Genomic DNA, 71637 nt, shown 5'->3' with positions numbered 1-71637 from the left:
CACAAGAGTCGCTCTGCCCAACGTGCGATCCTCATTACAACGCGATCTGTGCCTTTAGAGGAGAGGAGCACTGTCAAGGCCTGATGATCCGTATGTAGAAGAAATTTTCGACCCCAGAGGTAAGTTCTCCATTTTTCAACAGCCCAGACACATGCTAAAGCTTCCTTTTCAATCGTTGAATATTTGCGTTCCGCAGTAGACAATGTTCTTGAAGCAAATGCAACAATGTGTTCTGTGTTGTCTTCATGAATTTGAGAGAATACAGCACCTAGTCCATAATCCGACGCATCAGTTGAAACAACAGTAAGCAAGTGAGGGTCAAACAATGCTAAAGCAGGGCTTTGTAGTAACAACTCCTTTACAGTACTGAAACTCTTCTGAGCCTCATCTGACCAGCTGAACTCAGAACCTTGTCTGATGCAAGCACGCAAAGGTTCTACAACTGTAGCGAAATTTGGAATGAATTTATTGTACCATGACAACAATCCAAGAAGGAACGGAGCTGATGTGCATCTTTAGGAACAGGAGCATGAAGCATTGCACTAAGATGATCCTCATCTGGGTGAATACCCTGTGCAGATACAGTATGACCAAGGAAGCGCAAACTGCTTTTATTAAAGTGACATTTTGAATCATTCAACTGTAAGCCTGCATCATGTATGCGCTGAAGAACCACTTTGAGCATGTGGTCATGGTCACTTTTTGTGTGTCCCCATACAATGACATCATCCAAATAATTGGCTACGTTTGGCAATCCTTGAAGTACAGTTGCTAGCATTTTCTGAAATGCAGATGGAGCTGAAGCAAGGCCATAAGGTACACGACAGAATCGGAATAGTCCTTCATGGGTGATGAATGCAGTCAAATCACGACTTTCTTCATGTAACAAAAGCTGGAAATAAGCATTTTCTAAATCAATTGTAGAAAAGACAGTAGCTCCACGCAGCATAGACATCATCTCATCAATATGAGGCAAAGGATAACTGTCAGCAACAACAGCTTTATTTGGTTCTCGCAGGTCTACACACATGCGAATACCACCGGTCTTCTTCTGAACAACTACAATTGGAGAAATCCACGGTGCACATCCACTCGTTCAATAACACCCAAGTCAAGAAGGCGTTGAAGTTCATCACTGACAGCATTTCGAACAGATAATGGCAACCGTCTAAGTTTCTGACGAACAGGCTTCACCACTGAAGAAGTTTTTACCTTATGCACAAATCCTTTTGCACATCCCAGCTTAGTAACAGGCACAGAAGCAGAAAGTCGGACCTGGAAGTATGGAAGAACCTTCAAACTTGAGATGCAGTCCATTAATTAAATCCATTCCAAGAAGAGCAGTGCCACATTCAACTATAAAGATTGAAGTATTACAGGTCACATTATCTTTGGTAACAGTAACAGGTAGACAACCAAGCACTGGTATTGGATCTCGTGAATATGTCACCAATTTAACAGCAGGAGTCAGCAAAGAGTCTTGTTTAAAGTGTTTTTCATACACAGATTTAGGCAGAATGGAAACGGAAGATCCAGAATCTACAATCAACTCCACTGGTACAGAGGCTGATGCAGTCATGATAGTAGTAGTACACTTTATCTTATTAGATACTGAATCATGCATGTAAAGAATCTGAAGCTCAGGCAGTTCAATCTCATGTACAGAATGTGTTTGCTGTGAACGACACACTCTTGAAAAATGTCCCAACTTTTGGCAATTATGGCACTTTACAGAAACTGCAGGACATCTGGAATCATTTGCAAGATGTTTTGTAGATCCACATCGATAACATGCACGAGCCAAGGAAGTAGCAAAAGACTTTGAAGGCACAGGCAGAGGTTTCAAAGATGATTGTCTTTTATAACGATCAACAGCAGGCACACTTGTTGCTTGTATTGCTTGCACAGGTACTGAACTCTGATTTAAAAAAAGTTTAGCTTGTTCACCAGCAGCCTCCATCTGTGTAGCAATAGTAATAGCCTTGTTAAGAGTCAAATCAGTCTCTAATAACAGACGTTCTCTAATACGATGACTGTTTACATTCTCCACTAATTGATCTCGCAACATTTCATCATTATTAGATGCAAACTCACATGTGGTGGCTAAGTCCCGAAGAGAAGCAACATACTGCAGGATTGTTTCCCCTGGTGCTTGAATTCGTTTTCTAAAATGCATGACGCTCAGCCACAACATTACGTCGAGGAATAAAGTGTAGTTTCAAAGTCTCAATAGCATCCTCCATTGTTTCTCCTTGGTTTGGTAAAGTATAGAATAGTCTCTGCCCTTCTGTTCCCAGGCAATGAAGAAACAAAGATCGCTTTCTTGCAACTGGCCAGTCATCTCCTGATGCATTTATGACAAGTAAGTAATTCTCAAACATCTTTAACCAGACGTCAAAAGGAACAGACGGCTCACCCGGACATGGTAAGAATGGCGTAGGAAATGAAGCAACAGCAGACATCTTTCATGTAGAACAGCAAAATCCTCGTCGCCAATTTGTTATGTCTTAATCCAGGTAATCATGAAGACAAGAAAGTTTCTCACTTCTTCAAGGTTTATTCAAACCCACAAGAAATACAAAAGTGCCAGGCATTTACATGATTAGGCAGCAGGTGCAACAACTTCCATTCTTACTCTACACCTTTTATAGGTATCAACATGAGGACTACAGCGCCATCTCCTGACAAGTACATAAACACAACATAACGATCGGCAGCTGCGCTGATGAGCATGACGTACAACACAGTCACACACACACATCACGGGACCTGAGAACACAGCGGATGTGTGAACCGTGACAGGATTATTATAGTGGATTTTTTTAGGCTTCTTTGATGAACATTTGTAACATTATAAGTGTCTTTTCCATCACTTTTGATCAATTTAAAGCAACCTTGCTAAATAAAAGTATTAATTTCTATAAAAATATACTGACTCCATGCTTTTGAATAGTATAATGCATAATGTTACAAAAGCTTTTTATTTCAGATAAAAACTGATCTTTGTATTGATCAAATAATTCTAAAGAAAAAGTACTCAGCTGTCTAAAATATTGATAATAATAATAAAAAAATATGAACAGTAAATCAGCATATTAGAATGATTACTGAAGGATCATGTGACAATGAAGACTGAAGTAATGATGCTGAAAATTCACAGGAATAAATTACATTTAAAAAAATATTCAAATAGAAAGTAGTTACTTTATATCAGGGGTGCCCAACCCTATTCCTGGAGATCTACTATCCTACAAAGTTCAGCTCAAACCCTAATCAAACACACCTGAACCAGCTAATTAATCTTTTAGGTAGCCCTTGATAATTACAGACAGCTGTGTTGGAGCAGGGCTGGAACAAAAGTATGCAGGTAGGTAGATCTCCAGGAACAGGCTTGAGCACCCCTGCTTTATATAATAAAATATTTCACAATATTATTGCTTTTGCTGTATTTTATCAAATAAATGCAGGCTTGGTGAGCAGAAGTGATTTCTTTAAAAAAACATTCAAAATCTTGCTGTTCAAAAACTTTTGATTGGTAGTGTATTTTAACATAAATATGCCACAACCATATACATTTATAATGGGTTATTGATGGGTTGATTTTTTATATATATTTTTGAAAGTCAGATTCTCACCAAATCTGCATTTATTTGATAAAATACAATAAAACTACAGTAAAATGTATTTTATTTTATTTTTTAAAACTAATTTTTTAGCAGTCATTGCTCCAGTTGGAAATCATTGTGATCCTTTGGAAATCATGGTAATATAATGATTTGGTGCTCAAGAAATATTTCTTAATATTACCAATGTTTAAAACAGAAGGGCGGCTTGTGGAGATTAGCTTTCTCAGAATTCTTTGATGAATAGAAAGTTCAAACAAACTGTGTTTATTTAAAAAAAAGATCTTATTTAAAAAAAAAATCATTATAAATGTATTCACTACCACATTTGATCAATTTAATACATCCTTGCTGAATAAAAGTATTAATTACGTGTGGTAGTATGTTTCATTTAAAGGCATATATTGCTGTAAAAATATGATCTTTTCAACATTGCATAATGCATACTGCATATTTTAAGGTAAATATTTAGTGTGAAGATTGATTCAACAGCAATAGCGCCATATCAAGAATGAATTTGATGTCCAGAACCTCTGATTGCCACTGCTATTGTAATGCATCATACACTTGATTGTAATTGTAAACATTTAGATTTATCTGGCTTGAGGATCTTGGTGAGTGTGGTGCATTTTTCTTTTTTTTCTTCTGTTTTTTCTCAAAGATATTTCCCAGTGTCAGTGCCTCATTAAGATGACTCGCAATGTCTCACGTCAGCAAAACCAGTAATCACCTAAAAATCTATCGATAAAAAGAAAAGCATGTACCCGACTAACCTGCTTTGAGTCTGTGTAGGCATGGTGTGATACAAATCTTTTGTCTATACACGTGTGTACGTGTGTACGTGTGTTTGGCCACCGATGGTTCTATAAAGTCTCACGCAGATTGTCTGCGAACGCTCAGTGCTAATCTTCACCGCCACCCCTAACTGTCTCTCGTCTTGTAGGGTAAGAACTGCATAGTAACTAAACCTACAGAGTAACTATTACCTACAGAGTTGACCTTTTAAATGCGTTTCAGTTCTAACAATTTCTCCATTTGTGTTTCAGAGCACAAGTCATCATGGCAACCAAAATTATTATTCAGCAGCCTAAGCCACTTGTTTTGGCTCCTGGTTCTGACCAGTGGTCTACTGGCATCTGTGCATGTGACAACCTCAATGATTGTAAGTGTTGTTTATGTCTTCCTATAATATTAATACATCGGAATCTAGGAAGTTTCCTCTCTTTTCCAAGTTGTGACTGCTTTCCCCATCTTGTTCGGCAGGTTGCTTTGCGTTCTGGTGCTGCCCGTGTTTCGCCTGCATCACAGCCAGAGATCATGGAGAGTGTCTCTGCCTGCCTTTGCTGGACAGTTTTGGCCTCCTCCCACCCATCACTATGGCCATGAGAGTGTCTGTCCGACACACCTATGGGATTGAGGTAATGTTTTTTTCAGTAAAAATGTTTAGACATCCTTTAAACCGATAAATTCATCTACACATTTTAGCAGGAAGTGTTCTTTTTATATGTAACATATCTGAAATTAGTTTTATGTATTTACATTAAATTAGATAAATGAGTAATCTTTCAGTATTAGTTGCTTTAATGCTAGATGTATAGCTTATATCAGATGTCAGTTTTATGTACAGTGACTGACTGATTTCTTTCTTTGTCTAACAGGACTCTATCTGCAATGATTGTGTGTTATCCTTCTGCTGCGGACCGTGCTCCTACTGTCAGATAAGACGTGAGCTGATTGCTCGGAACCACCCGGTCACCCTCTTCCGCAACCGAGTGAAATAAAGAAGTTCATCATCAGTTACTAATGAAAAAATTCAGCTCTGAAAAGAAATAAGCCTGTTGGAGAGGTCTAATGCTCTCTGTTTGGAATTCAGTTCTGACCCCAGGAATGATGTGGATTTCAGTAGTAGTTTGCTGAGGAATGAAGACTCTTCTCTAAATCTCTTCTCTAGAAATACATCATTCTTTAGGAAAACAAACCATATTGATGTTTTTATGTATCGATGCTGATTTGGAGCACAATGACTATTTGTATCAACTGTGAGACTATCACTTTGAATCATGAGGTCCTTGTTAATTTAGTTTCAAAGCTGTTGCTTTTAGTTATGTTTTGTTTAATGTTGTGAATATTTGTTAATATATTATGCTGTGTTTAAATAAAAATTGTGAGAAAACTGCACTCTTTTTGCGGTTTCGTTGTTTTCTGTTAACGCTGTGTGTATTTCACCTTTCTAGAAATAGATTTTTATTAAAAAAAAAAAAAAAGAAAGAAAATTTTGGTTAACTGCCCAAAATAAAATGAATGAATATCACATCTAACAGTGTATATAATTAGCTATGAAAAAGTCAGTGTATGACTGAAAACCTGAAAACCATCTTCTCAAGGTTTCATCCCTTTAATTTTATGAGAGTTTTTCCATGCTACTGTCACAGTGATTACAGGTCGCTTAATTTCTTGTTTGCTTCATTTTTCTATTGTCTGTCATAAGAATAACAAAATGAATTGTTTTTGTGATTTCAAACTGTTGTCAAAGGCAGTAAAGAAAGTAAGAAAGAATTTGAACACAATCTGGTAATAAACAGGGAGATTCAAAGATTCAAGCTCAGGGATTCAAATACCTCTTGAATAATGTTTACATATTTGGTTCTCTATTTTCATTAGTTTAGTCTTTAATTTTAACACTTTACAATAAGCTCTAATTAGTTAATAAATTAACTAATATTAACTAATAAATAAGCAATTCATTTGTTGGAGTATTTATCCATCTTGTTAACATTAGTTAATAAAAATCCAGCTGTTCATGATAGCTCAGGTTCATCAAATCATAACAGTTTTAGTAATGTATTAGTAAATGTATAAATGGTCATAAACTAATTACTAATGCTTTAGAAGTATTTTTTCTTTGTTAGTTCATGTTAAGTAATGTCGTTAACTAATGGCAACAAATGGAATCGTTTTGTTAAGTGTTACCATGTTTTTTTTTTATAAAAAGCACTTAATTATTATATGATTTATTTTAGTTTTGAATGAGTTTATATTATTTATATTAATATATGTTCAAATGTCACGTCATGGCACAGGCTTAATAAACATATATGTATTTATATGTATATATAAAAGGTGTAAAAGTTGTTTTCTATGACAGATTTGTTTAGTCCAAAGTACAGTAGAATGGGGATTCAGTATTGTAACTTCAGTGAGTTTTAAATGTTATTTCATTTGAACACAAAACTGTACACCTGAATATTATTGCTATTAGTCATTTGCAGGTTAGCAGATGTTTGTTGTCTAAATGTTCAATAATATTTACTGTAATCTTGAAGTACATACCAGCAAACTAAAAAATTGTAAACACCAAGACTTGATGTACTGGCAGTTAATGATATCTCGTTAAATAATCAGTACTTCAAGAACAATCAAATGATTTCATAAAATGTTCAGCCTGATTATGTTATGTACTGTTTATTAAACAATAACAACTGTTGTTGTTACAAACATTTTTGGAGTACTCTTGTAGTGAGTTTAATACAACAAATAAAGCCCTGCATCTGTATAAGAACTGTGACATTAATTTGTACATCCTTACTTAATTCCAAAAAAACATATATACACTATAGAAATCCCAACACTTTAACAGTCACTTTACTTGCACCAACAAATCTGAACTAGGAACCTGAGGTCCTACATTTGATGTTTCTTGTCAATTTTTCAAAATCTATTGATCTGGCATATTTGACATTTTTCTCATTATTACCATGCTCACGTCTGACGAGAACACAACTAGAAAGCTGTTCCTTGATAAGCATCCTTTGCTCTTTGCGTACGTGTACACGTGTATGAATGTGAATCTACGTCTAGACATTCCCGACTTCCTCCCTCCCCCTCTAAATAAAAAGACAGCATCCTTCTCTCAAGGTGTCAGTCGCTTGCTAAACTTGCCTCTATCTCCCAGGTAAGAAAAAACCTGCTGCAAATTGTATTGTTTTATTTATTTATTTATTTTTTACATAGTGTCTGACTTTTAGAAGTTACCTGTTTATTAATTGTTAAAATTGTGAATTAGAATCTTAATTTTAGTTGTATTTTTGGATTTCAGAGCTCTTGAATCTGAAAAACATTCATCATGGCAAGCAAGATGGTGATTCAGCAGCCCAAGCCATTGGTAGTGTCTGCTGCATCGGACCAGTGGACCACCAGCATCTGCGAATGCGACAATGTCAATGAATGTGAGTTTTTGTGTATCTGTATATTTTTGCAAGGATGTTTACAAAAACGTAAAACTTAAGCACTACCTTCAGTCACATTTACATTTTTGTTTGTAACAGTTGCTTTCCAATCAATCTGATAGTCAATGCAAAGAATAATTAATCAGTGGTTCTTCTGTTACTTCTGCAGGTTGTTTCTCTGTGTGGTGTTTCCCTTGCTTTGCTTGCATTACAGCCAGAGACCACGGAGAATGTCTCTGTCTCCCTCTCCTGGACAGCTGCGGCTGTATTCCCCCAATCACTCTCTCCATGAGGGTTTCCACACGCCGACGTTACGGCATCACGGTAAGGACTAAAAAAAAAATGCTGGATATTTATTACAACAGCTGAATCTATCAAGCCTTATATAACTTATTATTGATACACAATTACAGCCTATACTAGTAGTAATACAACAGAAGAAAACTGAATACAGAATACAAGAGGTTATAAGAGTCATATTCCAGTTCATTATGTTTAACTTTTCCTCGTTTAGGACTCTATCTGCAATGACTGTGTGTACTCTTACTTCTGCGGACCGTGCTCGTGGTGCCAAATCAGACGGGAGATGAAGGCAAGGCTCCATCCTATCACTCTGTTCAACAACAGGCCCACCTAAAAAAATCACTGTCATCTTCATCCCCTTCATTATCATTTTCACAGTACATTCTCAAAAGCGCTCTTTATCCTTATCGGATCGCAGTCGGTCCAAAAACAAAGACTTGCTTGTTCTGCGGTTGTAATCACAGTTGTTAATCTTCCTCCCACACGCACTGACCTGAGATCGGCCCTTTGGCATGGCACAGTAGTGGAATGTTTTACATATTGTAAATGTACAGCTGGTGTACAGCTTTGGTCCAGGAAGTGAAGAAATATGAACAATGGATTCTCCTAAGAAATCATTTTATAGTCACTTTTAAATATTATTTGTAATTCATTTTATTTTAGATTGTTGTAATCTGATTTAGTTTTTAAAGACAGCAGATTTCCTCCAGTGTATCTCACACTCTGTATCTTTATAAAATATCTGCTTAGTATTATTTTCACTGTAGTTGTTATATTGAGCCATTGATATGTGGCACTGGAGGTTTACTAAAAGATGTTCTAGTGTGTATTTTTGCAGACCTGTAAATGATTGAATGTAGAAAATATAAAAACATGTTGGACTACTCAATAAAGCTGATCGAAAACATAAGCATCTGTATTTTTATGTTTTAATATTGTTACATGATTTTCACATGGAACACTCAGGGACACTCTTTTTTTGGAAATAGTCTCATTCTCCAACTCCCCCCAAGTTAATAAGTTGAGTTTTCCCATTTTGAAATCCATTCAGCCATTCTCCGGTTCTGAAGATATATCACTTTTAGCATAGATCATTGAATCCTATGAGACCAATATAGCATGGCGTTCAAAAATGACCAATGAGTTTCGATATTTGTACTACTTAAAACTTGACTCTTCTGTAGTTATATTGTGTACTAAGGCTGGCGGAAAATGAAAAGCTGCGATTTTCTAGGCCGATAAGATTAGGAACTACACATTCTGGCATAATAGTCAAGGAAGACTATTTGAATATTTGATTCCCTGCTGATTTTGTATGTTTTCCCACTAACAAAGAAATAACCAGTCTAGCAACTTGGTGACAATAGTTGGTGTGATTATTCACAAATGGAAGAAACACAAAATAACTGTCAATCTCCATCGGTCTTGGGCTCCATGCAATATCTCACCTTGTGGAGTTTCAGTGATCACGTGAATGGTGAGGAATCACAGGAGGATCTTGTCATTGATATCAAGGCAGCTGGGACCATAGTCACCAAGAAAAATTGGTAACACACTACGCCGTGGACTGAAATCCTGCAGTGCCCGCAAGATCCCCCTACTCAAGGAAGCACATGTACATGCCCGTCTGAAGTTTGCCAATGAACATCTGATTGATTCAGAGGAGAACTGAGTGAAAGTGATATGATCAGATGAAACCAAAATCAAGCTCTTTGGCATTAACTCAACTCGCCGTGTTTGGAGGAGGAGGAACGCTGCCTATGACCTCAAGAACACCATCCCCACCGTCAAACATGGAGGTGGAAAATTATGTTTTGAGTGTTTTTTTGCTAAGGGGCAGTACAACTGTACTGCATCAAAAGGACAATGGCCAGAGCCATGTACCTGTATTTCTTGGGTAAGAACCATTGAAAATGGTTTGTGGAAGGGTATTCCAACATGATAATGACCCAAAACACATGGCCAAGGCAACAAAGGAGTGGCTAAAGAAGAAGCACATTAAGGTCCTGGAGTGGCCTAGCCAGTCTTCAAACCTTAATCCCATAGAAAATTTGTGGAGGGAGCTAAAGGTTTGAGTTGCCAAATGTCAGCCTCAAAACCTTAATGACTTGGAGAGGATCTGCAAAGAGAAGTGGGACAAAATCCCTTCTGAGATGTGTGCAAACCTGGTGACCAACTACTAGAAACATCTGACCTCTGTGATTGTCAACAAGGGTTTTGCTAAGCCATGTTTTGCGAAGAGGTCAAATATTTATTTCGCTCATTAAAATGCAAATCAATTTATAACTTTTTGGGAATGCATTTGTCTGGATTGTTATCCTGTCTCTCACTGTTCAAAATCAGCAGGGGATCAAATATTTTTTTCCCTCACTGTATGTAGTAATTGACTGAGCAGTACTAACTAATTAGCTGATACTAGTCCGAAATGCAGGTTAATAATCAAGGGCAAGGACAAAAATTATTATAGGTTTTCCACTGTGGGCCTATGCGGTGGCAGTCATAACTTACACAGTTCGCTAAGCAAGATATGAGACTTCTGGAAACAAAACTGATATTTACTTTCAGTTGCAAGGGCAGAAAAAGGCGTGGACATTATTACAAAAAACTAAATCATGACTGTTTCTGTCTTATAAATATAGGAAAATAAAATATTATGTTTGCATATGTAAACATGGAATAAGCATTAATTCCCAGGCTTAAAGTCATCCAGAGTTATCTTTACATGTGAATTTCTTCAGTGAAAAGGGCCCTGTCACAGTTCTGTCTGTCTTGTCATTGGTTTTTCCCATTTGTCTTCCCCCCATTGATCTGTCATTTGGTTTAGCCCTTCGTCATTGTGATTCCCTGCACCTGTCCTTGTTTTTATTAGTCATCTGTGTCACCTGTGTTAGTTAATTAGTCTGTCTTTAAAAGTCTGTCTTTGATTTCAGTTCCCTGTCGGTCCTTCTGTGAAATAGATGTGTGTGAGTGTTCCTGCCTTGTTCCTGCCTTGTTCCACTTGGAGATTTATATTAAATATATTGTATTTTGTCTATATCGTCTATCGTCTCGTCTACTCCTGCACGCACCCCTGACATAAGGACCGACCAAGTACAGTTTACCCGGCACCTCTCCCTGCGTTTATTTTCCGTTTTTTTTGTATCAGTGTTATTTTTTTTTCCCTTATGGATGACCCTAATGTTTCCATCATTCTCCTGAAGCAGGGGAAACGCTCTCTCGAGGACCACATCAGAGACTTTCTGTTCCTCGTCCCATCTACTCATTACCCGGACAGCTGCTTGTGCACGTTCTTCCGCCATGGATTACATGAAAACATCAAGACGCAGCTGTCCGGGGAGGGTCCTCGAGAGAGCCTTGCCGGATACATCGAGTGGGTGCTGGCGTCCAGTGGATCTTCCTGGACTGTCGGCTTCGTCGAGGAGGACATCAGCCCCACTCACGACCCAGAGAGCAGCCAATCATCGCCCCGACAAGCAGAGCGGGAACCCGAGCGCACTGCGGATGAGGGACTAGAGCCGCGAGCGACAGAGCCAGAGCCCTCTCCGGCTGACCAGGTGCGTGAGCCGGATTCTACATCTGTGACGGTGGATTGCGACGTGGAGCAAGTGAGGGAAATGGAGAGCCCTGCCCACTGCAACTCCGCTGGGGGTGAGATGGAACACTCTGGGGATCTGATCGACTTCTTTTCCGAAGTCGAGGATACAATATCATATGACTTAATAGACTTTTTCTCTGAGCCACTGACCTGCATAGACTTCCCTCCCACCCGCCCTCGTCTGTCTGAATCTGCCTGGTCCCCGCTGGTTCCGCCCAGCCGTCCTGAGTTCCCGCTGGTTCCGCCCAGCCGTCCTGAGTTCCCGCTGGTTCCGCCCAGCCGTCCTGAGTTCCCGCTGGTTCCGCCCAGCCGTCCTGAGTTCCCGCTGGTTCCGCCCAGCCGTCCTGAGTTCCCGCTGGTTCCGCCCAGCCGTCCTGAGTCCCCGCTGGTTCCGCCCAGCCGCCCAAAGTCTCCCAGGTCATCAGTCAGTCCCCTTGCTCACCCTCAGCCCACCATCTCTGCAGTGGGCTCGCCGCAGGGATGCCAGCTTACATCGGTGGCATGGCTGGAGGATCCCTCAGCTCCGCCTCCAGCCTACGAGTCCAGATCTCCACCTCGGCCCTCCGACCCTGCGGCTCCACCACGGCTCTCGACGCCCTCCTCTCCACCGTCGCCCGTCGGCCCACCAGCTCCACCGGGCTCCATCGTCCCTCCGGCTCCGCCTTGGTCAGTCGTCGACCATCCGCCGCCTCGGGACTCCACTCCTCTGGCTTCGCCTCGTCCCTCTGTCCCTCCGGCTCTGTCAGGCTCCTCCTTCCCGTCAGCGTCGCCTTCGTCCTCTGTCGCTCCGGCTCCACCGCGGACCTTCGGATCTCCACCTCCGCCTCGGCCGCCAGAGCCTCCTGTTCCGCCTTGGCCCTCCGGATCCACGGTGTCGCCCTGGATCTTCGGCTCTCCATCTCCGCTTCGGGTTCCTCTGCCAGCTGCTCTGCCTCTGTCGGTCGGCCCCACGGAGTCGGCGGTCCTTCCTCCACCATGGCTCCTCCCTCCGTTGGCTCCTCCGTGGGCCGTCATCCTTGCTGCGATCTGGGTCCTGCTCTCCTGCTTCAGGTCCCTCCTGTTTCCTCTCTGGCTCCTCCCACCGTCGTCGCCCCCTTGGACTGTCTTTTGTGTCACCTGGACTTTTGTTCTGGTCCTCCTCCGGGGGTTGCGTCCTCCGCCGGAGCCCCCTCCCTCATTGACTCTGGTTTCCTGGTTTTCCGCCCCTCTCGTTTTTTCGTTTTTTTCCACGGCGCGAGGACGCGCCTTTCCGGAGGGGGGCGTAATGTCACAGTTCTGTCTGTCTTGTCATTGGTTTTTCCCATTTGTCTTCCCCCCTTTGATCTGTCATTTGGTTTAGCCCTTCGTCATTGTGATTCCCTGCACCTGTCCTTGTATTTATTAGTCATCTGTGTCACCTGTGTTAGTTAATTAGTCTGTCTTTAAAAGTCTGTCTTTGATTTCAGTTCCCTGTCGGTCCTTCTGTGAAATAGATGTGTGTGAGTGTTCCTGCCTTGTTCCTGCCTTGTTCCACTTGGAGATTTATATTAAATATATTGTATTTTGTCTATATCGTCTCGTCTACTCCTGCACGCACCCCTGACAGGCCCGAAGGCTGTCAAGCTCCAGCTACTTTAAAGTAACAATATGACCTTTTCATGTAGCATAATTATCTTTTAGATTCTGAGGGGATACTATATGCAAAATATATGTAATAAGAAAATTATGTTCCTTGTATTCAAATAAGGCTTGATTTCTTTCTTTTGAACTGTGAAGCCATAATACAGAGAGCACTTATCTGTGAGAGGAGCGAGGTGAGTTCATATTAATGCTGTATCAATAACGAATCGGTTCTTTTAACTAAGCTTGTTCTTTGTAGAAAGTCAAAATATCATTTGATCATTACTGAGGTAGCGTATAAAAATGTATTAAACTAGGCCTACCTATTTTGTCATTCACCCTGCAGTGACTACTGTATACAGCAACAAACATGATAATTCAGCAGCCTCAGTTCAGTCCTGTGATGGCAGTGAGCTCCAACCAGTGGAGCACTGGAATCTGTGGATGCTTCGATGACTGTGATGTCTGTGAGTTTAAAAGGACTGGTCTTGATTATCATGTTTTGGTTTGTCACAAGCAGTGATTTATTTGCATTTGTATTTGCTTCTCTCCAGGCTGCTTTGCCATATGGTGCCCCTGCTGCTTTATTTGTTCCACATCATCAGATTTTGGAGAGTGTTTCTGTCTGCCCCTGATTGACATTTGTTCCTTCACACCTCCGATATCTTTGGCACGACGGACTTCTGTGAGAAATCAATACGGCATACAGGTGTGTGTTAATTGTGACCAAAACTAATAAAAAATACAAAAAATGTTCCATGAGTCTGTCATGGCTTCCATTATATGTGACCCTGGACCACTCTTAAGTCTTAAGTAGCACGGGTATATTTGTAGCAATAGCCAAAAATACATTGTATGGCTCAAAATTCTAGATTTTTCTTTTATGCCAAAAAATCAAAAAGATCATGACCCATGAAGATATTTTGTAAATTTCCTACTGTTAATATATCAAAACTTAATTTTTGATTAGTAATATACATTGCTAAGAACTTCATTTGGTCAACTGTAAAGTTGATTTTCTCAGTATTTAGATTTTTTGCAACCTCAGATTCCAGATTTCTAAATAGTTGTATTTCAGCCAAATATCGTCATATCCTATTTCATATCCAAAAAATTGACACTTATGACTGGTTTTGTGGTCCAGGGTCACAAAGCTATTTTTTTTTTAAACTGCAATCTATGCTAAACTACCCTGCTAAAACAAACAATTATACCATCATAAGATGTGAAATGGTTTACCAGTTATAATGGGAATTGTGTTGGGTTTTTATAGAAACTGTAATGGACCTTGTGGGTTTTGCTGGTAATTGGTTGTCTTCTATTGGTGGCTTGTTAAAACCACTAAATGGAATATGTCCCAAAACCACTACAGAATACCATTTTTAATGGTTTTAATGGTTAAAAGTTGATAGTTTGTAATGTTTGTAAAGGTATTTGTGGAAACCATTAGAATTTCTGTGATGGTTTCTGTTGTTGTTTTGTTTTTTTAGTAGGGTACACACAGCAACCAGCCAGTTGCACAAATTAAAGTTACATACAGTACACACAAAACTTACTTCATTGCTAAAAATAATATCTGGCAATTCAGTCTGATTTTGATTCCGTTTAAATTCAGTGAAGGATTCAGACTGGTCAGGCACATTAAACTGATAACTCGTCAGTTTGTGAATCCTTGTGAATGAGTGAAAAGAATTCATAGAAATACACTGTTCATGTTGTTTTTGCACGCAGTTAGAGATGCAAAGTGTGTTCTCGTCTTTATTTTGCTACACACAGTGTTTTGATCCCACTATATTTCAGTTTAGATGTAAACTCACATTCGCAAATCGATTAAAATATGATTTCTTTAGTTGCTTTGCACTTGCTTAGTGTTCACTACATGCGATATATTCTGTCCCACACCACTACAGAACATCATTTCTAAAGGTAAGCTACAATTGCATAAATATGTAAGTACATTAGTGAAAGGGATAACATGAATATAAGTTTTCTGTAGTGGTTTTGCTGGCCAGCTAAAACGAGCCTGACCAGCCTGGGAGACCAGCTAAAACCACCTAATTCCAGCTAAGACCAGCCAACCAGCCTAGGCTGGTTTTAGCTATTTTTTTCAGCAGGGCATGTAGAAGTTTAAGTTTTTTTATTCTATCATTAAGTAAAATGTTAAATATATGTGTAAAAAATCAACTGTCCACATTTTATACATCTCTGAGTGTTATTTAGCTCTTTATTATGAAGTAAAAATGTGTCTGGGCTTTCCATTTCCTCAACCAATTACCTGAGCTGTTTTTTTCTCAGAACAACAAGAGTAAACATTTCAAAACAACTAATTAAGATTTGCTTTTTTACAGGGAGGGCTGGCATCTGACTGCATTTATGTGACCTTCTGCAACATTTGCTCCTGGTGCCAAATAGCAAGGGAATTAAAAAGACGACATACAAGTCACATGGTGGTTAATGCTCAGCCTGCGGTCTTAGCCATTCCCCCAGTGGTGGTTTCCGCCCCACGACCTGTTGTGACAACCCAGGTAACAACAGTGAGTTAACTGATGATCTCATCGGATTAATTCACTGTAGAAGTCTCTCCATTGGTGGGTGAAGTGATTTGGATTCACTATATTCATTTCATTTTTAAGTAAGTTTACTCTTTGGTCAGGACAAGGTGGCACCCTTAAAAGTATGCAAAATATGAGAAATCATTAAGGTGCAATTCTTAGTGAGCTCCAAATATCCAAGTATTCCCAGGGGCAGAATGTTTTTGTACCAGGTAATATGAACTATAGAAAGTAACAGAGGAAAGAGGAAGCTGTGGCTCTGTGATAAAGTGAGTCATAGCCTGGAGGCATAGTCACCAATTACACCTGCCTTTGTTGCATTTGGCAGCTTGCCTCCTTTTTTCAACTTCTCACCACAGCAAACAAACCTGAATGCTTGAGATCTTTCCAAGATAAGTCATCCAAGAGTTGTTTGCATTTTGTCTTTATTAGATGATTTTGTAGTTTGTTTGCTTGTTGGACTGTTTAAGATTTCTTCATTTGTCTAAGTTGAAGACATTTGTTTAGTTCTTCCTGCTCACTTGGTTTTGAAAATAAGTTTGAGGATAAACTGTTCAGGTTAACCATTATTGAAAGTTGTACCCAGTTGTTTTAAACATTAAATAAAATCCTAATTCCGTTCACCTCTTTGAGCATCAAAATAACACTGGCCATTTGAACTTTGAACAGTTTCAACAGTCTTAACTTTTGGCACAAAAGAGTAAGAGCTTTGCAAATCTTTTTTTCTTTTTTTTTTTTTAAATAGTTCATTATTTAAAAAAGCCTATTATAGCAATGCGCAGCACAAAATTCCATATAAAACACATTTTTAGATTTTTAGACTGGATGAATTATGTGGATGTTTGTTTTCTTTTAATGCCTTTTATAGTCAAATCACATAGATAAGAAAAATCTGTGTGAAAATTTGGCAAAATGTTTTTATTCTGGTTTTACGCATAAATCTGACTATGGTTTGTGGGTGCTGATGCTAAAAAAACTATTTTTTGTCCGTTTTAAGTCATTTGGTGTTTGCAGAAATCATGCTCACAATTCTGGTTGGCCTCATATAGTTCAGTCTACTTCCAGGGAGCTGCCAGAACTACAGCAGAACACTGGTGGCCTATAATAGTCTGGATGTGGTAACACATCTGTTGAATGTCTCAGCAAATTCTGTTTGAGTTGTAATTGTTTTTTCTTGTTTTTGGATCTTTGCAAAAAAAAAAAAAAGAGAGAAAGGAATTTTTGGTAGTAGTTGATCAAGATTTCCAAAGCAGTACTGCAGGATTGCATTGCTGCCAAATATTTAAGAAAAAATACTTTTTGCTATTCTGCATTACAAATTAATATTTTTAAAATGATTTGATAAAACTGATCTAAGTATTTATACATCACATGTATTATGATAATGCAATGCTGTAAATAGAACTGTGAATTTAATGTAACAAATGCATTAAATGAATCTAAAGTACAAACTCTGTGAACGGTACAGAACAGAATAGCAACCTTTAGAATGTCTAGAAATAAATTAATCAATGCATTTCAGTCCAAGCATAACCAATCCAAGCTGTTTTCTGGCAAACAAAACCTTGTGTGAGCTGAGTGTTGATAGCCCTCCCTGGACCCTTTCTTTTGCTGTGCCCCAGTTTTGCATGGTAGTTCAGTTCAGAACTTCACTTTGACTCAAATTAAAGAAAACAGAGAATCAATGAAAATCTTTCGTATTCTACTCTCCGATTGAAAGCTGATCCAAAACTGTGACCACAGGCCACTTTAGATCTCAGGTTACATAGTACGTGAAACGGGTTTGGCAAAGATAGCCTTTAGCCTGCTCTGCCGTGTCTTATACGGTGTAGCTGGATATGATCATATCTTTGTATGTATTTTGGAAATCCAAGGCTTGTTTTGGCAGCGTTTGCACCAGACAACCGGAGCATCGACAGAACTGCTTGAATCATATGAAAGGTAAAGTAAAACTTTCTGAATGTTTTAGTCTATCACATATACAAGATCAGTAGTGATGTGCCAAAAATCTGATCTTTTCATGATGTATTATTATAATAAAGTAAAATATTAATTCCTTAAAATAGGCACGTGGCACGATAAAGCTAGTTGAAAAGCCTACTGAAGGTGGCTGGAGTTTTTTGTTGATGATTAATAGGGTGTTTGAGGCCATCTGTTGTGCTGAACGCGGATGTTTGTGCTGCAAATCCACAGTGACAGGGCAGATAGATGAAGAGAGAAAGCCAATGGGAGGAGCTGGAGGGGATGTGGGATTTAGGAAAGAAAGAGAAAGGGAGAAGTTCCTTATAGTAAGGACTTGGCCAGGAGGATGAGATGGATAACTTGCACTGAACACTTCAGAACTCTAGAGCATTGTTTCTTGTTACCACAAGATCTGGAGATTATCACTCTGCACAGAGTCACCGCTATCATTTGTTCCTGCTCACAAATGGATTATTATCTAAAAACACAAACAGGTAATTCCAGTAGTGATGTAGATGCAGGACCGATCAATTATGTTCTCATTCCGATTTAAAATTTGTTCTCATAATGTGCTGATATAAAGGCTTATAGGTAAGCTTTCCATTGATTTATGTTTTGTTAGTATATGTGTGACCCTGGACCACAAAACCAGTCCTCTAAGTAACACAATATATTTGTAGCGATAGCCAACAATACATTGTATGGGTCAAAATTATTGATTTGTCTTTTATGCCAAAAATCATTCGGATATAAGGTAAAGATCATGTTCCATGAACTTTCTATGAAGCCCGTATTTATAATACATTATAAGCGTATTCTTAAGGCATTATAATACATTCATAATGCATTATAAAACATTATAATATGTTGTATCATCTCATGAGTATAAAAAGACAAACTGATTATAAGTAACTTTGCAAGTATGTAAACCTTCTACCTAGCCTAACCTTAACCTAAGTCTACTAATACTCTAAAGAGTGTTAGTTGACATGTAGTTAAAAAGTTGCTTATAGTCAATAGACTAAGGGGACCATCAAAATAAAACATAATGTAAAAAATAAATGTAATATGATATAGTCAATTTTAAATTAGCTAGATTAAATATGGTGTCCAAATACTCCAAATACAAGTATTATAATGTATTATAATTGTTGTTGTGAGTATTCATGAGATGATATAACATATTATAAGGTATATTATAATGCATTATGCATTCATTATAATGCCTTAGATATGCCCTCATAATGTATTATAAATAGGGGCTTCATAGAAAGTGTTACCAGATATTTTATAAATTTCCTACCATAAATATATTTAAACTTAGCACTGCTAAGAATTTCATATGGACAACTTTTCAAATAGTTGTATCTCGGCCATATATTGTCCATATAATGGACATAAATTGCCATATAATGGAAATCCTGTTTATTTCAGATGATGTATAAATCTCAGTTTAAAAAAATTGACCCTTATGACTTGTTTTGTGGTCCAGGGTCACATATTTGGCTGAGATGCAACATAGTATTTAGTAAAATTGCCTTTAGAGTTCAAATGAAGTTCTTAGCAATGCATATTACTAACATACCATGCTACTTATTATGACTGGTTTTGTGGTCCAGGGTCACATACTGTAGGGTTTTATTAAATGTACAACTGTTTCAGAAAGCTCTTAAACTCTGTCTTTTTTTATTTTTTCAGCTTTCTAAAAGATGAGGTCCAAACAGCTATCTTCACTGACTTGCCTACTCTTTGTCATCTGCTGCTGCCATGGTGGAAATATCCTGGTGTGGCCCGAGGACGGCAGCCACTGGGTGAACATGCAAGTCATTTTGAGTAAACTCCACAGCCGCAGTCATAGCCTTACCGTGGTGCGTTCGTCTAAAAGTTGGTATATCCAAGAGAATCCCTCACTCTACACAACCATCACGGTCAACCCAATGGGGACCGAAGATGTTGGGGCGGACTACTTTAAAATGTTAATAGACAGGTCTCTGGCACTACAAAGAATGTCGCCTTTCTTTCATTTCATGGAACAGCAGAAAGATATCATCAGTGTGCTAAAGGTATTTCACAATGGAGCGCTTCAAATGATTTCTACCATTTTGGACAATGCGGCGCTGGTTGAACGCTTGCGAGAAGCCAAGTTCGACCTGCTGCTAACAGATCCTGCGTTTCCAGCCGGTGTTCTGTTAGCCAATTTCCTCCACCTTCCCATGGTTTACAATGTTCGTTGGCTAAATGCGGGGGATGCTCACATGCAAATTGCACCCTCACCTCCATCCTACATCCCAATGTACAATTCACTGCTCCATGACCAAATGAGCTTCCTACAGCGAACGGAAAATGTCTTACTGTATCTGATAAGCCTTCTTCAGGAGCGATACATTATCGTGCCTATTTATAGTGAGCTGCTTAAGCATCACTTCCCGCCTGGCACTGATCTTCTGTCAATGCAGCAGTCTGCTGACATTTGGTTAATGAGAGTAGACTTTGTTTTCGAGTTTCCACGGCCCACCATGCCTAACGTGGTCTACATAGGTGGCTTTCAATGTCAGCCGGCTCAAGCGCTTCCTGCAGAACTGGAAGAGTTCATGCAAAGCTCTGGGGACCACGGAGTGGTCATCATGTCCTTGGGAGCAGCAGTCAGTGCTCTTCCAACAGCGATCACAGAGGCTGTTGCTAGAGCCTTTGCTGGGATCCCTCAGAAAGTTATATGGAGGTACCACGGGGAACGACCCTCAAGCCTGGGAAACAACACTTTACTTCTAGAGTGGTTTCCTCAGAATGATCTTCTGGGCCATCCAAAGACTCGTGCGTTTGTCTCTCACGGTGGCACCAATAGTGTCTATGAAGCTATTTACCATGGAGTCCCTGTCTTAGCTTTGCCGCTCCTCTTTGACCAGTTTGACAACGTTTTCCGTCTGCAGGTTCGAGGTGTGGCTCGAGTGCTTCAAGTCGCAACGCTCACCTCAGAAGAATTCCTCGAAGCCCTCAAAGACGTCCTCGAGAACCCGCTGTACAGAAACAGCGTCCGCAAACTCTCAGAGCTGCATCGCGATCAGCCCTTGTCTCCTCTTGATAGCGCCACTTTTTGGATTGAGTATGTTATTAGACAGAAAGGAGCAGCTCACCTTCGCTCAGAGGGGAATAACTTGCCTTGGTTCTCTTATCATAGCTTAGATGTGTTGGCATTTCTACTAACGCTTACTGTGATTGCTCTTTTGACCTCAGTATATGTCTGCAAGCTTTTGTGTTGCAGGAAGTCAATCAAAAAGAGGAAGGTGGAATGAGCCGAGCTTGAACATTTGATATTTGATTTTTGAAAAGCTGATGACACTGAATTAAATGCAGCAGCCAAATATCAGATTTGTTGACTGAGGTCCGAAACATGGGTTTGATTCCCAGGGAAAGCGTGCACTGAGCAAATGTATATATTTGAATGCAATGTGATTTGCTTTGTATAAAGTGTCTTCTAAATGCATACATGTAACATGTAAACGGAAAGTCTCGTGCATGGTGAACCTGAGTTTGTTTATTACTATGACAACTAGTTTTTACAAAAACAACTGTAGCCTGAACAAAAAAAAATGGCCACATGTGAGTTGTAAATGCAATGCCAGATTGTTGTTTAACAATACGTTAGTCTTTTACAGTTATGATTATGACGACTCTAACTCATATAAATATTTTGTACAAACTGTATGCTATTGTTTTTGGGGTGTATTCACCAAATCCTCAACACTTTATATGTTCTTTAATCAACATACTCTAGTGCCTGTAAGGAAGCCAACATAGTGTAATTTCCATGTCAGCCTTGATATTGTTCCCTCTCCAACTGTGAATGTGTTTTAAATCATCATTAAAGGTTTAATCGGCAACTTCTTTTCTTGTTTCAGTTCCAATGCACTTCCTGGTATTTCTTATCTCAGGTCATGAATTCTTTCCTGCTTTCATTCATTTACCACATGTTCACATCTGCAGAATAAAAGCTATTGGGAATCAGCAGCATTTCGAATCCTAACACACTTCACAAACAGGCATGTTTAAAAATTAATCAAGGTTACAAGGTGTGCATCACAAAGGAATACTTCATAAATGTACACTGGCATTTCAAACTTCTATTGTTAGGGAACTTTGCTATTACATTGTTTAGATCCTCCATTCAAAACAGTGTTCCAGTGCAGGTCGGTAAGCTAGAGCGGGGGGTCGCGGGGTAGAGGGGTGTCACAGGGGACATGGAAACGACTATAAGGGTGTTACAGCTTGTCTCTCAGTGGCCCTTCCGTCTGAAAGAACAGCCTGGACTCTCTCATATCTTTGCCTCACATAATAGCCAGCAGGCAGGAGGGTGTTTTTGTTCTGAAGGAGAAAGGCTTCAGGATGTTGCTGCTCAAAAGCAGTAGAAGTGGCTTCCTGCTGGGGGAAATGATCAAAAAGCCAGACAAGCCCCTGGTTGGACACGGTAGAACTTTCCACTCCAATGCATACACAGGGTCATGCACATGTAGTGGAGCTGGACGTGCAGAAGACGCTCTCCAGACCTCCTCAAGGTGAGAATATTTATCTTTTTTTTAATGAATATATGCAAAGGTTCCAGAACAAACAATTTCAATTGTTGTGATTGAAATTGTTTTGTGTTGGAACAGTATCATGTGACATTTCTGTGTTCTGCTCAGGTTGCTTAACCATTGTTGGAGGTGACTGGAAAAACTGAGTAATGGTTTGATTCAATATGTTTAATGAGAAGTTTGAAGATTCAAATGTCATGGACGAGTCACAACCATAGAAACCATGCTTCTGAGTAAGTTACAATTCCTCTGCATAATATATTTAAAACAACTAGACATGCATATGCATGATACTGATTAGTGATTTTGGTTTCATGTTATGGTTGACATTAAAATTTGGTACTGTTTTGTTTGAATAAATTAAAAATAAAAATCAAACACTAAGAACTAAAATCAATAATTTAAAAAGAATGTAAGTATTACAACAATAAAAAGTACACTACTGTTAAAAAATGTGTTGTATTTTTTTTTTTTTTCTTTTATTGCAATTATTTGTCACATTTATTTGATTTAACACTCTAAAAAGTGCTGGGTTAAAAAATAACCCAACCATAACCCAGCTGCTGGGTAACTATGGGACAGAACACGCGTTGGGTTGTTTTGACCCAAGTGCTGGGTTAAATTATTTGACCCAAAATGCTGGGTTGTTTATTTGACCCAACCAGTGGGTCAGATTAACTGTGTTGCTGGGTTAAACACTACCTAAATATTGGGTTATTTGTTGTCTAATTGCCTTGCTACCTTTATATTTACCAATAATAATATATAAATCACAAAAGAATGTAAAATTATTATTGTTTTTCTGTAATACAGTTACACAACACAAAAAAATGCATCTGTAAATGTCAATTTAATGAGTTTACATATTTCTTTTTAATACAGTTTTCAAATAGGTGCAGCTGTCACACATTTTGTCAAACACTTACAGACACAAATAACGGTTTTAGTAGATCAGTTTCTTTTAAACACAGAACTGTAAACAAGGCACAATATATTCCTATTCTTTATGTCAACATTACAGCAGCAGAACACTCAAATTAATTATTACCACATTAGAATCATTCCAAACATTGTGCCATTAAAACTAAGCCAAACAAAGAGTCCACCAGACAATTCTTACAAAACATGTTACAAGTGGCCAAAAAAAAACAAAAAACTGTTGCTCTCAAAAACTTCACACATGAAGACTTATGTCCATCAATATGATATACTGCAAGCTGGAGAAATTCCCGGGCAACAAGTCCGCTTCAATGGCATGGCCTGGAACAACGGCGAAGGTCTAGAAATGTTGTTGTCTCATCCCAAGGCTCAAATCCACCATGTTGGTCCCCACCTGTTAATTATACGGCATTTAGTCTTGCAACATAACTAACATTTTAAGTTAAGTGTATTTTATGAACAAACACAGAGGCATGAAATAAATGCTCATTTTACATCTCAACTTTTCATACAGTTGTGGCCAAAATTATTAGAACACTTTTATTTTCACCAGCTAAATAATGTTTTAAGTCAGTGATTTCTATTTTTTGCTGTAGTGTGTCAGTAGGAAATATCGGTTTACATTTCCATTCATTTTGCCATTGTGATAATCCAGTGACATTTTTGTTTGCACAACAGCCAGTGCTCCACACAGAGATCTGATCTCATCATCATCCAGAAGAACTGTGACAGCGTCTCCAAGATGCTCCAAGAGACCTACCTGCAAAGCTACAGTACTGTTGAAAGTTTTAAGCACTTGTCTAAAAATGTCACAAAATGATGCTGTCAAAAATAATGTCATAAATGTTCTTTATCAATTAAGCTTGATTAACTAAATTAAATCAACATTTGGTTTGACCATCCTTTTGCGTTTAAAGCCGCTTTTGCCCTATAGGTGCACTTGCACATAGTTTTTCAGGTAGCTTTGCAGGTAGGTCTCTTGAAGCATCTTGGAGACGTTGTCACAGTTCTTCTGGGTTTAGTCTGTCTCAGTTTGTTCTGTTTCTTCATGTCATTCCAGACGGACTGGATGATGATGAGATCAGATCTCTGTGTGGAGGATTGGCTGTTGTGCAAACAAAAACCTCACTGGATTATCACAATTAAAGGCAAAATGAATGTTTGGAAATGTAAACTGATATTTCTTACTGACACACTACAGCAAAAGATAACAAACACTTACTTAAAATCATTTTTTAGCTGGTGAAAATACTACTGTTATAATAATTTTGGCCACCACTGTGTTTATATATATATATATATATATATATATACACCCTTATTAGAGCAGAAAACGTAAAACAAAACTTACAGGTTGTACGTCAATGAATGGCCTCCGGGATTCCGTGGTTGTGGGTCTGAAGACCTTTTATCCAGAGTGGGCAGGACTTTGAAAGCACTTTCCCCTTTAGCATCTAAAAAATAGGAATAATATGCAAACTGTGAAACATATTTTATAATCAAAACAACAAACTGAAACACTTTCATATGAAGATTTCTTCATTCCTTTAAATAATGCAAATTAATTCCCACCCTCATTCAACTACTGCAGGTTAAGTTTAGGTATGGGGTCAGATTCAGGGATGTAGAATATGCTCATGCAGAATAAGGCATCAGTATGTGCTTCATAAGTACTAATTAACAGCCAATATACAAGCTAATAAGCAACTAGTTAAGTGTTACTGTACCATTGTATTTACCAGTTGATGTGTGTCAAATACAGTTGCATATTGTTTTTATAGATTGACATATTATAAGAAAAAGCTTACCTTAAGTCATGTCACCCAGGAATGTCCCTTGCTGAGCACTGGCAAGAATTAGGTCTGCAACTGTAGCCCAGTCTTCAAAAAGTCTGCCTCTGGATATAGCTTCCTAAAGTCTTGTGAAATCTGATAAAATCTGAAAAACAAATGTGGTTCAATAAGTTTAAAGTTTATACTGGTCTCCTAGTTTGTAATGCAACACAGGCATTCACTAAAATAGAGGAAGAGTTAGGGGCCGTTGACATGCCGCGCCTAAAAACGCGTGAAAACGCAAGGCGCGTCGCTTTCTTTCTTTCCAAAACGCAGCTTGCTCTCCCATGGCGTCTGCCGTTGCTAAGCAACCATGTCCCGCGCCTGGAAAAAACGAGCTTCCATTATGAGCGTATATTGGCATCTACATTTGAATTAACGAACTTCAGTGCGCAAAAAACGCGACATGTGAACGGCCACATACACCACGAGAGATTCAGTCTAACTTTACATACTGTAGCTAAGACAACATTACATTTAAGTGATAAACAATAGTACATACGAGTCATATTGTGGTTTAACATTATTAAAGTAAGGGACATAGCGTTTTAGCTAATGCAGATACTCAAGGAAAAAAGCGCGAAAATGCTCAACATAAAACATATGGATCTATCGTCGGATTCGGCATGTCGCAGACATTTACTTGAAAAAATATGCCCTTAAAAGATCAATTTGTGTATGAAATTATCTAATTTTGACAAAACATTACAAAGCCATACAGTATGCAGACAGTAAAGGAACTTACCCCCGTATTTCTGACGTACTCTTTCCATAAGGCGTTAAAATAAAGGCCATATGTATACTGTAAGTTATACAAATAACACCACACACACACACACACACACACACACACACACACACACACACACACACACACACACACACACACACACACACACTTTATATAACAATAAAGCGATTGTTGAGGCAAAAAAGTACATCGCTAGGCTGCTTAAGTTACAACGTTCATCATTCACGGAATAAAATGCCAACCCCGCACAGCGACATATCAAATATTGCATTAAACAGTGAAATCAGTGTGCTCTAAAACACAACTTATTAAAAATAAAGGTAAATAATTATATGATCATATTATTAATTTACCTTATAATCCTGCTTGCTGCGAGGTGCGGGACCGCCTGGCGAGGAGACGAGTGAAGAATCCAGAATGTTCGATGAAGTGAAAAAAATAAACAAACCGGTTGGGTCAAAATAACCCAACCCAGGTGTTCATAGTAAAAGACCCAGCATGATCAACCCAACTGTGTGTTTACAGTGCCTCAAACAACCCAGAATTTTGACCCAGCACAATTAACCCAGCAATGTGTTTACAAAAATAACCCAGCACTTTTTAGAGTGAAATGTAGTTAAAGCGTATAAATTTATATAATTCATAAATCAACATTGTGAAATATTATAACAATTAAAAATACCTGTTTAATATTTTAATTTTTTAGTATGTAATTTATTTCTGCGATAGCAAAGCCGAATTTTCAGCAGCCATTACTGCAGTTTTATGATCACATGATCCTTCAGAAATCATACGAATATGATTTGGTGCTTAATAAACATTTCTTATCTTTCTTTGTAATGTTTCTTTTTTTTTATAGCATTTATGTCGTCAGTGTGAAAAACAGTTGTTCTGCTTAATCATTTTGGGAAACTGTGGTACATTTTCCAGACTTTTTTTGTTAATATAAAAACAGCTTTTATTTAAAATAAAAACCTTTTGTAGCAATGTAAAAGTCTTTACTATCACTTTTGATCAATTTAATGTGTCCTTGCTCAATAAAATGATTCGTTTCAAATATTTTGTAAAACCAAAAATCTTTGAAAGTCAGTGTATATTAATTTACTAAAGATTACATTTAGTTGTTAAATTATTTGTGTTTTTAAAGATTAACTTTCTAGATGATGGCAAAGGTCATCTAAATGTACAAAAAAAAAACATGGTAAATGAGCATTAACAATTATATATCCACTATAAACCAATATATACTCTGTTAATGTTAGGTTAGATACAACCCAGTGCTGGGTAAATTATGGACAAACCCAACAACTGGGTTATTTTGACCCAGCAGTTTGGTTCAATTTTTAACCCAACCTTCTAGGTAGTTTAATTTAACTATTTAACTATTGTTGAAAAAGTACTATATGGCTGGCTTTAAATGAACCCAAAATAAGTTACATTAAAAATTAGTACATTAAAAATCAGGCACATTAATACTAGAGGCATCAGCAATAATCAAAAGGTGAACATTTATTAATACGCAATTTAAAAAAATGCTTATTAGTATGTCAAATACTGATTCATCCCAATCTTCCAGTAAATTACCTGTATATTGCGCAACCACATTGGTAACCTATTTGAGCTACTAAAAAATTCTTCTAAAACATTTTCAAATTTTCCACAGACCTGACTAACGGGAGCTGCCAAATCCCTCTGGCAAATGACCGAATAGGTCTGACCTACATCTACAGCCTTGCCTTCTCAATTGGACTCCCAGCTAACCTGCTGTCCCTCTGGGGACTGTACCAGCTAGGCCGATCTGGTGGAGGCGGCTGCCAGCTGGTCTATATCCTCAACTTACTCCTTTCAGATCTTCTCCAGCTACTGACCTTGCCACTGTGGATCCTCTACCTGCAGGGAGACCACCGCTGGCCTTACGGGTCTGTGACCTGCCAACTAGTGGGCTACGTTTTCTACGTTAACCTCTACGCCAGTGTGATTTTTCTTTGCCTCATTGCCCTGGACCGCTGTCTAGCTATCGTGTACCCTCTCAGCAGCCGTGGTGTACGGAAAGTGCGGGTGGCAGCGTTTTCTGGTGTGGTAGTGTGGACTTTGATATTTCTCTTCTGCCTGACTGGCCTCTACCCATCTGTGTTTGAGCCCCAGAGAGAGCTATGTCTGGAACAGTACCCTGTGAGCACTAGATTTGCTTACTTTAAAATCGCCACAGTCGCTTTAGGGTTTCTGATGCCCTGCTCTATACTATGGTAAGTTAATGCATTTTTATTCACCTGTACCTGGGTCAATGAAATAATGCTCTTTTTTTGTCCAAATCTAATGATCTATTTAAAAATACATTCAAAATGCAGTTCACACGTTCATTACACCTCTTTCACAATGAGCATGTTTTTAACTTCTGAATAGCCAAGGATCAGCAATTTCTATGTAAGGATGTGTTCACACTTGTCATATAGGTTCAATTAAAACTAACTCTAGTGCGATTGCTCTATTAGTGCGGTTCATTTGAGCAAGTGTGAACGCTGCCATCCGAATCCTGGTGTGCCCCAAACAAGCGGACCGAGAACGCTAAAAAGATGAGTCTAGGTCCGCTTCCAAACGAACTCTGGTGCGGTTCGAATAAAATATGAATGCACCAAATACTTCTAAACAAACCAAAAACACAAAGTAATGAGAAGATGCGATACTATGCGACATGATTTTATGAAGGGAACAAGCAGTGTATCCAAAACAAAATGAGCAGAGGGCAAACGTGGAGCAACGAGAAGGTAAAGTACCTATTATGAGCTCTTTGTGAGTAGGTTCTGTATCTTCAGGTTTGTTGTCACAAATGCCAGTGTGATCGCTAAGCAGACCAGGACCAAATGTATAATTTTTCTTTTCGGTCCGGACCAAATGTATAATACGAACTGAACTACAAGTGTGAACACACCTTAAAACTGATCAGGTAGACCAAACTGTAAGTCGTAGAGATCGGCCTGACGGGGGCGCTACGGCGATCAAAAGTACGAAATCACTTATAACTCCTAAACCAGTCATCACAGGCTCAAGTGTCTTTAAAATCCTTGGCTCATGCCAGACAAAACGCATTGGATTCACTTGTCACTCTGTGAAATTTCCGAGTATTTCAGATTTTTTGACAAACCTATTTTTGTTAACTAGTCCAAGGTTTTTCACCCGATCGGAACCAAGCAAGTGCAGAAAGATTCTCTGGAGAGTGAATATCAGTAATTATCAAAAAATCACTCTCACAAAGAGACGCCAAAATGTTCGAAAGTGAAAGGGCCCTTTTTAACTAAAATGGCTATAACTCCTAAACGGAATGAGATATCTTCGCCATACTCAGAACACCTATGTAAGAGTTGAATCTGAGGTCACATGAAAACAGTTGCGGAGCTTGGCCACTTGGTGGCGCTATAAGAGGGGAAAAACCCTATAACTAATAAAAAAAAAACATTGCTGCCATTGGCCGATGAACTTTGAGCACCTTTCAGAAAAGGATAATGGAGGTCAATTGGAGCAAAACTTGGTGGGCCTGGTTGACTCACAGCCCTAAAGGTCTGAGATAAATTTGAAAGAAATCGACCACTGGGGGGTGCTATTGCATATTTCAAGGGCAGAAACGATTGTATATTGCATGGTTTTTCACACATACGCACGATATTAATATCATATGATAGACCTCCTCATTCCGAACGCCTCTAGAACCACTGCTGGCAATCAAATTGTTTATTAAATGATTGAGAAGATGTAAAAAAATACTTTTGCTAACTAGTCTTTTTTTCGCTCAGTCTGAAAAAAAAAACACTGCAGTACAATTCTCTGGATTCTCTAGGTCAATAATTATGAAAAAAGCTGAAATTTACCCTTTCTAAATCTAAAACAGAGTTGTTTAGAAAAGGGGCCTGTCCAAGCCTATAAAGCCTAAAGGAAAACTTAAAACACACAAAAGCACATGCAACAGCTGATTCTAAGGGTGTGTTTACACTTGTAGTTTGGTTCATTTTTATTTTGTCTTATTATTTCTTAGAAGTGTAATAATATTATTAATATTTAAAAATAAAATTAATTGCTAGTCAAATCAATGTGGTGTAGCCAATATGCTGAAAAAAAAAACACAAAACATGAAGAAGACATATCACACAGAGGGCATCCACTGACCCTGTGTGTCAAGGTCAACAAGTCTCTTAGAATAAGATCATTTGACCATTTTATAACAAGACAGGGTTAGTTTAGGTTGTAAAATGACTCCTTAACACACTGATGTGCATGTATAGGCTAAATATACGATATTTCTAAAACAAAAATTACCTTTGAAATTTTTAGAGAATTTATTGTTCATTTGATTTCATAGTTACCTATTATGATTATTTTTAAATCTATTTTATGTAAAGCACTTTAAATGCCATTAAACTTGCTTTGCCTTTCGTTTGAAAATGGAATATTTAAAACCATTTAAAAATGATTTTAAAAATAAGAAATCCATTATTATGTATTTGTGGTGTAAAGAATATATTTTTATGTTTTACTTATGTATATTTGTTGTACATTTTTATTATGTGGTTTGAATTTTTTCTTGAAAATGGTATAAATTTTTTTAAAACCCTATGAAACCAACATAAATACCAAGAGTATGAGTACTTTCTAAAAACTTGGCACGTGTGATTTTTAAAATATTATCGCAGATGCTCTCATTTATCATTGACTCTGCCTGCATTGTTTTCCTTACAAAAACTTTTTACCAACCCGTATTTATTGGCACGTTAGAAACATGTTGTCTCAGCACACAGGGCTAGGAATGAATTAGCATGCCATCAGAATGCCATTGCACAGATGACAAACACAGATACACTGTCTCTTTAAAGGAATGTTACTGTAAACACAATCAGAACTACATCGTTCATAACCTTTTGGCCTTTCTGTCCTTTTATTCACATTTAGGTACACCTCAGCCCGAATCGGGCTGACTCTACGGAACTCCCCGTCTGTCGCGGATCACGAGCGCCGCAGGATTGTCGCAACCCTGGTTGTCATCACTGTCATCTTCATTGTCATTTTTGGTCCCTATCATCTGGTGGTCGGCTACAGATTTGTTACCCTGCTTCTCTCGAAAAGTGAAAAAGACCAGTGTTCGGTGGAAGTTTCTCTCTACCTTTACTATCGAATCTGCTATGGGCTCACCAGCCTCAATACACTTCTAGACCCGCTTTTCTACATCTTTCTTTGCAACGATGCTCGCCAAGAGCTTCGCAGATCTCTTCTCTGCCCCTGCCGGGGTCACGGGGTGCACCAGGGATCACGAGCACCGTCTTTTCCAAAAAGTCACCTCAGCCGCAGTGCAGATGTGTAGCTGTCTCATACAGATGCTAATCGGAGTCGGAGTCTTTGTAAGGCATTTGCTGAAAACAAAGTTTTTCACACATGACGTGAAAGTGTCTTATCAGGCCAAGATTTGACAAATTACCTGTCACCACTGTGACAACGTCAGTGATGTCATTGAGACACGGCTGGTATGAGACAGTGGCACGTCCTCTGGATCACTGTCAGTAGGAACAACATGTTTCAGAGCTACGCTTTCAGCATCTTCAATCAAATGTTTAGACTCCCAGACAGCCTGAGGAGATTCTAATGCATTCTCTGTATTTACAATACTTTATTATTATGCCTGGACTAAATTCAGGTGTTATTACACAACCGTTGAAAAGTTTGGAGTTAAAATGTTTTAAAAAGAAGTCTCTTGTGCTCACCAAGCCTGAATTTATTTGATATAAAATATTGTAATTTATTTGTGTGATGGCAAAGCTGAATTTTCTGCAGCCATTACTCCATTAAATCATTCTAATATGCTGATTTGGTGCTCAAAAACATTTATAATTTTTGTCAATGTTGAAAACTTTTGTGCTTCTTAATATTTTTGTGAAAACCATGAGGTTTTCGGGATTCTTTGATGAATATAAAAGTTAAAAAGAACAGCATTCATTTTAAGTAGAAATCTTTTGTAACAATCTAAATGTCTTTACTTTGGAAGTAAAGAAAGAAAGGTAACTGCAAACTTTATCTCACATTTCATACTTTTTTCTAACAATTTTTGAGTTTACGTTGCACAATTAAACCTATTTACTCAGAATTGTAAGATTTAAACTAGAAATTCTGGAAGAAAGTCTAAATTGTGAGATATAAACTTACATTTGTAAGAACAAAAGTCAAAATTGTCTAGACTAAGTCACTCACTGAGACTAAGTTTTTATTTTTATTCTGTGGCCGAAACAACCAAATAGAACTATGAGATATAAACTCAGAATTGTGAGTTGGAAGAAAAAAGAAATTGTGAGATATTAACTCAGAATTGCAAGAAAGTCAGAGTTGTATCTTGCATTTCTGACTTTTTCATTTGGAAAATCTGAAAAAAAAAGTCAGAACTGTTAGATAAAAAGTTGCAATTACACAAAAATAAAGGTTCTTTATTGGCGTTGATGGTTCCATGTAGAACCTTGAAAATCCCTGGAACCTTTTAAATGCAGAAATGGTTCTTTATAGTCAAAAAAAAGGTTCTTTAGATTTTTTTAAATGTTCTTCAAAATTATTCTTTTCACTGAAAGGTTCTTTGGGGAACCAAAAATGGTTCTTCTATGCTATGGCATCACTGCAAAAACACCCTTTTGGAACTAATTTTTTAGAGTGTATCTTTTTATTTTTTTACTACATGGTGAAAACTGGCTTCCATACTCTTTTGATCAGTTTCATTTGTCGTTAATTAATAATTCTTGCTTTAAAAAAAGAAAACTCTAACTGGCCCCAATCTTTTAAATGGTAGTATTGTGTCCAACATCTGTCAAATCTGTGCTACGCTCTGTTATTTTAACAAAATACAAGACTGTGATAAAAGTAAGAAATAAGCATATAGAATTGGTTCAGGATTATGGAAAAAGCTGCTTAAAAACCAGCGATCCTGGATCACTGCTAGTCAGAAATCAATGCAAAGGTCAAGCTCTTCTAAAATGGTTTTAAGAATTCCCAAAACAGGTCTGACGCCTACTGGAGGATATATGCAAAGCCAGGCGAATGCATACATGTGCTTTCATATGCTAATAATACAGTACATGCCTATAGACTGCGTTGGATGCATTTATACTACAGGACTGAAATGTATATTTCCAGCATACTGCAGCTATCAATTCGTTCACCTCTGGAAGAAACTGGCTATATTCAGAATATAATAATAATGTACTGCTTACTGTGCAGTATATGACGCCTACTCTTTTTAAAATAGAATGTGACACAGTACACAGTATGAGTATGCAACAATAAACACATATCAACAGTACTGTGCTGCATTGTTTTCATATGACCCTTTTTTACCAGTTGTGGTAAGAGTAACTACTTGTTTTGCAGTGTAAAAAAAATTTGGTTAATACAGCTTCTGATTCATTTGCCACACTGAAAATGAAAGCTCACATTAGGTAAATCAAGTAAGTAAATGGATGTTAGAGTAAATTGGAGTTTCCAATTCTTAAAGGGCTGTTAAAAATGTGAAATACACATGTTAAATGACTTGAGACTGTGTGAATTCTCATGGTGCTATCTGACAATCCAAGAATCATGTTATTTTTCTGTCTCTCCAGAATGATTAGTCCCACAGTCCAAATAATTGGCTCAGAACAAAAACCTGGATGTGGAACATAAAGAAAGATGGCAGATTTCCAAATCAGTGTCTGCATTTGAATGAGCACTAAAAGAGTAAACCGAGTAAAGGATGTACTGTCATATATAATGAAATATTTGTCTGTATATGTTCCTTGCAAAATATATATATATATATATATATATATATATATATATATATATATATATATATATATATATATATATATTTAAATTTGATCACAGCTGGTTTTAATACACAGCTATTGAATGGCCAACAATGGAGAAAAAAGTGCTTTTTAGGCCCAGATGGTGTAGTTACGCAATCTAACAGCATATGACTCAATAAAAAGGGGCCCCCTAAAAAAAGGTTCATGACTTTTTCATAAGTTTTGAATATATGTATGGACATTGTAACAGAAATCAGGTTTCCTTTCAGCAGTTTCAGAATATGTATATTATGCATGTGTGATTCTGAATAAATAACCTGCTAAATTCTCAAGGCAATAAAGTCAGGGATCCCACTGCTGTTTAAAATTTGAAATTAAATGTTGTATGGTTTCTTAAGAGTGAGTCAGTTTAGGGTTAATGATTTTAAAGTCTTAACAAGCTTGAAACTACTTGGCCTACTAAATCCATTATAAGATTTTGGAGAAAATAAAATAGCATGAATAATTAAAAGCCTTGACAAAACACTTAATTTTCTCTTATTGTAAGACCACTTTCAGTGTACCGACATCCATTGTGTTACCAGTTCAGTTCCTTTATGTTTAGATGCCTCTGTGGATAAAATGAAAGATGCCATTTGACTTCAGGCTAAGATTTCTCTTGGCTCAACTACCATCACCATCCAAACCATTGTGAGAACGTACGTATGCATATTGTGGCGCTACATTACCCTCTGTTGGTGGTCACATGTAACTACATATATGATTATGTTTACTATACAGAGTTTTGTTGTTTTCTTTGGCTAGGCATCATAGCTTATGTCTGACTATGTTTTCCTTGCACCTGTTTGGCAGACTGACTGTGGCGTCATGCAAAATGATAAATCTGCCCCAGTGGGAAAATGCTGTCACCAGCCTTCAGTGTATAAACCCTTTTTGCTTGACTAATGGTTTGGGATTATTAAAATATACAGTATCAGTCAAAAGTTTTTGAACAGTAAGATTTTTAATGTTTTTTAAAGAAGTCTCTTCTTATCACCAAGCCTGCATTTATTTGATCCAAAGTACAGCAACAAAAACTGTAAAATTCTGAAATATGTTTACTATTTAAAATAACTGTTTTTAAAGCTAAATTTTCAGTATCATTATTCCAGTTCTCAGTGATCCTTCAGAAATCATTCTAATATGCTGATTTGCTGTTCAAGAAACATTTTTTATAATTATTATTATCAATATTTAAAACAGTTGAGTTTTTTTTTTTTTCAGGATTATTTGATGAATAGAAAAATTCAAAGATCAACATTTATCTTAAAGGGGCTATATGCAATTTTCTGACATTTAAACTCGCGACTGACACCCGTGGCCAAAAGAACTGCTCTTCCTTTCTGTTCGCTCATGCAAACTTCACAAGTCATCCGCTGCAAAGAAGTCAACATTATGTTTACAGAGGTAAGAACAGTCAAATACATATATTGTTTGAGAAACTAAGTTTGTTTGCAATAATAGGCTAATTGCTGACTAGCGGTGGTGGCAGAGTGATCTGAAACGTTTAACATGAACGCGCTTGACGTCACATCCGCAGACAGCGCGCGAAAAATCCGACCCGACAGAAAATAGGAAAAATAGGATACAGGCTTATAGGTGCACCCACTGTGAGCTGACAAGGTGTCAGTATGCTCATCAGGAGATGTTTGAGTCATAAATGGTCAAATAAAAGGCTATTGTTACATTTATTTTGGGGAAAAAGTTGCATATAGCCCCTTTAAATGAAAAGCTTTTGTAACATTATACACTATTCAAAAGCTTGGAGGCAGTAATTATTTTTTTGGAGGGGGGACTATAGAAATTAATAGTTTTATAATGTTACAAAAGATTTCTGTTTCAGATAAATGCAGAAAAACTTTCTATTAGTGCTAAAAATTCAGCTTTGAAATCACAGGAATAAATTAGGCCTACATGTAAAAAAAAAATCATTTTAAATAGTAAAAATATTTCAGAATTTTGCTGTTTTTGCTTTACATTGGATCAAATAAATGGAGGCTTGGTGAGCAGAAGAGACTTCTTTACAAACTTACTGTTCAAAATCTTACTGTTCAAAACCTTTTGACTGGTAGTATATATATATATATATATATATATGCTTAGAAAGTTGCATTTATTTGATCAAAAGTAAGGTAGAATAATAATATTGTGAAATATTATTAGAATTTAAAAGGTTAATTATTCCATCACAAGTGTTGAAAACACTTATGTGTGGAAACCCTGATACATTTTTTTCATTATTCTTTTAATTGTTATTTAAAAGTTAAAAATAATTAACTGTTGTGTCAATTTGTATGACAATTTTTGAAAAAAAAATTGTTGTTAAAAAAGTTTAAACAGAAGTCATTCTAAATAGATTTTTTGTAACCTTTAGAAATGTCTTTAATGACACTTTTGATCAATTTAATGTATAAGTGTCTATCTTATAAAACAGTAACTTCCAAATTCACTTTATATTACACCCTTTACAAATGCAGTTGCTTGGATCTGTTCAGACATCCTCACATCCTCTGATGTTTGACACATGTCCTCCAACATCTGCTGTCTTCAGCTGTTATAAGCCTTTAACCCCCTCCTGAGTTCCTCACCCTCTCATTTGGTCAAACCGTTTGACGTGTCGTTCCTCACCCATCGGTAAGTGACATCAAATCAGCCAACATCCTGGAGCAGTTTACACCTTCCAACTGTTGTTAAGTATCCCAGCCTCCTGTAGACTATTCTTTTTTCTATCTTTTTATCTTTTGTATCAGATATCAGTCCAGTGAAAATAATATGCAACATTAAGTTCATCTGAGTGCCAGTCATAAAGCTGTAAGATTTCATGATCAAACATCTGCCAACAAAAGTATTGTGGGAATATATTGTGGTTATGCCATGGTATTTGATTACTGAATGTTGACATAAAGTACACTACCAGTCAAAAGTTTTTAAACAGTAAGATTTTTTGAAGAATTCTCTTCTGCTCACCAAGCCTGCACTTATTTGATCTAAAGTACAGCAAAAACTGTAAAAAAAAAAAAAAATACTATTTAAAATAACTGTTTTCTATTCAAATATATTTTAAGATGTAATTTATTCCTGTGATTTCAAAGCTGAATTTTTAGCATCATTACTCCAGTCACATGATCCTTCAGAAATTATTCTGATTTGCTCCTCAAAAAAACATTCATTATTATTATTATTATTATGTTGAAAACAATAGAATTGTTTCAGGTTTCTTAGATGAATAGAAAGAACAGCATTTATCTGAAATAGAAATGAATTATAAATGTCTTATTCATCACTTTTGATCAATTTAAAGCGTCCTTGCTAAATGAAAGTATTTATTTCTATGATTTCTTTATAGTTTATAGTTAAATATTATAGTGTATAATGTTACAAAATGTAACTTTTTTTAAGAGAAATGCTGATCTTTGGATCTTTCTATTCATCAAATAAATATTGATAATAATAATTATTATTATTATTATAAAAATGTTTCTTGAACAGCAAATCAGCATTTTAGAATGATTTCTGAAGGATCATGTGACACCGAAGACTGGATTAATGGTACTGAAAAAAATGTAGCTTTAATCACAGGAATAAATTACATTTGAAAGTATATTCAAATAGAAAGCAGTTATTTTAAGTAGCAAAAATATTTCACAATATAACTGCTTTTGCTGTATTTTGGATCAAATAAATGCAGGCTTGGTGAACAAAAGAGTATTCTTTAAAAAAACAATAAACATCTTACTGTTTAAAAACTTTTGACTGGTAGTGTACTTCAAACAGAATTGTAAGGGTTATAAAAAAGCAGCAGTTTGAGTACAAGGTTTTAGTTTAGTCCTTGAGACTAATTCAAAAAGAAATACACAGGATATTTTGGAGATTTAAAAAAATGACATACAAAATCAATCGGTTGTGCTTAATGCACCAAAGCCTTCAAATTGATCCCCGTCTGTTTTAAATTTAGTGCATTTCATGATTATTTATCATGCGGTTGCATAGTGTGTTTTATGTTATGAAAGGCCCCAAAGCATCTGTTCCAAAAATCTGCTTAAGATAAATATTACGCCTCAAGTTTTTGTCAAAAGTTATAATTATGTCCCTAGGGTATATCAGTATAAAGAAGAGAATGTTTGGAAAGTGTCGTCTTTCCTTACATAACATGTATATGGCTTTTTTGTGAATCAGTGGCTCTCGTCAAAAAGCAGAGCCACCCAAATACACAACTACACAACTGGCGCTAATAGGACAAACCCGGCGAACCAGGAGCCGCGAGCACTGGGTCTGCGTCGACCGGCCCCCGACAGTTAGGCCAATCACAGCGCGCAGCTCTGCCTGAGTGGCAGCGCAATTGGTCAATCACAAGCACAGACGCTAAGATGGGCGGGACGTGGAGTGGAGAGGGGTGGGGATTTCGGGGTCATTCACAGTCTTGCTGCTCCACTCTGACGGCGTGTGTTGGAGGGGAAGGGTGAAGTAGCACAGCACTACAGTCTTAAAAAAGAACAAACGTCCTAATCAACAGCGTTCTCAGACATAGTAGAGAGGATTCTCACGAAAAACACCCCGACATATGCAGGAACCGTGAGTTTAAGTGCTAGAAGGTGTCGTTGACCGTTGATTAGCGGCTGCGCTAGCTGTTGTGCTAACACCTCGTTTACATCCACCGTCATCAGACAGCATCACTCCAGCTCCAGACTCGCCACAAACGGCACTCCTGCGAGCTTCTCTCACGCTCTAGGCAGCCGTTATTGAGTTATTGGCTTGTCCCGCTGGAAAGGGTGTCGGAGCTGAACCCCTCCCTGTGGCTCCTGTGCTCACCCCGTCACCTTTGCCCCCTCTCCCACCCGAAACACTGGACACACACAAGCGGCCGGAGAACGGCGAGAGGCCCGTGAAGCTGGGGGTGGTACCGGACTCGCACGCTGTCGGAGCGCCTAAGGAGAGGCACAGTCGTGGGGAGACGCCGACGAACATGGACGGGTTGGCGGTGGAGGTGCGCGGCTCCAACGGGGCCTTCTACAAGGTAACTTCATTTTAAAAGAACAATATTAAACCACAAAGGTCTGCACGCATGCACGAACGGCTTAGGACAGCTGAGGTGTGATGCAGTGATGTGTATCACTTTCAAAGAGGCCCGAAGGGCGCTCTGTTGTTTTGGACCTGCTCGCTAGTCATCGGCCTGTTTTGAAAAGATTGCTTTTTATTTCCTTTCTGGTAATCAGTAGAACCACCGAATTTTGTTAGCGGCTTAGCTAATGAGTCTGTTGACAAGAATCCAGTGGCTGTATCTCAAAATCTAGTGAGCTGCCCTACCTAGTCAACTCACTTTGTTTTGAGACACATGATGGGACCCTCCATCAGTGCTTGAAGCAATAGTTAGGCCAAAAATGAAATTTGTCATCCTTTATCATCCTCACGTTCTTCCAAAATCCATCCTTCCTTCTGTGGTCCACAAAATGAGATGTTAGGGACTGTCACTGTTATTTACTTTTTTATTGCATCCGTTCCAGACAATGAAAGTCAATAGTGTTTGACATTGTCATTCTTCCTAAATGATGACTCAATTATGTGAATAATCCTTTTGAGACTAAGGATGTGAGTTTGTTTTAAGCTTATTGAAGTGTCAGGCTTATATTGTGTGTTTTATGTGCTTATGGGAAATGTGGTGCCACTGGTTGTGTATTCACAAGCCTGTCCTCTTTGTTTGGTCAGCTTGAGTGAAGGTGAATTTGTTCAGATCCCAGGTTATGGATCAGCCACATGGCTTTTACATGTTGTGTGATCCTCCAGCATTAATAAACTACAGCCGCAGTCACTCAAATGTGTTTCATAAAAAGCAACAAATATGTTTCACATGTTTCATTAAACTCTGTGGAAATGTGAACTTCTCTGCAAAAATGATTGGTCATATATGACCCTGCACCGCAAAACCGGTCTTAAGTAGCATGGTTATATTTGTAGCAATAGCCAAAAATACATTGTATCGGTCAAAATTATAATTTTTTTCTTTTGCCAAAAACATTAGGATATTAAGTAAAGATATCCTAATGACGTGTGACGTGCTTGTGCCCACGTTTGCGGCACTGTTTAATAAACTTAATGTGTAAAAGCACATGCTGTTGTATTTTATTTTTATTTAGAGATGTACTATTTTGCACTAAGGTGACAGTGACGGCTGTTTCAAGCTGTAAAACTCTGAGGCGCTAAAGCAGGTGGGAGAGGAACAGGTGATCTCGTTGCTGACACCAAACACTCAACAACCCCCACCAATACTATTACTACCACTCTCCTCTCTGGTTTTATCCTTTGCTCTCATTACTTTTCCCTTCCGTGACCCCTTGTTGTAATGTTATGTAAAAGATGAATTCTTGCCAGTTTAGTCTCTCCTCTGTTCTGTTTTTATACGCCTTCTGCATTTGTTGCTGCTAATGTTGTCAGACGTGTTCTTCAAAGTCTGTATTAACTGTTTATAATCCTAACCTGAAGTGTCAGGGACCAGGGTTTGAGTTTTGAAATGCCCTTAAGAAGTGAAACATGTTTCCAAAGTCTTGGGCAAAGTCTGCCTTAGTATGTAGATTAGTAATCAGTGCAACCAAAATGTGTCGATTCTTAAATTATTATATTCAGTTGTGTAATGAAAATGTATTTTTTTTAGTCAAGTGTTTTTCCCAAATAAATAAATGGATGTTTTATAAAATCTGAAAGTCTTTCACTTAAGGGTTTCTACAAGGTTCCCCATGCAGGGCAATGAATGGAGGACGCACATGGCCAAGAGTCTCCGTCATAGACTCGTTATTTGCCACTCATCCTGTTGGGTCCTGCACGTCTGTAGTGTCACATTCCCAAAATCACCACCCTAACGTAAGACTCTGTGCCTCTCCTGGGCATATCTGTCAGCAGACATATAGGGGTATGTGACTTCACAATCTAGTATGTTGGAATGGTTCCAATACAGGACAGTCTATATTAAAAGCCTGCCCAGTTGCTTTCAGGCACTTTTGCTGACTTGTAAATGAGCAGGCCTTTTAAATCATTTTTTTAATAGCTCATAGCTTTTTTTTGCACATTTACATTCACTTAATACTTTTAAAGGTTTAGTATGTTGCCCTATAGATAGCTGGATAATGTGGATTTGGCAATGCAGATTCAAGCTTTAGATGGCTGTATGTGGATTCATGTGTCTTGTGACTCTTAAATAGACTGCATATGCACTTGTGCTAGTTTTCCTGAGACCAGCCTGTCTTTTTCAAGCAGGTTACACATTGGCACTCGTTCTGTCTAATTTTCTCTCGTCTCAGTCTCTCCCTCCCATATTAGGCATTGTCTGTATGTAGCTAAGCTATGATGGGGGTGGCGACTGGAGTAATCGTTTTATGGCAGCTCTGATAGATTTGTGGAGGAAGGAGGAGTGATGGATGAGGAACAGATTTTGAGGAGGGGACTCTGGGTTCCTCCCCCCAACTGCCCAATTACGTCTCACGTTCACTTGCAAATACTACACCTGTGACGTGCTTGTGCCCACGTTTGCGGCACTGTTTAATAAACTTAATGTGTAAAGCACATGCTGTTGTATCACTGTTGCAATTCACAAAGATTTTGTTAGCAATGTATCTCCCTCAGCAACATATGCTATCTTAGTTGTGTGTAAAACACTTATGCTGAACATATTTTCTCTTCTTTTTTTAGGGTTTCATCAAGGATGTACACGAAGACTCCCTCACAATAGTCTTTGAAAACAAGTAAGTTGGCCTGTACATGCTATTTCCTAAAGCCTCTGCCTGTTTGACAAGGTTTTGCTTGTGATGAGTGTTCGCACTCTGCCACCTACACAACCAACAAAAATATAAGGTTAGCCAAGAAGAGAAGAGTTTTACCCTGTTAAAATGCAGTATATGTATCTCTAGGGTCTTTAACAAGGTATTTTAATGGTGCTGCAGTCGGCCTATCTGTTCTGTTGATTTTATATAATCTATGATATATATCAGAGCCATAGAGAAACAGAGTTGCGACACTCCCGTAGGCTTCCATAGGAACTGAGGAATGCGGAAGTAAAGCGTGTGATGGAGCGGCCAATAGTTCCAAACAACCAATAGTTCCTCCATAGAAGTCCATTCATTTCAGCGCTTTTCAAGCACAGTCGCCGGTAAATTGAAGAAATTACTGCATTTTTTTACATTTTCACGCATCAGTTGACCTCTCGGAAAAATAAACAGTTATACTGTAAATGCAGTTAGATAACGTGAGAAACACTGTAATAGCGACCATAACCAGATACTAGTTGTCATATTTTTACGTTTTTAGTCTTTCTGCAATCTTTCCTCTTTACTGAATGAGTTTCAGTAAAGACTGCATTCAAGAAATACGATAATTTATGCTGAATGCAATTCGTTGCCTTGTGCTTTTTTAAACACTATTTTCATCTTTTCTATTACCGTAAATCCTCTAATATTGGCCTGTATTCCATTAGCGGCCGGGTCTCCAACATTGGCCGGTCTCGCTGTCAGCTGAGGTAAATATCGGCCAGTCTCTAATAGTGGCCGGGGCTATTATTAGAAACCATGTATGTCTGGGCAGCAGAGTATGTGAGCGGAGCGCGGAGTGGAGCTGTGTAATTTTGAATGGAGGGAGGAGCGGATTTTTGAAAAGTCGGAGCGTCGTGGTTTTCACTCGCTCCAAGAGCGCTCCGCCACCTCTCCATCATGAGTACAATTCATGCCAACGGTCCGCAATATAACTGCATATTAAGCAAGAATTCATATGTTAAACATGTTTAGATAGCTTGATAGAGATGGATCACTCAAATCAGAAAGAATGTAAAGGCTATGATGACGCAATGGATGAGCGGTAAATTATAGTTCACAAGGCATTAGTTTGTTCCTAGATAATGAATATTTTCAGGTGAAAGCATGATTTAAACAGGTACAACACTTATTCACATGCAATCGCTCTGTCAATAATGCATTAAAACAAATCTAATGATATCTGATTTCGAATAAACAGACATCTGTAAGAAATGCAGGGATTCATAGGTAAAATAACTGACAAATGTATTTTTATTTTCATTACAAACTTTGCACGGCATAAAGCAGTTATACTCTTTTAATGCTGACAATGTTATTAGCTTTGTATGTGGTAGGAATAAAGTTTGCACACTAGTGTTCCAAACTCTCCTGTTATTTTATTTTAGTATTTTTTATTTTAATATGTGTTATGATCAGGACCGTTGTATTTCAAACATTTTTTTTTGACGCGGAGCAGTGTTTCTGATATCAGTGAGCGAGGAGTGGAGCGGGAAATTATGAACTCAGAGCGGAGCTGGAGCGGAGCGATTATTAAATGCACCTAGTATTTTATAGGTCCAAATAGACACAATCTCTTTTTTTTTATTCTACTGGTAGTTCGTTTTGCTCAAATAGAAATTGAGGCCTGTCTCCAATTCTGGCCTCCTTCTAATAAAGGCCTGGACCGCGATGCGCTTGAGTAAAATAAAGGCCCGGGCCTGTATTAGGGGATTTACGGTATGTTAAATGCCATTTTTGCTTGCCTTTTATAATATTCAGTTATGTTGTATATTTGAATATCATAAAATAGCACGAGTAAATTACTTTATTTAACATTAAATCGTTAAATCGAAACATAAAAAATGAGTGTTTGATCGTGTCCAAATACACATTCAAATGTATTTAACCTTAAATATTATACTAACTGTAATATAAATACTATATTAGAAAATGTTATCTTTTAAATGGTCAGGATCAATATTGCACATATTATTTAGTACAAAAAAAACTCTTGTTGGTGTTTGGTCACGTTTGACTGTCAAAGTGTATGAAAACATATTAATTATGTCTCTTTATCACTCGCCAGAATAAAATGCGATTGTGAACCGTATTCAGAGAAGTTATCAATACACAATCAATGTACATTATGTGTCAATAATTACTCGAAATTGCTGCAAATATAGTAAAACTGCTGTCTATCCTACTTAAGCCCATTCAAACACATTGACAGCGCGGAGTTGTTTGGAACTATTGAGAGCTCCATGAACCACGTGACCGCGCGGCGGCGAGATCAAAGCGTGTCGCAACTCTCTTTCTCTATGGCTCTGATATATATGGTACTTGGAACAAACACACACTATGCATATATAAAAAGTTATATATGTAAATGTATATAAAATTATTGTATACAGTCAAACCAAAATTTATTCAGACACCTGAATAAATTATATATTAAAAAAATGTATTTAAAAATTATATCTGGTGTTTTAATAATTTTTGGAGCTGTTTGGAAAGTATCCAGCTATGTAATATGAAAAATAGAGATGTTTATCAAGATAAAAAAATACACTGGACTGAGACAGTGATGCCTCATTTCCCTTCAAAATTGATTTTAGTTTTGGGAAAGCACAGAAGTTGCAGGGTGCCAAATCTGGGCTGTAGGGAGACTGAGTCACCTGGGTGATTTGATGTTTTGGCAAAAGACTGGGCGGGCGCAGGGTCGTGATGAAACTGCCAGTCACCAGTTGCCCATAGCTTTGGCTGTTTTTGTTGTATTGCATCTCTCAATTTTGTATTTTTCATATTACATTGTTGGATACTTTCCAGACAGCTCTTGTAAAAAATGTAAAAAAAAATATTTTATTATTATACATACATAAAAGATATGTAACAAACCAAGCATTTTATTGTTTGGGTTCAGTAAGATTTTAAAACACTTATTTACCAAGGATGCATTTAATGAATCAAAAATGACAGTAAAATATTTATTATGTTAGAAAAGATCTCTATATCAAATAAATGCTGATGGATCATATTACGCTAATGACTGCTGAAAATTCAGCTTTGAATTTGACATTTGAATAGAATTGTAGAAATATTTCACAATATTACTGTTTTTACTGTATTTTTTTTTTTAATCCAATAAATCAGCCTTGGTGAGTATTTTCAGAAACCTCTTTAAATCTTACAGACCCAAAACTTTTAAATGTTTTTTATTGTTTATATATTAAACAAATAAAAAAAATGTGTATGCATTCATTATTTTATTAAATATGTAATATAAGCATGAACACTACCAGTCAGAAGTTTCAGGACAGTAAAATTTTTAAAAGTTTTTATTCAAAAAGGTATCTTCTGCTCACCAAGCCTGCTTTTACTTTGATCCAAAATACAGCAAAAGCAGTAATGTTGTGAAATATTTTTACTTTAAAAAAATGCTTTCTGTTTAAATATATTTTAAAATGTAATTTATTCCTGTGATGAAAGCTGAATTATTCAGCAGCCATTACTCCAGTCTTCAGGGGTCACATGATCATTCAGAAATCATTCTATGCTTATTTATTTTAATTATTATTATCAATATTTAAAACAGTTGAGTACATTTTTCTTTTCAGGATTCTTTGATGAATAGAAAGATCCAAAGATCAGAATTTATCTGAAATAAGAAGCTTTTGTAACATTATACACTATACCATTCAAAAGCTTAGAGTTAGTATAATTTATTTTTTGGGGGGAGGGGAAAGAAATTTTAGGAATTAATGCTTTTCTTTAGCAAGGATGCTGGTAAAGACATTTATAATGTTACAAAAGATTTCTATTTAAGATAAATGAGGTTTCTTTGATTAACAGAAAGTTCAGAAAAACAGCAAAGTATTATACTCGGCTATTTTAAACAATAAAAAATAATACATGTTTTTTGAGCAGCAAATTAGAATATTAAAATGATTAATTAATCATTAAATAAAATCCAGCTTTGAAATCACAAGAATAAATTACTTTTTAAAATATATTCAAATAGAAAGTTATTTTAAATAGTAAAAAATATTTCAAAATTGTACTGCTTCTGCTGTACTTTGGGTCAAATAAATGCAGGCTTGGTCAGCGGAAGAGACTTTAAAAAAATGTTTACTGTTCAAGAACTTTTGACTGGTAGTGTACAAGTAGATCTATCGGTACATGTATTTAAATACATTGTTACTATACAGATATTATAGGTCACTCTTAAAATGCAGCAATGTTGTAATGTTTTTTGTGTAAGGTGGTCTTATCTGATTGTGCTCATCAGCTTGTTTTCTTAAAGCTTAACTGATAGATCACTTCCACTTTTCCTTTAGCCATGTGCTCTAGCCCGTCTCTCTCAGCACCTGTGCTAACTCTCTCGGGCAGCTGTCAGACAGCTCTTTATAGTTCTCCTGTCCCCCTCCTTCCCTCGTTTTCCCCCTCCATGTCTCCCTACTCCTCCCATCCTTATCTCTGCCTTTTTTCCTTCTCTCACTCCCCGTTTCGGACTGAGGGAGATCCAAAAATAGCCTTGTGAGGTATGCAGGCAAGGGAGTACAGGACAGTGGCCCTGCCATTCTTGGAATGGTTCTGCTGACCCATGGACAACCAGGAGCACTCATCTTATCTCTCTTAGACCATGTGCTCATGGTTTTGTTAAATTTGTGTATAATAGTGAAGATTGACTTCAAGGGGATTTCAAGAAAAGTTTATATCTGAATGAGTAAAGAACTAGTTTCTCTGGACCTTTTTGCAGTGATTTATACAAAGTTGTGATTTACATGTGTATCTGAAAGCCTGTGATTCGCTCATTTCAGTAAATCCGCACTGACCCCTCATCTTTCAGTTTTGATGATACTCCTCCTTTTTACTAAATTGACACTGACGTCTGTCAAAGTAAAAGGCTTCCTAAAGCCAGTGAGCCCATGGTTTTTGGAGGTGGGGTGCTGAGTTGTACCTGTCCTGTCATTAGAAAACTGACTGACAACTGTGCGTCTATGTGTGTGGTTTCTTTCTACAAGCTGGCAACCAGAGAGACAGCTGCCGTTCAGTGACGTGAGGTTGCCGCCCCCGACCGATTACCACAAGGACATTTGTGAGGGAGATGAGGTGGAGGTAGGGATACATTCACTCTGAAACACCCGGAGCACTCCTCAAATCATCACCCTGAAAAGGCCCCCACATATGAATCATCGCCGGAGAAATAGCCCTTTGAAATGCTCGGCTTTCAAAACATATATCAGTCTCATCTTGCGCCACTTGCCATAGTGTTAAACATGGGTCATTCTTCAAAGATAACATGAAAAGTTGTTACAACACATTTAACTTGGGTAATGTGGCATATTTAGAGAGAAATCTTAAAAATTGATGAGATTTGTTTGGATCTTGAAATATAGACACAGAGGATGTTTTCTCTCTGCCCATGTAGACTAGAGAGCAATTTTACTGTCTATTAGGGATGTAACGATCAAAATCTCACAATACGACGATATTTAAAAAGACCGATGAAGAATTGGGAAAAAAATTTGCTTTTGTACATTTTAAAGTTATTATTATTCTATCTAAATTAAGCTGACTTAAACTTCAAAAAAAGTAAATTAATTTACTTGTACCTGAACTTTAAAGGGCCCTCTTTTTATTTGATATACTTTGTCTAAATTACATTCACACTAATGTTTTAGGAAGCCAAACAAATTAAAATATAATAATAATAATAACAACAACAATGACAGTTATAGCCATATATTTTAAAACAATTGCACTGCAAAATAAATTAATATTTCAAAAGTATTATTTTTGCTTTAAAATATATTCAAAAACACATCTCGTTATAATTCTAGTGAAATGCTGTAATCTTTTGCCGCAAAAAAAAATAAACTGGTGGCTGTTGCATTCCCATACGCATTCTAAATTCACAGTACATGAAATGATGAAGGGATTAAGCCATATTGCACTTTCGGTTTTAGTTCATTTGACAGATACTGTGTCAAAGTATAATAGCCCAAAACACAACTTTAAAGACCTTTTATGATGGAATAAGAAGTTTAAATATATTTTTAAAAAATAAATTTTTCCCGGAAAACCTATCGTTTTATATCGTCATGTGACCACGGTAATATCTAGATGGTTTTGCTATTGCGTTATCACGGCATTGGTATTATCGTTACATCCTTACTGTCTATTTTTTCTGTTATTTATCATAACATGAAAATACTTATCGAATTATTAGTATCAGCCAGTACTGCAATGCTGGTGTAGCTATAGTTTCTTTGAAATTGCCTAACTGACCAATTAACATCTTTGAAACAGATCCAAAATCAAACACTGCTGTCAATGAATAATGCAGCCATGTCTATAAATGATGCTTTATTAATGCATCTTTTGTTTTCAAGTACTCTTTAGTCAATTAACTGAATATTGTGAGAATGTGCTTTTAAATTTCAGCAAATGATTGAAGCTAGTCTTTAAAGGGATAATTCACCCAAAAATGAAAGTGACCCCGTAATTTACTCACCCTCAAGCCATCGTAGGTGTATAAGACTTTCCTCTTTCAGATGAATACAATCAGAGTTATATTTAAAAAATGTCTTGGATCTTCCAAGCTTTATAATGGAAGTGAATGGGTGTTAGGAATTTGAAGTCCATTAAAATGCATCCATCCATCATAAAAAGTGCTCCACACAGCTCTGGGAGATTAATAAAGGCCTTCCGAAGCTAATCGATGTGTTTGTGTAATAAAAGTATCCATATTTACAACTTTATAAAATGTAAGCTCTGGGGCCTCATTTATAAAGACTTGCGTAGAAACCATCCTTGATTTTATCTAAGAACTTTTCTGATTTGATCGTAAGAGCGATTCAGAGAAAACGAACGTACGCACTAAATCCATATGTACGCCAGTCATTCGGTTAAATCACAAATGATCGTGGAATTGTGTGCAGCTGAATGTTCCGCCGTCGAAACGCCCCTGCTTAATTAATAAACATAAAAAAATGAGCTCATTCCTAAAGCAAAAACTCGGTGACAATGGCAAGTAAAAAGGAGTGCAAGAAATCAAATTATAGTGAGGCTGAACTATCTGCAATACCAGGCATTACCACAAGGAAACGGTCGTACGCCAAGCTGGAATCTGACGTGGAGATAAGTACTTTTCCACGTCAAAGACGGTTTTTATAAATCGGTACTTTGACGTGGATTTGATCGTACGAACACTATAAGATCAAATCAGTGCGTAAGAAAGTTTTATAAATGAGGCCCCAGGTTTCTGCTAACTGTCGTACAGATTCACGAGAGAGTGGTGTTTCAATGTAGATTTAGGCATAGTGTAAGTTTCTGTATAATATGATGAATGCGGAATCTCAGAAGCGGGAGCAAAACAAAACACCGGTCATGAATTAGAAGTACAAAACGAGGTTTTGTAAAGAAAAATGTCGATCAGAAGGTCTTTATTAACCCCTCAGAGCTGTGTGGAGTATTTTTATGATGGATGAATGTACTCAACACCCAATCACTGGCTTTATAAAGCTTTGAAGAACCAGTTTTTTTTTTTTTATATAACTCTGATTATATTCATTTGAAGAAGGAGATCATATACACCTAGGATTGCTTGAAGGTGAGTCAACCATGGGGTTATTTTCATTTTTGGGTGAACTATCCCTTTAAATCCTACAAATTATGCATCCTACTTACTAGATACTGGCATTTTCCAGTCAACCACTAGATACAAACATACCCGACACATTTTATGTTTATTTTTTCAATACTATAGCACACTCCTTTTATGGTACAAAGAAAGGGTACTATTCATTTCTTGCTTTGTTGAATACAGAGACTGGCAGAGACAGAGACTTTATTTCAGTGCTTCCTTGCACACAATCACCTGACCTTGTCTTTCCCCTGCAGGTTTACTCCAGAGCCAACGAGCAAGAGCCCTGCGGCTGGTGGTTGGCAAAAGTGAGGATGATGAAGGGAGAGGTAAGTCAGGTCCAGGTGTGCAAGCGACCACTGCCGCACATGAGCACATGTTTGATCAGATGATGGTTACAGGGTCTACATTTCAAGGGTTCTGTCTCTTGTTATTCACTCACTTGGCCTCTGAAGTGGAGTCCAAAGTGAATATATGAATATTGATTGAGGGTGTCTCAGGTCTTTTTGGGACCCATCGCTCCAGCAGGCCTTTAACACACACACACACACACACATCTGCAGCACTGACCCAGTTACCCATAAACACTAGGGTGATCTCATTTATTGAGTCAGACTGAACCCCCTGGTGATCTAATAGCAGATCGCCTTAAGCTCTAGAATATGCATTCAGTATGCATGAGCAAGATAAACAACCGCAAAATGTAGGTCTGTTTAAAGACATCTGGGATCCTCTATATGGGTCCCACTTAAGGCATCAGGTTTAAGAAGTGTTCTAGGTTCATATGTTGTCCCGTTGCATTTTATTTTATTTTGGGATACATCTAAATAGTAATCAATATCATGCCACAGAGCTTTATTTGTATTGAACCTTGAACGTTATTGTAAGGTTATAGTGCAATGCTAACATTTACAGTCAATGCTGTATTAACTGCTCTTTCCCTTTTATTAATACACAAATAGTAGTTTATTAACACTGCTCCTCAGAGCCTATGACTGCTGTCCACTGTTTCCTGGCAAGGTTCCGTTCAAACCTGCCTCCACACACATTTTGGCTAATTAGGTTAAGGTAGCATGGGCTGACAGGCAGAACTCTCATAATGTTACATGCAGCACTGGGGAACTGTCTTCTCCCTCTTGCACACTTTCATTCTGATACTGGGGCACTCGAATAATAGGACAAATTTAGACTTGACTTTTGACTGCATTCTAGGTCACTGAGTGTAGTCGTGTGTTACTGCTGATATGAGATGTGGCTGCTCTGTGTTATTATAGGGTTTGTTTTTAGTCAGGAGGGGGGCTGTTCTCAGATTATCTTCAATCGATTTTCTTCCCCACTGCTTTTACTGTCTTACAGGCAGCAGATACTTAATGTTGGCTTGATGCTTCTGTCTGCAAGATGGCTTCAGTCACACTCCGAGCGTGTGCTGTACTAATGCGTCTCATCACAGTGACTAATTACTGGCATTTTGAGCTAGTGGTCTAGCACAACAAAACGGTCTTTGAGCAGCTTCAGTCTGTTTGCTGTGTCTTTAAAGTGGTGAGGCTGTGAAAGAGGCCATTGTGACTTGTGTAATAAACAGTCAGCTGGTCATTACAGCAAAATAAACCCTGCAGGACCAAGATTCAAAGCTGACTGTACATTTATCCTGCTTATTAGTGGACATTAGAATTGGTTTGAGGTTAAATGATTTTACTAAATGGTCAGATATACATCTTAGAATGCTGTGTTTGTACAATGAAAAATATTCCAGAGTAATGGTCAGTATAAAATCCAATTGAACTACCTAAACTATTAACGAAGTTCAGCATGCCATGCGACGCCACATTTATCTGAGTGGTTGGCATTGTGATATTTAGTTTTTTTTTTCCCTCCTGTTCAGTTTTATGTGATCGAATATGCAGCCTGCGACGCCACATACAATGAAATCGTCACATCGGAACGAATCCGGCCAGTCAATCCCAACAGCCCCTCCTCTGAAAACTCCTTTTACAAAATCCCCATCCCTGTACCTGAGGATCTCCGAGAAATGTAAGTTACACATGAAGTCTTCTGATAGTCCACTTTTAAGTCACAGACTGTGTGTCCATTTAGACTAATTTGGTTTCTTTGCAGTATTTTTGTGTTAAGTTGTTTTTAGCTAACCAAATCAAGTCAATATCAACCTCAACAAATTGTGTTGGTATAGGGCTAGGCATTAAACAAAATATACTTCTTATAATAAAAACAAACCAGTTTTATGTATCTTTAACATTTTTAGAAGAATTAAATGTATTCTTTTCTTTTCTGAATGATGCAGCTGTTTGACCGAGAACATCCACAAAGACTTCAGGAAAGCAATCGGAGCCAACTGCATCTTCTACAACACCTTTACACAACAACTTATCGTCCTGGTCAGTGTTTAATTCTATTTAACTTCTCATAATGATACTGAATTATACATTATGTCTGAACTTGTCTCTCTGTTTCTCCCCAGTCCACAAGCGAGTGCACGGTGAAACGAGCGGCCCTACTGAGTGACATGCACTTCCGGAGTATTCGCACCAAACTCATGCTAATGTCCCGTAACGAGGAGGCCACTAAACACTTAGAGGTACACAAATACAAAAAAATGGTGATTTTTTTTTTTTCCCTAACAGAGAACATTGACATTTGAAGAAATAATCACTAGTTTGAGATTATTGCATTGACCATTAATTATATCCACTTGACTAATTAACAGAAATGTTAGCTCCCCTGTGTCAGTTCCAGGCTTCAATGATAGACTTATCAAAGGATGCATTTAGTAAAATATTTTTTAGTAAATATTGTGAATATTGTGAAAAATTGTCAGTTATATTTAAAATGGATAGCTTGAGATTTTGAACCAAAATAAAGTGCGTCCATCGATCATAAAAAGTACTCCACATGGCTCTGAGGGGTTAATAAAGGCCTTCTGAGTGAATCGATGCATTTGTGTAGGAAAAATATCCATATTTAAAATTATATTTGTAAATTTTATATTTGTATATTTGTAGTCTCTAGCTTCCGTTAACACGTCTTCACGAAAGAAATGTGCTCAAGTGGCAAAAATAGCATTTTCCTATAGACAGTTGTTTTCCTTCATAGATATGCATGTATGTGTGTGTGTGTGTGTTATATATATGTCTATGTATGTATGTGGTGTTGTTTTTTATATATACCGCGTTTTTTGTTTTGTTTATTCACGGAAGTCAAAACCTTTTGAAAAATCTATTTTTGGCGGTCAGTTTTGATATCGTGGTGGGCTGCCACAAATAAATCAATCGCAAACGCATCAGTTCACTTCAGAAGGCCTTTATTAACCCCTGAGAGCTATGAGGAGTACTTTTTAAGGTGGATGGATACACTTTATTGCCATTATAAAGCTTGGAAGAGCCAGGACATTTTTTTTATGTTACATTCAATTGTATTCGTCTGAAAGAAGAAAGCCATATACACCTATGGGTCAAATAATGAGTGCCCGATGGCCCGGGGCCAGCATGAGCGATGCTCGGGCCAATTGACAGAACTGTCATTTGCCCGACTGGGCCAGTGCACATCGTACGAGTGTGAGCTATATTGTCTACGATAATATTGTAGGCTATTGTAGAGTTTTATTTTATTTTGTTTGTTTATTTTATCTTTTTTTTTTTTTGTGGGGCCATTGAAAATTTTGGCAGGGCAAGTAAAAAATTTAACCACTGGCCTGACCCGGCCTGTTGAAAAAAATTCTTAGCATTGAGCCCTGTCCTAGAATGGCTTGAGTTTAGTCTCTTTAACTTGATATTCTTCATCTACAACATTTTGCTGCAAATACAGATTTACTCACCCATATAAACAAACATTGATAAGCCATCTGTGCTTTCTCATTTGGACAGAGCAGATTTTTTTGCCTTAAAGCTCCACATTCATGAAATGAATTATTCTGCAGTTCAGACTTCTTGTTATATACTGTTGTTTGTTTGTGAAATATTCTTCTTTTTTTTTACTTGTGTTCCTTTAAAAACGCGTGTTCCTTTAAAAAGACATTCTGGTCATGCTGGATCCCCCTGTGGTTTAATTAAGCAGGCAACCAGCTTAACATTTGTGTGTTTTTGTGTACCGCAGACGAGTAAACAGCTGGCGTCTGCGTATCAAGAGGAAGTGAAGGTGCGTGAAGATCTAATGGGTCTGGCCATCGGTTCTCACGGCGCCAACATCCAGCAGGCCCGCAAAGTTCCCGGCGTCACTGCCATTGAGCTGGAAGAAGAGAGCTGCACATTCAGAATCTATGGAGAGGTGTTTATCATTTAAGCTCATCTTGTGTGATTTATAAAGATGCATATAAGATGATTGACAGCAATGATTTTGACTGCTCGTTCTTTCTGACTCAAGACCCCAGAGGCTGTAAAGCAGGCCAGAACGTATCTGGAGTTTAAGGAGGATTCCTTCCCAGTTCCAAGGAACCTTGTAGGTGAGTTGGTTTTCTGCTTATTTGACACATTTCGTTTGGACGTCTTAATGCAGTTCATTTGTGAATAGACATTAGCTAAGCATAAATTCTGAAAATCTGCCAAAGCGATGCGTTCTCTCTCTCTTTCTCTCTTTCCAATGATTCTCTCTCTTTCACAACAGGAAAAGTCATTGGCAAAAACGGCAAAATTATCCAGGAAATAGTTGACAAATCGGGCGTGGTTCGAGTCCGGATCGAAGGGGATAATGATAAAAAGCTGCCCAGGGAGGAGGTAGGCAGGCAGGGGGCTGGCAGAGAGAACACTGTCAGCAGCCAAGAGGTGAATGAGCCGCCCACCTGATACAACAAACCTCTCACTGTTACAGCTAAATAAAACCTCAGTGAGGGAAAACAACACAATATTAGTAGCAAGCTGTTTATTTTCATGCAAGTGTACATACATTTTGAGCATTTTCAATCGTTTAATATCTGAAATGGCTTCTGGTTTTACTAACATCACAAATGCTATCCCTCCTTTGTCTTTGTTATTCAGGGTATGGTTCCCTTTATCTTTGTTGGAACCAAAGATAACATCAGTAACGCCCAGGCTTTGCTCGAATACCATGTGGCCTACCTTCAGGTTAGTCACTAGGCATAAAGATTGTTCAGCCTCTGAACTAAACGTTCCCTATGTTTGTTCTGCCATTGTTCAAAACTCAAAAGTGTACAAATGTTGAAATGTTATACAAAGATATATTGAATTCATTGTACCATACTTAAGATGAGCATTTGAAATGAACTGTTTTTTGAATGGTCAGCTGATCTCCTCCTTCATGGAAAGCTGTTGGTCGAACTTAACCACCAACTGATGCTAAAAATAACCTCATTGGGGGTAGATTTGATGGGGGGGGGGGGGCAAAGTGTGGATTACATGCTTTCTACCCAGGCGCCTCTCAAAATAGCCGTTTTCCCTGTCCATCCCAGCTCTACCACGTTGCCCTCCTCCATCAGCGTTCAGCTGCTGTTTCAACCCGGCAGCTGTCACATTCTGAATTGACACCTTCACACACATATACAGACATGTTGCATCTAGTGAAAACCCACCTCAATAAATGCTGTCTGTACAGATAATCCTGCTTGACAGATGCCAGTTCTCAAAGCTGATAATTTCATCAGCCTCATCAATATTTAATAAGTGGATTATTTATGTGTAATAAGCAAAATAGTTGAGAGAAAATTGTTTTCCCCCTTTTGCACTTAAAGAATTAATTTTATTATAATTCTGAAATTTTGTTGTCTTATAAATGATAATGTTATATATTACATTGTGATAGATATGAAAAGTATCTTTTTCAAATTTTTCCCCTAGTAAATATTAGATTTCTTCTTGGCTGATCTTTTATTATATGGTGTATTATAGTATTGCTGTACAAGGTTTTTATATTATATTTTGTGATACTGAATATATATTATTACATATTGTATCATGCTACCTTAAACTACCAGTCAAAAGTTTTTGAACGGTAAGATTTTTAATGTTTTTCAAAGAAGTCTCTTCTGCTTGAGCAGAGAACTTTTTTTTTGAAAAACATTTAAAATTATATATGTAATATATATTCAGTATCAAACAAAATATATAACCTTGTATACCAATACTATAATACACTATATAATAAAAGATCAGCTAAGATGGAATCTAATAATATCTAGTTTTTGAAATTATTACTTTTCATTTAGCAAGAATGCTTCAAATTGATCTAAAGTGATGATAAAGACATTTATAATGTTACAAAAGATTTCTATTTCAGATAAATGCTGTTCTTCGGTACTTTCAATTCATTAAAGAAACCTGAAAAAAAGTCTGAAAATTGTTTTAACAATAATAGTAATAATAATGTTTATTTTTTTTTTAGCAGCGAATCAGAATATTAGAATGATTTCTAAAGGATCATGTGACTGAAGTAATGATGCTAAAAATTCAATTTTGAAATCACAGGAATAAATTAGATTTTAAAATATATTCAAATAGGAAATGGTTATTTGTAAATAGTACAAATATTTCAAAATTGTACTGTTTTTGCTGTACTTTGGACCAAATAAATGCAGACTTGTTGAGACTTTAAAAAAACTTTAAAAATCTGACTTTTGTCTAGTAGTGTATATGTTATATTGTCATAGGTAATAATAGCATACTTTTTCTCATTTTGCTATTAAACAAAAATCAGAAATATTACATTGCTACTTTTTGTGATCTATATTCCTGTTTTCTGTAACTCTGTATGTAGTTTTTTAGTAATGCCTAACTGTACTTCCTCTATGATTGACAGGAGGTGGAGCAGTTGCGTCTCGAGCGCCTACAGATTGATGAACAGCTCCGTCAGATTGGGGTGGGATACCGTGCACCCCCCAGCCGCTCTGGTTCAGGAGTCGCCGGCGAGCGTGAACGGGGATACCTCACGGACGAGAGCACCAACTCCCTGCAGACCACACGCACCTATGGAGGAAGAGGACGTGGACGCAAATCTAACAATACGTACTCTGGCTATGGTGAGATACAATTCTTACAGCTTTTATTTTGCCCTAAACCACTAGATGGCGCAAAAACCCACCCTGACACTTTTCTAAATGTCTATGTGCACCTGGACATTTGTCTGTTCAAGGAAATATTGTTGGAACACATTTTCCATAAGTTGTGCCCTATCGTTCGCTTTATATAATTTATGTAGTCATTTGTGAATGCTCAAATTCATATGCCAACAATATTCAATATACTGCTTGTAACACCGTTGTTGGAAGTAGACATAAAAATGGATTACTAACTAAATGTGTCACATTTAACTGTAACTGTAGCAAAACTGCTCAGTGACAAATGTCATTCTGCAGGAACAAACTCTGAAATGTCAAATGCATCAGAGACAGAAGAGTTAGGGGAGCGGGAGCCCAGGCCAAAAGGTGTTGGAGGAGATGACAGAGGTTCCAAGCGTGGAGGTCGTGGCCGTGGCTCCAGCACTGGCAGGGGCCGGGGAGGACCAGGGCCCCGAAACACTAACACCATCAGCTCAGGTACATACTGATTGTAATTAATAAAAAACACCATTTTAAAAAAAAAAAAAAAAAAAAAATCTTAGGCCATGTTTACACTCCAAACCTTGGTGCTCAGTTTCAATTTTTTTTAGTATAGCTGTGTTGGAAACTCTGATGCAATGACCAGGAGAATCTTGGCTATCTTCATCAGAGTTCTTTATTGGGAATGTGCTGCAGTCATCACAAATCTAAGGCAGTGATACATTGTAGTTTATATACATTTAGAGGGCAGTGGAGACAAAGCACCTGGGTGACGACCTTAAATCATGCAAATAAAGTACTCATGTGTAGCAGCAACCTGCTCCATTTAACCAGTCCTAATCCAGTCATCATAACTATTTAAAGACTAGGGCAGAGGCACCAAGAGCAATTACAAACAAAAGGTGAGAGTCTCAGTAATCTGGTTCATTTGACTTACAATAAGAGAACAGGAACTGCCAAATAGGAAACACTCATGGTGCAAACTAGCTTGAGAGAATCATTTGTCGGATGTCATATTTACCTTAAATGCTAAATACAATGTATTTCACTTTAGTGTTTCATGTGATGCTATGTCAGAGCATAGGATCTGCATATCTCAAACAGATTCTTAAATTTGTAATCTCACAGCTGTTCACATTTTTGTTTTAACTGTGGCCAATATCATATTTCTATTGTGAACCGATCGTGTTTCTGAACTGACCTGCATGTGCAAATGAACAATACAAACCGGGTTGCCAGGTTTTCACAACAAATTCCGCCCAATTGCTTAAAACTATCCCACTCTTGTTCCGTGGGGTGAATATCACAATAGTGGGGTCGGTTCAACCCACATAGTTGACAAACAACCTGCGGCAACAGTGATAATGTAGCCTAATTCTGCGGGAAAACTGTGGACTTAGCAACACTTGAACAGCACACTGTTAAACGGAAGTAAACACAGAGGACATAAAGTACGTGATTATGCATTTATTTATAGTGTGATTGCTGCAGAAGCCAGTGAAAATTATGCACAGGCAATATGATAAATAAGCACAAGGATGTGACAGAAAAGAGTTTCGAAATGAATGATCCGAGCACTTGTGTTGCATTTTGCAACTGTCTTGATAACTTAGGGTCTGTAAAATCGTTGAAATGATTCCCATGAGTGCAGAATCGTGACGAAAGTTGATCGAGAGTGACGTAAGCGTCGTTAATTCTGTTTTGACTGTTCAGGCTGTGGTCGGCCGTGGGTTTTTTTGGTCTAGTTATGATGTACAATACTTAAAGGAGAAGTTCACTTCCAGAACAAAAATGGACAGATAATTTACTCACCCCCTTGTCATCCAAAATGTTCATGTCTTTCTTCAGTCGTAAAGAAATTTTTTTTTGAGGAAAACATTTCAGGAATTATTTTTATGTAGGTGGACTTTAATGGTGCCCCCGAGTTTGAATTTTCAAAATGCAGCTTTAGAGGGCTCTAAGCAATCCCAGCTGAGGAAGTATGATTTTATCTAGTGAAACGTTTGGTCATTTTCTAAAAAAATTGACAATTTATATACTTAACCTCAAATGCTTGCCTTGTCTATTGCCTGCGATGCACATGTGAACACAGTAATCCGGGTCCATACAGTTAGGGTATGTCGAAAAACTTCCATCTTGTTTTCTTCTCCATATTCAAAATAGTCCTGCATAGCTGTTTTACTTTTGAGGCAAGTGTTTGAGGTTAAAGTATATAAATTGTCAATTTGTTTAGAAAATGACCAACCGTTTCAGTAGATAAGACCCTTCTTCTTCGGCTGGGATCATTTAGAGCCCTTTGAAGCTGCATTTAAACTGCATTTTGGAAGTTTAAACTTGAAGTTTAAACCATTGAAGTGCACTATATGGAGGTCGTTCCTGAAATGTTTTCATCAAAATACAATTTCTATTCGACTGAAAGAAAGATGTGAACATTTTTGTTCTGGAAGTGAACTTCTCCTTTAACTGGATAAAAAATGGCTCTGGTGTGAAATCTTACTTTGTATTATTAAAAAATACATTAAGGTTTAGTAAAGCAACTAAGAGTGTTATTAAAAACTAAATTACATTTTTTTTAAATGCTTGATAGCTTATGTGATTAACTATGCAATAACTACGCAATTTCATGTTTATCATATGTGTGTTTGTGTATATTCCAGTGCTTCGAGATCCAGACAGTAACCCGTACTCTCTGCTGGAGGGAGAAGGTGAACTAGGTGGTGATACAGATGCCAGCGAGAGCATGGGCGGCACTGACCGCAGGAGACGTTCACGCCGTCGCCGTAACGACCAGGAGCCCAGCCTTATGGATGTAGCCGCTAACGAATCAGACAGTCAGGCAGCTGCCAGTGAGAACGGACTGGGTATGAAAAAGTTTCAGTTTATTTTGATTAAAAAGAACATTTGTGTTCACTTGTTTTTGCAAAGCAGTTTTAAAAAAATTTATCATCTTCCTTTTAGTTCATTTAGAAAACAAGTGACAGTCAATGATGTCAAAGGTGTTCAATGCAACACGCTTGCATTTCAAAGAATGTGGTTTCTGTGCATCTCGCTTCATTTGTTGTTCTGCGGGTATTTGTTGGTTGGTTTTTGAACCCAACTATTTGGAAAGAAACAGTGGGCAAGTGGTATGCAGCTAAAGTGGTTCGATGACCTAGTTTTGTTTTGTTTAGAGTTGGTGAGATTTCTTTAAAAAATTTTTTAAAGAAGTCTCTTAAGCTCAACAAGGCTGTATTTATTTGATAAGTAGGAGTAATGGTATGAAATATTACAATTCTAAAAAATTTGTTTTAATACATTTTAAATAATAGTTTATACCTGTGGTGGCCTAGCTGAATTTTCAGCAGCCATTACTCCATTCTCCAGTGTCACATGATCCTTCAGAAATCACTCTAATTTGGTGCTCGAGAAATAATTTCCTTAATATTTTTGTTTAGTCACCCAGTAGGTTAAATTGTCTCAGGAATAAAGAGAACATCATATTTATTTCTCAAGTAATAGCAACTGCAAGCTACTCTTGTACCTCAGAACCTTTGAATTGGATTTTAAGCAAAAAGTTACTTTTGTAAAACGGCATTATCTGTAATTAGCATTGTCAGAAGAGACTGGAAAGATTATGAAATCCTTGGGGTCATAAAGATTCATCCAAGGAATGTTTGATGGGGTTTTCGTAGAACGGCCTCAGAAGATAAACTGAAAATAAATTGGTCCCAATGCATCTCATGCTCTCTTTGTCTTCCCTCATTTCTCACAGAAGAGGAGGGCAGGCCCCAGCGCCGTAATAGAAGCCGCCGCCGTCGTAACAGAGGCAATCGTCCTGAGGGAGGCTCCACCAGCCGTGACAGACAGCCAAGTAAGAAAATGGGAAAGGGTCAAGATGTAGAAGCGAAACTGACAGGAAGGGACTACAGAGAGAGAAATGTCAAGTTGAAAATTAAAACTTAAGCATGTTTTTCTGTTCTTCAGATTTAGTAGAGAGTGACGGGAACTTATTGTTGCTGACCAGATTCAAACTTGAAAAAACTAGATTGTAAATGGTGATATTTGCAGATTTTATTGTTTTTGTTTTTTTTATGTTAATGTCACAGTCATGTCCTACAGAAGGTGTATGATTTAAATGCAACTGTAAGAGCTGTTTTCATGCTGTGTGTTATAAGATTAGTCCACTTGTTTGATCACTTGCTGCTTTTTTTTCCCCCCCTCAACCTGACTGTTCTTTCTCTCTTTTGATATAGTTACTGTTGCTGACTTCATCTCTCGTGCCGATTCCCAGAGCAGACAGAATCTCCCAGGGAAAAAGGACGTGACACCGCACACGTCTCATCCCAAGGTCTGCAAATACTACTACACAAAACACACCCCTCAGATTAAGACTGCACTGATTTGGGGGGAAAATCATTTTTATTTAGTGTTTCCAAAAATATTTTTTATGTTGTTATCAAGAGGAAAAAAAGCTTCAAGCTTGTAGAACCTCGCAATTTGGCTAGAATTGTGCTTTATACACTGTCATTTAAAAGTTTGGCATCATTTTTTAATGGAGTCTTATGCTCATCTTGGCTGTATTTATTTAATCAAAATACAGAAAAAAACAGTAATATTGTGAAATAATATTGTCATTTTTAATATTGGTTTACTATTTTAATAGACTTTTTAAAATATAATTTATTTCTGTCACACAGCACTATTTTCATCGGCCATTACTCCAGTTTTCAGTGTCACATAATCCTTCAGAAATCATTCTAATAATAAAAAGTTACATTTGTTCAATATAGAAATCTTTTCTGACAGAGTCTTTACTATCACTTCATCAATTTAGCATATCTTTGCTGAATAAAAAAATGACACAATTTCTATTTTTCTTTTTAACCTTTTTATTTATCGAAGAATCCTGAAAAAAGTATCACGCGTACCAAAAAATATTAAGCGGCACAACTTTTTTTTTTTTTTACATTAAAATGATTTCTAAAGCATCATGTAACACTGTTGATTGAAGTAATGATGCTGAAAATTCAGCTTTGCTTCAAAGAAATAAATTTATATTTTAAAGTGTATTAAAACAGAAAACGGTTTATTTTAAATTGCAGTATTTCACAAAATTACTGTTTATTTTTAATTTATGTATTTTTGATCAAATAAATGCAGCCTTGATGAGCGTAAGAAACTTATTTAAATGTAATTATAATTTGTTGTTGAGAGGGAAAAAGCTTATGGCTCGTAAAGCTGCACAGTTTGGGCAATATTTTTTTTTTTTTTTTTTTTTTTTTTTTTTTTTTTTTTTTGTCAATGAGACTATGGAATTATTTTATATATGTATAATATATAATGTATAAAGTTTTTATATATATATATATATATATATATATATATATTAAGAACAGCAACAACAATAATTTAAAAAAATTTATATATATATATAATAGAGAGAGAGAGAAAATCTATCTATATATCCAATGACCTTGACCCTAAGATGTCAAGAGTTCCATTCCCTGTGCAACTGCCACTGGCCCAGCTGCATTCAAGGGGAGGGGCATACTGATAGGTCAATTGTTTTAAGGCTTTCCTTTTGGTGAAAAGGGCATAAAGGTTTCATAAAGGTTTAGGCAAAGGACAGTTTTAAACTGCTTTTCATTCTCTCTTCTTCAGGAAAATGGGACTAGCGTGAGTAAGGAAGAGCGCACTCCTTCCAAGCGCTCCCCTAGCAATGGCGTGGCATCGCCCGGGGAGGCTCTAGCCCTGGTGAATGGCGTCTCGTAATAAGTCATCTCACCCCCTCAAGACCCACGTCTAAAGCAAGACACCACGGCGAACTCTGTCCCTGCTTGCATTCACGTAAACCTTTAAACTGACGAATGAAAATCGACTAAAGTCTATGAGAAGAAAATGATACAAAAAAAAAATGACGAACGCATCTACTTTAAACCACACGTAACGGTGTATGTTTATCCTATCTATCAGTACTTAGTGCTTATTTAAGACAAGCTTGCCAAAAATGAGCTGATGGATATGACTCCAATTTCTGACATAACACAGAAAACAGGACGTGACTTTTTGGGTTTTATTTTTTTTTTGTTTGTTTGTTTTCTCGTTGCCGTCATTGTTTGTTTTTGATTGTTTGTACTCACTGGTGTGGGATTGTGAAACACTCCCAAACAGACGCATCTCTTAAACAGTGTTAGCTAAATGAGGGCGGGGCTAGCGGAGCGGCGATGGGTTGAAGGCGGAGCCTCTCGTGAGCGGTTGACAGTTGAGTCTGTGGTACTCTGAATTTAAGGGCAAAAAGGGGAAACAGAGAGACATTGTGCCTTGAATTTAAAAAAACTTGAGTATTTTCTTTTTCCTTAATATTTGCGTTGTTCATGGGATGAAGTAGATGGTTCCTGTTTTTTGGTGTTTTTACTTTGTCTGAGGAAATGACAGGATTATGCAGAATACAAGGGGTTAGCATGGGGTGGGGAAAGACAGATAATTAATGCCAAACATGAAATTAGGACGTTTGTCCAAGGTCAAGTCTTTATGTGGAAGGCGTTTAATCTCTGTGTGTGTACGAGTGTGTGTCTGTTTGTACATGTATTGTTGTGAGACATGCAGTAAGAACTTAGAATTTGGGAGGAACGTTACATGATCCACGAGACATCCCAAAAGAATCCAGAACGGATTCTGTCTCTTCAGTTAAAACGGCCGGAAGGTGGCACATGTGTCGTTAGACTTTCCAAACACAACTAGAGAGATGTAAATGAACTGACAGGTTCAGAGTATTCAGTATTTCAGCATCTCTTTCCCCACTGTACGTGGAAGGAAGGTAGGATGAATGGGAGGGTGGAAAGTGGTGCACGCACACACTCTATAGCTTCCGGCCCGCATCTATAGGAAAGGCAGGAGAGGGATTGGTGACCCTCTGGTGTGGAAGGTTGGTCTTGATGGTCTAGAAGGCACTCTGGGAACAGTGAAAACCCTATTAAGATAAAGCCAGAAACATTGAGACAGATGCATTCGTTCACACTCACACACACACACACGTACATCCGAGAGTATTGTAATACACTCCAGTTTGGTCAATGGCGTTTTGGCCTCTTCTGTCTCTGCTGGAAAATCCGATGCTGTGGCAGAGAAGGGGATGGATGGTTTGTCGTGTCCCTGATTGTCCTGGTTCAAGGAGAGGAGGGAGCGTTCCCTCACTTTGTTACTGTCATCTTGGTTCCTGCTCTCAAAGGTTCTTTTTTTTTTTTTTTTTTCTTTTTTTTTTTTTGGTTCTTTCCACATCATTGAAAAACAAAAAAGATTAAAAAGGAAGTGAAATAAATTATTTCTGGAATGACACCTGTGTGCCGTTTGGTTTCTTTTTCTCCTCAGTCTGGTTTCAGTTTGTGCACTTTAAAAGAATAAGGTGCAAAAACAGGATCTGAAACTCAGAATCAAAAATATTTTTCTCAGAAAAGGAAATTCAGGAGGTCGAACTATTATATTAAAGGATCAGTTTACTTCCAGAATAAAAATTTTCTGCACTTATTCACCCCCATGTCATCCGAGATGTTCATGTCTTTCTTTAGTTGAAAACAGGGCTGTGCAATATATCGAAATATCGCAACAGCTTGCAATATTTGGGGCCATGAACAAAAGACCGAGAAAATCACTAACTGCTCTTCCCTAAATAAAATTTTTAGCTTAATAATCAGTGCATATTTAATTCAAAATGAGACTAAGCTGTGTTTTATTTTAAATTTTTATTATTCAGTTCCTAAACTGATAGTAAAATGATTCCTTTAATGTTAACATGACATTATGTAATGCTAGAGTAAAACGCTAACGTTCACTTTTTAGAAGTTGTTGTGGGGGTGCTTTCTTCTCACAAAAAGTAAAACATGTATGTTTTCATGTATAATTTTTATACATATACATATATATCTTCTAGAGGTTGTCTGAATCGTAGTTGATCTGTGCTCCATACGGACCAGGCCTAACGGTTTGGCACGCATGTGATCCGAGGATTATTTGCTAAATTTAAGCACTATAGACGTTTTTCCTGAACACGGAAGTAAGTCCGACTCTTAACTGAAAGAATGCTTTGCATTTCCGGTCTGCATTGTTTCTAGTCAAATTAGGGTATATTCCGAGCTAATAAACTAATAAACCTATTAAAATGTTTTTAAAAAGCACATGGCTCCATAGCGCCATCACTTGGCAATGTCGCAATGACCGTCATTTGTCAGTGCCTCACTTTAATGAGTGTAGATGACACGAAGCAGCGGACGTTAGCTACATTAAAAACAGTGGACGCTATTTGAATGGGTTCCTATGGAAACCGGAACGCAAAAGCATTCAATCTGACTTTAGAATTCGTAATGGCGGCGCTCATCGTTTACTCAGGAAAAGGTTCTATAGAGTGAAAGTTTACATACTCAAGTGATTTTAAGAAGCAAAAGAACGCGATTCGATACTCCCTCGGTGTTGTGTTGGTACAGTCAGCCACACACATGGAGCGCGCACACGCAGAGAGGCTCATTTCAGACAGCGCGGGTACACCGCAACTGTAACCTCTTTCGAAACTCCTTGCGTTTGGACAGACCCATACACGTCTCGACAAGCTTGATTGAACGAAAACAACCGAGTAAAAAATCGAATATATATTATTGTATTGGATCCGTCCTTCACGTCTTAAAGGGACACTGGCCTATAAATACCTCATTAATGTTCATGAACAATAAAATACAGCTTTAGCAAAGATTAATCTATGTTTAATTTATACAATGTTTTTATTACATTTCTGTACCTAAATACTTGACCCATGATTCAAAAACCCTAATTCAGGGGTGCCTAACACTGTTCTTGAGGTCTACCAGTAGTTCACTTGCAGAACAAACATTTACAGATAATGTACTTGTAACCCGTTCCTTGGATTTATATGAAAAGGAGGAAAAATATCTACCGGGTCTGAGCTCACCAAATATGTGTAATTAATAATACCTGGAGGCTCGGGTTCGGGATCTTCACATTAAACACAAAAAAAAAATTCAAAATAAATTGTGTTTATAAAATGTGTCTGCACTTGTTTCCATTTATATCTGATCACTAACTGCTTGAATAAGACACATACACAGAAATTAGTTTAACAGAAAACTTGTATTCAATGTGTTTTCTCCTTCTTTCTTTTTCTTTCCTTTTTCAATGCAATGTGCTTGAAAGCCTTTTGACATATTCAAAATAAAACAAATATATATCTATCTTCAGCTTTCAGATTTCAATTCAACCCTTTAACAATGATGTTGTCGGTCAACAATTACCACTGAAGACAAAGAAACAAAATTATAATAAAATTAGAAATAGTCCAAACAAAACGTAGATGAATACTGAAATCCTGAATGAAGTTGGAATGTGTTTGACTCAGTTCAGTCAGTATGCGTGTATGAATGCCTACAGATTCCTCGTTGGAACGAATGATGAAGAAACTTTTCCGTCCTTTGAACGAACGAGCCTTCTGATTGCGCAATCCCTCCGTAACGAAATCCAAAGCTCCGCCCCTCCTGGCACGAATCCAAAACGATCACTTTGCGTTGAAACAGTCCGATCTCATCCAACACGCACACTCTCCTTCGATCACTAATGCAATAAAACAGTTCAGGTATACATTTAAAGTGAAAATTAGCGAGGATGGAAAAGATTATGCACAGCCAAAACTCCGCTTGCATTTCTCACCACGAGCTGGCGCAAAAGTGACGTCAGCCGAATTAACTTCCATTAACTTCGTATAACATTGTTAACTTGAACTTACAACATATTTTCCACCAAACGATTGTACAACCATGTTTAACAATGCTACTAACATGAGAAAATGAATTTACATTTGTCCTTTTTGTGTACTTTGTACGATTCACGAACAGAAGTAATAATCCATTCCATCTGATATTAACAAATGAAAATACAGAACAAATATGTGAAAAATAATAATATTTGTGACTCACCTAATGCAATAAAACAGTTCAGGTATACATTTAAAGTGAAAATTAGCGAGGATGGAAAAGATTATGCACAGCCAAAACTCCGCTTGCATTTCTCACCACGAGCTGGCGCAAAAGTGACGTCAGCAACCATCGACGCAACTTCTTATAGTCAATTCTATTTTACAACAGAACAAGCAAAAATACATTTGTAATTTGTTTTACATACCCAAACATGTTATGCATTAAGTAAAAATAAAAAAATAAAATACAAAAAAAAAATGTGAATAAAGAAACCATTGTACTCAGTTGTAAATATTGACAGAAATCTTCCATCAATCCATTGGTGCAATTATTTGAGTGGGTTACATCCTCCCCTGCTCAAAACTCTGATGTCCTCATCAGATACTCAATTAATTGTCTGACCCTTAAGGCTAAACAACAGTTCACTCTGAGTTTAGATACTTAGTTTGATACATGACCCATAAGGCTAAACAATAGTTCACCTTGAGTTTGTTGCACTCTCATTTGTTGCTGCATCATTTCAAGTACTTGACTGAAGTAGTTGGGTTGGGATTCTACATTTACACTTTGTTGCACACATTGGGCTTTCCAACCAACATAATCTTTCAATTTACTTGGGGGTCTCTTTTCTCTTTGGGACCTTCTCAGCCCAACAAAAGAATCACGTCTTTCTTCCGCACTTAACTCATCATGCTGTACGGACACATTAACATCTTCCTCCACTAAAGATGAAGCATCTTGCTGAACTTCTGTCTCGTAACACTCTTCAATTTCTCTCTCGTCAGGTTCATCCCTTTGCGAGTCACCTGGGTTCATTTCAACTTCTTGATCATTTGACACATTGAGAATAAAGGAGGAATCAGGGACGTCTTGTGATGCGGTCCCCAACTGAAACTCTGGGGCATAAGGATTTAGAGACACTTGTGGACTCTCAGCTTCCTGAATTTCACCACGACGTTCTTCTTCTTCCGAATTACTTTTACGCACTCTGCGTGGACGTGTCACTGTAGCTGCGGGAACTTCATCATCCTCAGAAGGACTTGCTGGAAGAAACCCACATGGGAGTAAAAGGTCTCTGTGCAGGATACGCTCAGGGCCATCAGCATTCTCAGGCCGGACAACATAAACAGGAATCTCTGCATTTGGCTGCTTGGTTACCACATATACTGTAGATTCCCAGCGATCTGCAATCTTGTGTTTTCTTCGAATGTTGACGTTCTTTACTAAGACACGATCACCGACGTCAACTGAAGCCGCTGTAACTTTCTTGTCCCATCTGTTCTTATTCATCAATTGTCTCTTTTCAGCATTTTGAACGGCCAGTTGATAGGCATACCTCAATCTTCGCTTTAGTTCACTGACGTAATGAGTATGAGTTCTGGAATTGTATCCCTTCGGGTTAATCCCAAAGCAAAGGTCAATTGGAAGACGAGGTTGGCGTCCAAACATTAAAAGAAAAGGAGATTCACCAGTCGCATCATTTCTAGTACAATTGTACGCGTGCACTAGGGGACGGACATATTTTCTCCAATGTTCCTTTTTCTTATCACTCAGGGTCCCCAGTAGATCAAGAAGGGTTCGGTTAAACCTTTCTACCGGGTTTCCCCGTGGGTGATAAGGTGTAGTGCGGGATTTTACCCCAGCTATTGTACACAACTCCCTCACAAGCTCAGACTCAAAGTTAGCTCCCTGATCACTATGTATTCTTTTTGGGAAACCAAAATGACAAATCAAGTTCTCCCACAACACAGAAGCTACAGTCTTGGCTGTTTGGTCCTTGGTAGGAAATGCCCATGAGTACTTTGTGAAAAAGTCTGTGATTACTAAGATGTTACGGGTGTCGCTTGAGTCTGGCTCTAATGAAAGGTAATCGATACACACTAACTCCAAGGGAGCATAAGCTTTGATGTTCACTAGCTCTGCAGCCCTTTGAGCACGGGATTTCCTCTTGATACATCGCTCGCAAGTTCTACACTTTCGCTCAACACATTCTGCCATTTTAGGCCAATAAAATCTAGCTCGCGCAAGCTCCAAAGTTCTTTCGTAACCCATATGCCCAGTTTCGTCATGAACTCCTTCAAGGGCTCTATCTCTGAAACTAGGGGGAACAACCAACTGACCGTATTTTTGTCCATACTGATCAGATACCATACGGTACAGCACACCATCTACTAAACTTAATTTGGGCCTTTCCCTCAGCATTAGAATCACTTCTTTTGAATCATTGAGCCTTTCTGCATGAGTTAAAGTTTCCCCAGATTCCACAAGACTAATTACTCTTCTGATGGCTGCATCCTCTCTTTGTAGCTTGTACCAATCAGCTGGAGTCATACTAGGTAAAGCAGTCTGTCCAGGCAAGTCTTCAGGATCTATTAAATCATCAGGAACTACATTTTCATCACAGAGTAACATCTCCACAGCCGGAGTTGGAATAACTCTGCCTTCCAGCGAGTCTCCCCCATCACACTGCTGTGGAGTATGCATCTCACAAGATACTGACTGTCTCAAACACACAGCTTTAATCTCTTCCTGACCAAACTTCTCAAACTCGATAGCTGCACATTCTGCTTTACTCAACAAACTTGCAATTCGTTCATCTATCTGGATGGTCTCTGCATCATCAATCAGTGTTTCTTGAGGACGTCGAGATAGCCCGTCCGCGTCAACATTAGTTTTTCCCACTCTGTACTTGATATCAAAATCGTACATGGACAGAGCTGCGAGCCACCTATGGCCAGCCGCATCCAATTTAGCCGTCGTAAGCACATACACTAACGGGTTGTTATCGGTTAGCACGGTAAACTTTGTGCCATACAGAAAATCATGAAATTTTTCACACACAGCCCATTTAAGTGCTAAGTATTCTAACTTGTGTACAGGGTAGTTTTTCTCACTCTTCGACAGGCCGCGGCTGGCATAGGCGATCACTCTCGTCTTACCATCTTGAACCTGATATAAAGCGGCGCCTAGGCCATTGACACTGGCGTCAGTGTGAAGAATATAAGGTAATTTCCAATCTGCAAAACCCAAAACGGGCGCAGTTGTAAGCTTCTGAATGATTGTGTCAAATGCAACTTGACACTCCTCGTCCCATTTCCCAGCTAGAGACTGAGATTTACTCTTGACGCGACAAGATGATGATAACTGTCTAGTGGAAAATTCACCTTGTAATAACCCATTAAGAGGCTTAACTATCCGGGAATAGCCCTCAACAAAGCGTCTGTAGTATCCGGCAAAACCTAGGAATCCCCTCAGATCCCTGACAGTCTTTGGAATGGGCCATTCCTTTATGGCCGAAATCTTGTCTGGATCGGGGTGGATACCTAGAGCCGAAATAACATGTCCTAGATATTTGACGGAACTTTGAAAAAATCTGCACTTAGAAGGTGCCAACTTTAGTCCAAAGGCGGAAATCCGTTTGAGAACCTTCATGAGCCTTTCCTCATGCTGTTCAAGCGAGTCAGAAAAAATGATTAAGTCGTCTAGAAAAGCTATGACTTCCTGCAAATTCAAACCTGCCATGACTTTCTCCATGGTTCTTTGAAATGTTGCTGGCGAATTTGTCAGGCCTTGAGGTAAACGCCTAAATTGCCAGTTTCCAAACGGAGTAGTAAATGCTGTTTTGGGACGGTCACTTTCTTCTACCTCCAACTGATAGTATCCACTTTTTAAATCTAGGACCGAAAACCACTTAGAGCCTGACAACAAAGTAAAGGTCTCCTCGATCCTTGGGAGAGGATATGCATCTCTCTTTGTCAGTTTATTAAGTTTACGATAATCAACTACCATTCTCAAATCTCCATTTTTCTTCCTCACCAGTACAACTGGGGAAGCGTACGGACTGCTAGATTCTTCAATAATCTCACTAGCGAGTAAATCTATGAGATGTTTCCTCAAATCTTCAAAATCTGCAGGCGAGACCCGACGGGTACGCTCTTTGAAAGGAATGTGGTCAACCAGCTCTATTCTATGTGCTACACCTGACACATGTCCTACATCAAGATCATGTTTAGCGAATGCACTTGACGCTTCCCTGTTTATTCTTTCAATGATGTGAGCTTTGAATTCCTCAGAAATAGGAGAGTCACTAAAGTCCAGAGTCACAGGATCCTCTGTTTTAACCAAAAGATTCGCCATCAGGGATGTGGTGGCTTGTGAAGTGGCAGTATCATCAAAAAGCGGCACAGACTTAATCCAGTCCACCACTGAACACTCAGCAAGCACTCCCTTTGGCTGTAAAGTCACACTGTGATCTGAAACATTACGGATGACTACCTTGACTTTATTCCGAGCACAGATCTCTGCTTGTATCAATTTACACTCCACAACTAAACCACCGGGAATGTGGTGCATCAAGGGCTCATCAATAATCATCGTCTTGTTCATACCACAATCTTTCACTCGATACACGCCGGTCACCTCACACTTTTCCCCTTTGCTGATCGTTACAGACTTCTTGCCCGACAGTCTAACGGGGGTAGTGTGCTGTGCCCTTTTACAGGGTGTCACCGTACTGTCACACATGCGATATGCAGCTATCCAATTAGCACTGATAGGCATCTGCCGTAGATACTCATTTCCCTGCACTAACCTACAATCCTGGACAAGATGGCGAAGTATATTTGTACCCACTAGCAAAGGCAACCGAGCATTGTAGGCCTGATCAGGGCAGACCAACGCTAATGCAGTGACGACCGCATCCGTTCCGCAAGCAGGCTTGGGAAACTGTACATCTATTTCAATGTACCCAATGTAGGGAACTATTTGCCCTGCAGCTCCCTCAACCCGAAGTAAGTCTCTCATAGGAGTAATACCCCTATGCTGCAAGTACTGCTTGTAGAAAGATTCGGCTACACAAGTTACCTGAGATCCCGTATCAATTAAACAGTGACACTCGATTCCATCTAACCAAGCTTTACTTTCCCAAGGTTCCCCAATTAGACCATTAGGAACCTGGTTACTTTTTTCTATGGAACTTTTCGCAAATCCAGCTTCTGTTCGTTCCACAACAGAAGCTACTCCAAGTTTAAATGCGCAGTGGGTGGGGTCACTTTTGTGGGAGAACTCTTTTGCTCATGTCTCTGAACTAACTTTTGCTGCACCAATGCTGCATTCACAGGGTTAGTGCAATGCTGCAAATAATGTGAATCCTCACCACAGCGGTAGCAAAACACACCAATAGCGGGTGACTTTGGTTGAGTTTGAGGCACAGGGCATGCTAGCTTTCCCTCTTTGCCTTTTTTCTTCTTAGATCCACTGGCCTGGAATTGATCATACACATGTTTATTCACTGAGGCTGGCTTCTGCGCTTTAGCTTTAACTACCTCAGCTTCAAGCTCTTTTATGCGTCTGGTCAACGCCATACTGTTTTGCACCTCCTCAGGGGTTGCTGTGCATCCCTGATCAACGGTAACATGCACTTGGCTTTGTGCTTTAGTTGGAGGCGCACACAAATGAAGATTCATACGTTTCT

General features: G+C 37.9%; 5 protein-coding genes across 7 annotated transcripts; all 5 read left to right on the top strand.

Moving 5' to 3' along the window:
• Positions 1-4682: 4682 nt before the first annotated feature.
• Positions 4683-5404, top strand: LOC141331305 (cornifelin homolog B-like). Its single transcript, XM_073836324.1, has 3 exons — positions 4683-4785; positions 4887-5041; positions 5282-5404. The coding sequence occupies exons 1-3, from the start codon at positions 4683-4685 to the stop codon at positions 5402-5404; spliced, it is 381 nt and encodes a 126-aa protein (XP_073692425.1).
• A 2342-nt stretch (positions 5405-7746) lies between these two features.
• Positions 7747-8838, top strand: ponzr4 (plac8 onzin related protein 4). Its single transcript, XM_073836323.1, has 3 exons — positions 7747-7849; positions 8019-8173; positions 8364-8838. Exons 1-3 carry the CDS (start codon positions 7747-7749, stop codon positions 8484-8486), a joined length of 381 nt encoding a protein of 126 aa, XP_073692424.1. The 3' UTR covers positions 8487-8838.
• Positions 8839-17528: 8690 nt separating this feature from the next.
• ugt5g1 (UDP glucuronosyltransferase 5 family, polypeptide G1) lies at positions 17529-21730 on the top strand. 2 transcript variants are annotated; one of them, XM_073836320.1, is made up of 2 exons: positions 17529-17839; positions 19559-21730. In XM_073836320.1, exon 2 carries the CDS (start codon positions 19570-19572, stop codon positions 21148-21150), a length of 1581 nt encoding a protein of 526 aa, XP_073692421.1. In that variant the 5' UTR covers positions 17529-17839; positions 19559-19569; the 3' UTR covers positions 21151-21730. The 2 variants fall into 2 exon arrangements, with proteins under 2 accessions (XP_073692421.1, XP_073692420.1); XM_073836319.1 differs by lacking the exon at positions 17529-17839 and adding an exon at positions 18215-18354.
• Positions 21731-22330: 600 nt separating this feature from the next.
• LOC141332148 (probable G-protein coupled receptor 132) lies at positions 22331-33565 on the top strand. The gene is made up of 4 exons (XM_073837251.1): positions 22331-22410; positions 22537-22661; positions 27614-28196; positions 30889-33565. The coding sequence occupies exons 2-4, from the start codon at positions 22652-22654 to the stop codon at positions 31295-31297; spliced, it is 1002 nt and encodes a 333-aa protein (XP_073693352.1). The 5' UTR covers positions 22331-22410; positions 22537-22651; the 3' UTR covers positions 31298-33565.
• A 4671-nt stretch (positions 33566-38236) lies between these two features.
• On the top strand, positions 38237-63525 carry fxr2 (FMR1 autosomal homolog 2). 2 transcript variants are annotated; one of them, XM_073837241.1, is made up of 17 exons: positions 38237-38811; positions 41475-41527; positions 46591-46684; positions 49472-49543; positions 51097-51245; positions 51514-51607; positions 51691-51807; positions 53322-53492; positions 53589-53667; positions 53829-53938; positions 54200-54286; positions 55974-56193; positions 56530-56709; positions 58869-59072; positions 59963-60061; positions 60444-60538; positions 61852-63525. In XM_073837241.1, exons 1-17 carry the CDS (start codon positions 38761-38763, stop codon positions 61960-61962), a joined length of 1986 nt encoding a protein of 661 aa, XP_073693342.1. In that variant the 5' UTR covers positions 38237-38760; the 3' UTR covers positions 61963-63525. The 2 variants fall into 2 exon arrangements, with proteins under 2 accessions (XP_073693342.1, XP_073693341.1); XM_073837240.1 differs by having other exon boundaries at positions 53829-53986.
• Positions 63526-71637: the final 8112 nt, after the last annotated feature.

Source organism: Garra rufa, chromosome 3 (genome assembly GCF_049309525.1).
Source record: "Garra rufa chromosome 3, GarRuf1.0, whole genome shotgun sequence".
Classification (NCBI taxonomy): Eukaryota; Metazoa; Chordata; class Actinopteri; order Cypriniformes; family Cyprinidae; genus Garra; species Garra rufa.
Note: the sequence above shows the minus strand (reverse complement) of the source record. Positions and strands in the feature narration are given on the sequence as shown.

What these genes read in the sequence shown, in the direction of transcription:
- ponzr4 (XM_073836323.1), top strand. Translation starts at nt 7,747, where the DNA reads ATGGCAAGCAAGATGGTGATTCAGCAGCCCAAGCCATTGGTAGTGTCT. An exon ending in ATGCGACAATGTCAATGAAT is followed by an intron (nt 7,850 to 8,018) that starts GTGAGTTTTTGT and finishes TTACTTCTGCAG; the next exon opens with GTTGTTTCTCTGTGTGGTGT. An exon ending in GCCGACGTTACGGCATCACG is followed by an intron (nt 8,174 to 8,363) that starts GTAAGGACTAAA and finishes TTCCTCGTTTAG; the next exon opens with GACTCTATCTGCAATGACTG.
- LOC141331305 (XM_073836324.1), top strand. Translation starts at nt 4,683, where the DNA reads ATGGCAACCAAAATTATTATTCAGCAGCCTAAGCCACTTGTTTTGGCT. An exon ending in ATGTGACAACCTCAATGATT is followed by an intron (nt 4,786 to 4,886) that starts GTAAGTGTTGTT and finishes CTTGTTCGGCAG; the next exon opens with GTTGCTTTGCGTTCTGGTGC. An exon ending in GACACACCTATGGGATTGAG is followed by an intron (nt 5,042 to 5,281) that starts GTAATGTTTTTT and finishes TTTGTCTAACAG; the next exon opens with GACTCTATCTGCAATGATTG.
- LOC141332148 (XM_073837251.1), top strand. An exon ending in ATGCCCTGCTCTATACTATG is followed by an intron (nt 28,197 to 30,888) that starts GTAAGTTAATGC and finishes ATTCACATTTAG; the next exon opens with GTACACCTCAGCCCGAATCG.
- fxr2 (XM_073837240.1), top strand. Translation starts at nt 38,761, where the DNA reads ATGGACGGGTTGGCGGTGGAGGTGCGCGGCTCCAACGGGGCCTTCTAC. An exon ending in CATTCAGAATCTATGGAGAG is followed by an intron (nt 53,493 to 53,588) that starts GTGTTTATCATT and finishes TTCTGACTCAAG; the next exon opens with ACCCCAGAGGCTGTAAAGCA. An exon ending in CGCACACGTCTCATCCCAAG is followed by an intron (nt 60,539 to 61,851) that starts GTCTGCAAATAC and finishes TCTCTTCTTCAG; the next exon opens with GAAAATGGGACTAGCGTGAG.
- ugt5g1 (XM_073836320.1), top strand. Translation starts at nt 19,570, where the DNA reads ATGAGGTCCAAACAGCTATCTTCACTGACTTGCCTACTCTTTGTCATC.